The sequence below is a fragment of the Miscanthus floridulus genome, chromosome 3 (genome assembly GCF_019320115.1).
Source record: "Miscanthus floridulus cultivar M001 chromosome 3, ASM1932011v1, whole genome shotgun sequence".
Lineage (NCBI taxonomy): Eukaryota > Viridiplantae > Streptophyta > Magnoliopsida > Poales > Poaceae > Miscanthus > Miscanthus floridulus.
Genome location: NC_089582.1, coordinates 115,456,581 through 115,527,100, shown reverse-complemented (window position 1 = coordinate 115,527,100; position 70,520 = coordinate 115,456,581). Strand labels below are relative to the sequence as shown.

Below are 70,520 nucleotides of genomic sequence, written 5' to 3'. Positions count from 1 at the left end.
CAAATTCATAGGCTAAAAGACGCTGATTTCCTTCCACACAATATCCAAGCATCTCCACAAAATTATCATGTTTTAGTTTTGAGGCAATGGATACCTACACAGAAGGAGAGGACAGAGTATATGGTCAATAACAAAAGCTTAATATGGATGGACAAACAGTATAGAATAAAACAACTGGTAAGACGTGAACATAACTATAGAACCATACCTGTGTCAAAAACTCATTATCAAGTTCAGGGTCTGTTGAAGCGTCAAGCTTTTTAACAGCAACATGTTTTTCACTGTCCAGAATAGCGTAATACACTCTTCCATATGATCCCTCACCAATCAAAGCCTTTGACCCAAAATTGTCGGTCTTTTCTTTCAGTTCTTCAAATGATAATTCAGGGACTTCAATGGAAGGTGGTAGTGCCTTGATGGGATCACTTTTAACAGCAAAACTATTTCCTGATAGCCATGTAATGACAAATAACTTTAGTCAGCAAATGAAGCACAACAGGCAAACAGACCAGCAGCAAAGCAATACACATCCTTTTTTATAAAAAAAAATCTAATCAATGGAAATAATATATTACACCTACCACTAATGAACTAGTCTATGACCGCATTCAATTGGCAAGAACAATCTGAATTGCTTATATACATTGTTTTGCATCAAAGAGAACAATGTTAATTTCTTACCAGTGTTTTCACTTGAAACAGAAAATCATAATGTTCCATATTTTTGGTAATCGTACTTGTTGCCTTTTAAAAAGTCAGATTAGGTGTATGCGATGCATTTTCCTATAAGAATTTGAACTTAATAGAGAAAGTTTTATTGTTCAGAGAACACTAGTATCTGATACTTCGTATCCTACATCCTGAAGTTCGCCTCACAAGCAATGATACTATTTGAAATAAAAGAAGTGTGAAGTGCCAATACTTTAGTACAAAATTTATTGAAAATACCCAACATGCTTCTGAAGAATCCAAGAGTAATATATGAATATGGCAAACTCAGTTTCCACAGGAGTTTCAAAACCTTTTCAATATTCTGAGAACATAGGACTTGTATTGATCCTTGAAGATCGACAATTTAACGTGCGAAGGATAAAAAGGGACTAAGAAGGAAGAAGGCAGTACCTTCTTTCTCCTCTGGACTGATGGGACGTTCATTTTCATGTTCACGATATGAAGTATTGAACTGCGTGCAGCAAAACCACCGGCGCATACCGACCTCTCCTTTGACTTATCTTTGCTTCTATGTCATCAATGCAAACAAAAGAGAAACAAGTTAGACACAATACACCAATTTTAACTAAAAGTGTCACTTCAATTACATGGGAACATTCATTCGAGAGAACAGTGTTCCCAAGCCTCATAAGGAAAATTTTACTTCCACTGACTAATAAAACAAAAGAGCTCTAGGCTGGCAGCATCTGGTTCTGCCAAGTGCCAACGGCTCCTGGTTTCAGTGAACTACTATCAATACCCTCTACCATTGGTTTCCTTATAAGTTATGTATGGTAACTATGACCAGCTGCAAAAACTATACTCCATGTCCAAACAAATAAACAGATTCACGTACAAGGATAATTAACTAAGGTAGATACACATGTACAACCATAATATATGTATTGTACGGCCGCATTTTATAGGTCGGACAAGAGTGCTGACATCATAGTTTCCGTATCTCTGTCATCGACACAAGCACCACGGCGACGCAAATCACCATAAACAGAGTCACCGCACCAGACGTTTTCACCAACCCCCGCGCGCGCAAAGCACGGCAGCCCCGTCCCCGTCCCGTACCCAAGCCGCGAACGGCGAACCTAAGCAACGCGAAAAAAGTGCATCGGGTCGTAATTGAGTCATCCAAACCCTCGAACATCGCATCAGAGAACACCTCCAACCCCGCCGCACCGGCTTCCATCCGTCAGGCCGCCGCCGCTGCCACCACCCCAAGCGGGCACCAACCAGCACGGCGCCCAAGCGGCAAGACCTATCGGCACGCACAACACCACAGCCAGCCGGAGCATGCCCCGTGGAACAACCCCCGCCGCGCGAGACGATGGGAGAGAAGAGAGAGTAGAGGCAGGGCTCACCTGAGGCGGGTCGACGGCGGGGCGCGGCGAGAGGTGGACCCACCCACCCGACGAGGAGGAGGAGGAGAAGGAGACGCGGGAGCCGAGCGGAGGAGGGCGGTGGCGATGAGCTGGCGAAATGATCTCGTCGTGCGGAGTGGTGTGGTGGGGTTTGGTTTTGGTTTTGTGGCACCCTGTCCTGGCCTGGATTGCTTCGGTGGCGTGGGGAGAAGCAGAAGCAGAGGAGGGCTGGAGGAGAGGGGCGTTTCGCTCCGTTCCAGATTGACGAGGAACGCGGCGGGGCAGGCCGAGGCGCGAAGCCACCGAGCCCACGCGACGTGACAGGCGTCGGGGCCGCGCGTGGACGCGTGCCGTGGCGTGCCGTGTGCCGCCCGCGTTTACCAGACATAACTACCCGCGCACCACGCCTTGGCCCTTGGCTTTTTTTAGTCTGTCGACTGGTTATGTAGTTTTAACACATAATTTTTTTTTTGCAAGATTAAGATCCAATAACTTTCGTCCTTTTTTATTTTTAGCCTTCACAGATCACATATCACAATTTTTTTTCTACGAAGGACAAATCACAGATCCGCCGCAGCCGCCGTCGCCACCGGCTCGCCGGTCGCCGACGCCGGCGCCGGTGGTCACCAGTGAGAAAGAGAGAGGGAGAGAGATAAAAAAATCCATGTGTTTTATTTTTTGCTAAAACATATATGTTGTATAGCATTTCTGTTTTTTCTGGTGATGTTTAGATAAAGTTTTGGAGTGTCACATCGGATATTACATGGGGTGTATGGGGTGTTCGAATACTAATAAAAAAATAAATTATAGAATCCGTCAGTAAACCACGAGAGGAATTTATTAAGCCTGATTAATCAATCATTAGCACATATATTACTGTAGCATTTTATTGTCAAATCATGGACTAATTAGACTTAAAAGATTTATCTCGTAAAATAATCGTAACATGTACATCTAATTATTTTTTATCTATGTTTAAAACTCTCGCCAACGCGCTTGTTTCGCTTGCGAATTGCGATGCGCAGGTGAGACAGGCCGTTTCCCGATGCAGCGGCTGCATACATCTCAGTGCAGCTTTGATGATTTCTCCGTGCCTTTTCCAGGTGCCAGGCAGGTCTTTGGAGACCGTTGCTGTCTCTGCCTGGCTTAGGCTCTGTTTAGATCCACCCAAAATCCAAAATCTTTAAGATTTTTTGTCATATCAAATCTTATGGTACATATGTGGAGCATTAAATGTAGATAAAAAAAATAACTAATTGTATAGTTTGTTCGTAATTGACGTGACGAATCTTTTAAGCCTAAATAGTCTATAATTGGACAATTTTTGCCAAATACAAACGAAAGTGCTACAGTAGCCAACAGCCAAAAATTTTTGCATCTAAACGGGGCCTTAAGATTTAGTTTAGTTCTCAAAAATTTTTACCTCAAACTATCACATCGAATCTTAAGGCACATGTATGGAGTATTAAATATAGACGAAAAAAACTAATTGCACAGTTTGGTTAGAAATCGCGAGACGAATGTTTTAAGACTAATTAGTCCATGATTAGCCATAAGTGCTACAGTAACTAGCATACGCTGATGATGGATTAATTAGGCTTAATAAATTCGTCTCGCAGTTTCCAGGCGAGCTATGTAATTAGTTTTTTTATTAGTATTCGAAAACTCCTTCCGACATTCCCGAAACATCCGATGTGACATCCAAAAATTTTCATTTCACGAACTAAACGCAGCCTTATGGTCGGGAGAAGAATGGGAGGAAAAAGCACAGGGTTTAGATGGGAAAGGACTAAAGGTAAAACACAGTTCTGGTGGAAGAATGAGAAACAAAATGAACTACCCGTAGAAGTTGTCACTGAAAATCATATCTAGCCAGGTACACTTTCACAACAGATATGGGAAAACAACAAATGGTGTGTTTGGTTGACGAATGAAGCTTACATCGTATATCTGAATGAGGGGATGTTGGTTAAGTAGAACTGTATTTTAGAAAAGATAGTGTTTGGTGAGATTGCATAGCGGATAAAAAAAAAGCTAGAATGTTTGGTTACGAGTTATTACTTGTGCGGACCGGTGCAATCCACTTAGCCCAAGAGTCTAACACGTGAGTCCGCTACCGCTAGCAACTACTACATCTGCATCAGGCGCGCGGATACGCCGGATTTGGCCGCATGCCGCGATGCTACATGCGCGCATGCAACTGCATCCACCAAGCCAAGCGAGCAGGGAACCAAACGCTTGAACCGGCAGGCGTTGGGGCTACCAAACAGACCCAAAAAGAACTAGAAAGCCTACTCCCTTCTAACCTTATGTGCCATTTCATTTCATGACACTTATAGCATGTTTCGGTGTTTGGATTGCACCACCGGCTAGGCAACAATCCTTACCCTAGAAGATCGAAATCGATGTCTAGAAGTGTTGTCTGTCCAGGCAATGTTACTTGGACGTTGAATCAAATAGCCCCTTAAGGCTCCTTTTGAATTTGGATACACCCATTCTTCATGGGGATTGGGGGGATTGAGATGAAAATGAGGGGAATGATTGATTCAAAGGAGAGAGAGAGAGAGAGAGAGAGAGAGAGAGAGGTGTTAGACCAGCATGTTCATCCTAAATGATCGTATTGACCCCAAAAGTTAAAGGTCTTCAAATCAACTGTTAATACTATTACTTAGTTATTTGTTTGTTTCATCTTTTATCTAGCTTCTGTCGGCCAAAAGCCAAAAGCTAATCCGTTTTTTGAGTCCATGATGTAACCAAATTGAATCGATCTTCCATCTGTTTAGCTAAGAAAGAATAGATGCATAGGTGGATAATAGATCGATATGAAGATCATGAGCTGCCCTGTAATGAAATCGCTAGTAGTTATGAACTATTAGTAATGAAATCGCTAGTAGTTGCCCCCATAAAATGATGTAATGGAGACGATAGAATATAAATAAATATTTTTATTTTAAGGGATATTAGGCTCTATTTGTCCATGTTGCTAATAGTTATTAGCAACTAAAACTAAAAGTTAGAAAACTAGATCAAACAGGTTACCTACTAATAGGTGTGCTATCTACTACAGAAAAAATTACTCGTTCCAATTATAAAATGTTGTGACATGGTAAAAACATTGTATCTATAAAAGTCAAAATATTTTATAGTTTGGAACAAAGGGATAACAACTTCAGTGCTAGGATACTAACAAATTCGGTGGTAGGATAGTAGACGACTGATGCTTTTTTTTTATAATATATAAAAGTTAGATATCAGTAAGGAAGAATCGCACTTCACTCTTTATCATGAATACCTATTGCTTTTCTTAGTATACAACCTCTGACACGTAAAGAGGGACACTTAGTTTTTCTTTCTAAATCAAAGTATCTTATATTTGACCAAATTAATAATGCAGATTATCAACATTTATAGTACCAAATAGATTTACCATGAAAGCACATGTCATGATGAATCTTGAATGACCGGAAACGGCGACCAGAGGGGGGTGAATGGGAGCCTCAAATTTCTTTCGAAATCTTCGACCACTGTCCCAACATCAATCCCCAAAAAGCATACACGAAAGACTTGATGACCACGACCCTAGAGAAGGGTGGATGCTCCCTCAGAACACAGCGGGTCACCACAGAGCAAACGGAACACAGATCAAAGCCCAAACGAGCAAACTCCCAAAAGAAAACAGCACTGCTCCTGCAAATATCGGACACGTCCGGTATTATATCGGACACGTCCGGTATTTTCCGGACACGTCCGGTATGATATCGGACACGTCCGGGATTTTCAGCAGCAAGCTGACCAAAAGAGAAAAATCCAAAACCCCATCAAACGATGTCCAAAAATCATGAAATTTTAACCATAGCTCTTTAGACACCAAGGGAAGGTCTCCACAAAATTTCAGCTCAAAACTCCAAAGTGAGAAATATCGGACACGTCCGGTATGATATCGGACACGTCCGGTATGAATGAGCAGTTTCTCGGGAAAAATTAAATCAAGCCATAACTTGATCAAATCAACTCCAAATGACTTGAAATTTTGCACAAGAGTTCACAAGCGAGTAGAAAGGCAACCTCTAAAAGATCATAGCCCGAGACAAACTCTAACTCCGTGAATCGAAGGAATTGAAGAAAACCCCCAAGAAATAGGTCAAGAACTAAAATTGCCCGGATCTGCGATCTCGTGAGGAATTAGTGGATTTCCTTCGGTGGAAAGCTTCTACTCATGTCACTGATCGATCCAAGGCAACAAGAACGAACCAAAACCGTCCCAAATCGAAGAAACGAGAGGGGAAACAAAAAGGGACAAAAGGAGCTCGTGAAGAACATCAAAATCACATCAAGAACACAACTAAATCATGAATCCCGGAGGACATACGGTGGTTACGGCCACCGATTCCTTCAAAACCAAGTCACAATTTAAGTTGTGGACCTCTCTCATACATGGAAGCAAACTAGAGGAAGAAACCCTAAAGGAGAAAATGAAAACTGGAGGAGGTGAGGGAGATGGGGGCTCCCTCATCCTATTTAATAGGGCTATTACACATTCCCAGTTTTGCCCCTGGATACAAATGAGTTGAACCACTAAGCCCAAGGGCGTTGTTGTCCAATCCGGTGTAATCTTGATCCGACGGCCACCGCGCCTTCTCACCGGTAGCTTCGCCTCGACGCGAACTCCCCGATGCCGCCACGTGTCGTCCGTCCCTCCTCGGAACCTCCGCCCGGGTTTTGAGGCCCAAACCCGTAAACCGTCCATCCGATGGTTTTGAGGCCCAAACCATCAAACCGTCCACGAGTAGCGTACTCCATACGCGTCTCCCGCCATCCGACGCGTGTCACCGCCGTCCTCGACCGGCCGGCCCGCCAAGTCCTCCTGAGCCTCGCTCGACTCACGCGTCCGCCGTCTTGACCCGGTCAACACCGTCACTCCATGTCTTCTTGCACTTGTCGATGTCCCAAGTGTCAGCCACCATGGCTAGTCACCCGGCCTCTGGGTCCCTCGGTCCAAGCCTCACGTCCGTCCTTCACCGCTCCCGGTCTGTCGGCACGGCACGTCCTCCTTGACCTTCACCTCGCCGTCGACCACCACATCCGAGCTCCACACCTGCACAACACAAGCCAAAAGACATGTCGCACACATAGCTTTCGCCATGGTAGGGTTAGTCACCACTCAACCTACTTCGTGGATCACATTGACAATCACTCATCACAAAACGAACACACAAGGGTACTTGTCAACCTTGTGTTCGCAATCTCCCCCTTGATGAGTGCATTGTCAACACCAATACACGAACAGCTTGAGCAAAAGAAAAAGAAGAAGAAGAGAAAAGAAAGAACTCACCCAAATGACCAAAAGCCAAAGAAAAGCCAAAAACTGGGTCATTTGAAGGTGAGCAAAACTTGGTCCCCAAAGACATGGGCAACGGCTCGACGCAACCAAGTAAAACAAAACTAGCCCTCAAGAAGAGGCAACGGGCTCAACACCACTAGCAAAGCTCGAAAAACCGAAAAACTGCTAGACCCTCCAGAAGAGGCAAAGGCTCAACACATCTAGCAACACACCTCAAATGCAAAACTGCTAGACCCTCCAGAAGAGGCAAAAGCTCAACACATCTAGCAAAACACCTCAAATGCAACTCCCCCTGAACAAGTGCAATCTCTCTCAAATGAATGCATATCGCTCAACTTTAGGTGACATTGTGAGTGTGGAAACTTCTCCCCCTTGTTGACACATGCACTTATCAAGCTAGAGCCCAAAGATTGCATCTTCCCCTCAAATTATGCTATGAATGCAGAAATGCACGAATGCAGAAGCTTCAAGATTATAGTAAGTAGATTGAAAAGAGGCTCTAGTTGATGCTGTCATGTATATATAGCAACACATACAAGTGCTAGCAAATGCTCAAAGTGACCAAATGAGACGAAATATGGCATTTAAGCAATTTTGATCAAGTTTGAGCAATTTTTAAAAGAGGGTTCACCACCAAAGGAGCACATAGCAAAAATAGACAGGAGATCGACCTTGTGCTACACATGTATGCAAAGTGAACTACCCCAAACAAAGTTCACACATCATGTCATGAGATAAACTTGTGGTTTGATCAAATTTTAGACACCAATTGAAATTTATCAGAGTTATGCAGCTTATTACCAAAGTTTGTCAGACAAGTGTGTGCGGGAGGTTATCTGTGCCACCAAAACCTGACTTAGCGACCATGTCAAGCCTATGCCAAAAGCAATCAGAAGCTTAAGACAATGATCTCAGTATCCATTACAGAGCTCAAGTTCACCAATAAGTGCAATTTGGAGCTGTCTCGATACTCTGACATAGGATAGTACAGACCCATCCCGATCTTTTCAATTCACTTAGTTTGATTTTCAAGTTTTAGCACAAATTCAAGTTTCTCAAGCAAGTGTGTAACTCAAAGTATGAGCCGTAGCAACTAAGCATATACATGAAGCAAGAAAAAAGATCTCAACACATTCTACACATGCTAGTGCCACAAGTAGTGGTGAACACATTTCATGTTTCAACAAGTTTTAATCAAGTTCACAGTTTGGAAAATAAGCTTAGCTCATAACATGCATCAATTGATCAAGAGGAGCCTAAGCCAAAAGCACATCATGTATATCCATAACATCCCCAACAAGAGCATAGTGTCAATCTAGCTACTATAAGGATGAAGCTCAGGATGCAATATGATACATGATGATATGATATGCAAGTATGATATAAAAACAAAAACAAAGACTAAACTACAAAGAAAAGCAAAACTAGAATACAACAACCAAAGTTCCCCTCCTCTAAAAAGGGAAACAAACTCCAAGCTCCCCTCGCAAGCGAGCAAACTGGGCTTGGTCAAGTGGTTTGGTGAAGATATCTGCGAGCTGCTTTTGGGTATTAATGTGGTGCAGATCAATATCACCTTTCTCATAGTGGTCACGCAAGAAGTGAAAGCGAACTTCTATGTGCTTTGTCTTTGAGTGAAGGACTGGGTTTTTGGCTACACTTATGGCGCTGGTGCTGTCATAAAACAAAGGCACTCGCCTAAACTCTAACCCAAAGTCTCTCAGAGTAACTATCATCCAAAGCAACTGGGAACAACAAGCAGCAGCAGCAACATACTTAGCTTCTGTGGTGGATTGGGCGATGCTAGACTGCTTGCGAGAAGACCAAGACACAAGAGAAGATCTAAGAAACTAACAAGTCCCCGAAGTGGACTTCCTCTCAACACGACAACCAGCATAATCCGCATCAGAATACCCACAAAGAGAAAGGGAGGAGGAAGCTGAAAACCAAAGACCAAACTCGGGTGTGAAACGAAGGTACCTAAGGATCTGCTTGATGGCTTGACGATGAGACGTGCGCGGAGAAGACTGAAAACGCGCGCACAAGCAGACTGCGAATTGGATGTTCGGTCTCGTCGCCGTTAGGTACAGCAGGGACCCGATCATGCTTCGGTATTCCTTCTGGTCCACTGCTTCTCCCTCCTTGTCCTCATCCAGGGCCGTCGTGGTTGACATGGGCGTCGAAAGAGGCTTGGCCTCACCCATATCAAATTTCTTGAGCACGTCCTTGGTGTACTTGCCTTGGTGCACGAACGTCCCCTCACGAGTTTGCTTGATTTGCAGCCCAAGGAAGAAAGTCAATTCGCCCATCATGCTCATCTCAAATTCCCTGCTCATAGTATCTGAAAACTTGGCAACAAGAGCATGAGAAGAGCCACCAAAGATTATATCATCCACGTATATCTGAACCAAAAGGATGTCTGTGCCTTGCTTGAGGAGGAACAGAGTCTTATCTACGGAACCCATCCTAAAACCCTTATCAAGCAAGAAAGCTTTCAAACGCTCATACCAAGCTCTTGGGGCTTGTTTCAAACCATACAAGGCTTTGTGGAGTTTAAAAACATGGTTGGGGTACTTTGGATTTTCAAAGCCAGGGGGTTGCCTCACATAAACCTCTTCCTCTATGTACCCATTCAAGAAGGCACTCTTTACATCCATCTGATACAGCTTGAACCCTTTCGAAGCTGCAAATGCTAAAAGAATCCTAATGGCTTCTAGACGGGCAACAGGAGCAAAGGTTTCTTCATAGTCTATTCCCTCTTTTTGGCAAAAACCCTGAGCCACTAATCTCGCCTTGTTTCTCACCACCACCCCATCCTCACTCTGCTTGTTCTTGTAAACCCACTTTGTACCTATGGGGTGGCACTCTGGTGGAGGTGGAACTAAAACCCACACTTGGTTCCGCTCAAAGTTCTCTAACTCCTCGTGCATAGCATTAACCCAATCGGCATTAGATAGTGCGTGTCCAATATCTTGAGGCTCAAAAGAAGCTACGAAAGCAGAATGAGCGAAATGGGAAATATGATAAGACTTGGAACGCGTTACCCTTTCGTCGATGTCGCCGATCATGGTCTGAGGAGGATGGCGTCGCTGGATATGTCGAGGTGCACCCAAAGACGAAGTCGCCTCCCCCTCATCCACAGCTGGGGCCTCCTCAGTCGATTGAGGAAGCGGCTCGTACGGACCCCATGAAGTAGAGGTGGAGGGCTCGGGGCCGTGAGCCGAAGTGGTCGAAGCTGGCTCGATCGGGGCAGCCGGTTGAGATGGCTTGGGATCATCCCAATCGACGTCATCGTCATCCTCAACAAAAATGCTATCACCCATCTCTTCATCACCTGCACGTTCAAAGACCGAAATAGAAGAGGGCATGGTTTCATCGAAGGTGACTTCACAAGTCTCCATGACATGGTTAGTCTCAAGATTAAGCACACGGTACGCATGTGAATGAGAAGCGTAACCGAGAAATATACCGTCCGAAGATCTAGATTCAAACTTGTCAAGATTACCTTGCTTAAGAATGAAGCACCTACAACCGAAGACTCGAAAATGACTCACCTTGGGTGGACGCCCAAACCGCAATTCGTAGGATGTCTTCTTTAAGAAAGCACGAAGAAAAATGCGGTTTGAAACATGGCAGGCGGTGTTGATGGCTTCGGCCCAGTAACGCCTAGGAGTCCTATGCTCATCGAGCATCGTCCTGGCCATTTCAACCAAAGTCCGATTTTTGCGCTCAACAACACCATTCTGCTGAGGGACATAGGGCGAAGAAAACTGATGTTCAAGACCCAAGGAAGCACAAAAGGTGTCAAACTGAGAGTTTTTGAACTCAGTGCCATTGTCACTGCGGATAGCTCGTATGGCATTCTTTGGTAACTCAGTTTGCAACCTCAAGATCAAGTCACGAGCATGAGAAAACGCTTCATCCTTGCCCTCCATGAAAAACACCCAAGAATAACGAGAAAAATCATCCACGATCACTAGAACGTACCACTTCCCTCCCTCTGACCGAACCCGAGCCGGACCAACAGTGTCCATATGGAGTAGCTCACCGGGTCTCGTGGTCATGACCTGAGTCACTGGAGGATGGGAAGCAGCCACCATCTTTCCGTGGCGACAGGGATGGCATACCAGATCCTTCTCAAACTTAAGTTTGGGCAATCCTCGGATCATGTCAAGAGAACTCAACCTCACTAGGAGATCGAAGCTCAAGTGACCAAGTCTCCTATGCCACTTCCACAAATCAGAAGAAGATCCGGCAACCAAACAGCGAGAAGAACCGAAAGACTGAGAGAAATCAGCTCTGAAAACTCGGCCAAAAGGAACGATCTGACACACTAGATGTCCCTGAGAATCGAGCACACGAGAAAGTCCAGTCTTAAAGCGCACCTCAAACCCATCTTGAAGGAGTTGCAAAACAGAGAGCAAATTAAAATGCAGGCTTGAAACCAAAGCAACGTCCTTCAAGATAAAAGACTCATTGACCCAAATGGTCCCACGAGACAGCACCTTACCTTTGCTATTGTCCCCAAATGTGATGTACTCCTTGTATTGCATGGGGTCGAGGCTGGAGAACCATTTGGAACTTCCGGTCATGTGGCGCGAACAGCTGGAATCAACAAGCCACGTGTTCTCCAGGCCTCCGCTCTGCATCAATAGAAAGACAGGGGGTGAGCAAATGGCACAACACTAGGGTTAGTGAAATGAGGAGAATACCAGTGTTGAGTCATTTGCCCTGGAAAAGTGTTAGGAAAAACACCATACATGCCATGTCCCATTGGAGAGAAGCGATCACCACGTGGGGGAAAACATGGTCCGCTAGGAGTGTGGGACTGAAAGCCACGGTCGCGAGGTCCAGAGTCATATAGATCATGACTTGGGCCACGCTGGGCACGACCACCACGTGGTCTCGCCACCTGAGGCCTAGAACCTTGAGGCATTGCACCTCTAGGCCTAACATTGTGCCTCTGAACAGGCGGTACATGTACGCCATGGGGAGGACGGTACATATTCCGGTTGTTCAACTCGTACTCGCGCCGCTCATCTCTCTTCCTCCTAAAGCAAAACTCAGCCAAATGACCATCTCTATGGCAATAGTCACAGTGGTACCTCACCTCTCTCTTGGATGGTGGTTGACTCACTCTCTTGTGGATGTGGTTCACTCTCTGAGGCTTTTTGGCTTTAGGAAGGGGTGCACTAGAGATGTTGGGTAGAGTATCGAGTGAGTTCCGAAAGTGGTTCGGTTTGGGAACCCAAACTTGCTTGGATGGTGGAGCTTTTGGTGGTTCTTCAAACACACCATCTTTGATCATAGGCTTGGTAGACTCTGATGGAGGGATCTTGATCAATTTGGGAGTGTTGGTGGGTTTCTCACTTGGGTTCAAACCACTATGTTCACCAACCTTGCCATAGACATGCTCACCCTTCCCACCTATAGCAAAGCCTACTCCCGATGAGTCAGTTCCCCGCCTGAACTGGCTCACCATCATGCCCAACTGGGGCTCACTGCACGACACCTAGCTCAAGATGGACCGAAGTTGTGTGTTTTCTTCCTCGATTCCCATCTTGTCGTGCCTGCAGGACTCAAGCTCCAACACCAAAGCTTCACATCGAACACATGTAGTGGTGATGCTATCTAAGTTGGCCTTCTCAAACTCAGCAAGTTTGGCAACCTTCTCTGCCAACTCAGATTGCAAGCCTAAGCAGGACTTGCACGCACCGAGCAACCCAGAACGAGACTTCAACTCATCACATTCATCAAGCAAAACAGCATACTTGGATTGCAAGTCAGAGAGGTTAGACATGTGTATAGCGCACTCATCGCACTCCTCCTCCTCTGACACCACTACACCACTCTTGGCAAGCTCCAACTCCTTCAAAGCAACCTCTAGCTGGTCCTTAAACTCTTTTCTCTCGCGGGCAGCACGCTTAAGCAACTTATCTTGACTCATCAATGTATCATTCATAGTATCAAGCTCAAGCATAAGTGAGTCAAGTGTGGGCGGTACCTCGTTTTCGTCGTCGTCGACGTCGACGTCCTTTTTGAGCTTTGCTCCACCGTCAACCGCCATAGTGCAAAACCCACCACGGTTTGCACCGGCGACAAAGCAGAGACCGTTGAGCTTGTCCTCGCGCTTCTTCTCGGACTCATCGTCGGTCGAGGGACAAGAAGAGTGATCATCGTCGGAGTCGTCGTCGAGGTCGCTGAGGGAGGCGAGGAAGGCGCGTTCTTGAGCTTTGGCCTTCCTGCGGTACGCCTTCTTGATCGCCTCCTTGTCGAAACCGCCCTTGGCCTTGTGCTTGCCAGAGGTGTAGTCGCGCTTATCCTTGCGCTTGCCGGAGTCGTACTTGTTGATGAAGGGCTTCTTCTTGGGGCAGTGCGCGACGAAGTGGTCCGGATCTCCACATCCATAGCATCCCTCCTTCGGGCCACCACTATGTCGGCGATTCAAACGGTTGTTGTGAAACCGAGAGAACCGACTGATGACGAGTGCCAACTCATCATCCCCAAGAGACTCCAGCTGCTCCTCTGTGACTGACATCAAGCACGACAAAGAGAAAGAAGCTTGTGAAGGGTTAGTCAATGAACTTGAACCACTACCTGAGACCAAAGCCATGGTTGGTGCAGAGGGATTCTTGAGCTTGGCTTGGGTTTGGTAGTCGATCTCTGTGGACTTGAGCTTGCTGAAAAGCTCATCAACGGTGAGGGTGTCGTAGTTGGCGGACTCGATGATCGCCGACACCTTCACATCCCATACCTTTCGATCAAGGGCATAGAGAAGCTTGAGCGCCCTCTCATGATCACTATAAGGTAGGTTGGCCTTGTTCGCTTTCATTTTGTTGACGATAGTCTGAAAGCGGGAAAACATGGCATCGATGGACTCGCCATCAAGCTGAGAGAAGTTCTCGTACTCGCGCTTGTACGTCTCGTAGAGTCTGGTCTTGACCTGTGCGGTCCCCTCGTGATAGCTCTGAAGCCTCACCCAGATCTCTCGAGCTGTAGTACAATCGGAGACACGCTCGAACTCAGAAAGCGAAAGACTCAAGAAAAGCACACTGCGAGCTTTGCTATTTGCGTTGTGCCGATCCTTGTGATCCTGAGTGGTACGGGCCGTGGTAGGGAGCATAACGTAAGTAGCATCCTCGCAAATTTCCCAGACGAGCCAATCAATCCCCTGGAGATGCGCAGACATGCGGATCTTCCAATAAGGATAGTTTGACCCATCGAAGTGCGGTGGTTTGCCAGAACCACGCTCCATGTCGCCTTCGTGGATCTCGGACCGATTAAGGTGGAATGATCCTTAACCGGCTCTGATACCAATTGAAGGACCGGAAACGGCGACCAGAGGGGGGGGGTGAATGGGAGCCTCAAATTTCTTTCAAAATCTTCGACCACTGTCCCAACATCAATCCCCAAAAAGCATACACGAAAGACTTGATGACCACGACCCTAGAGAAGGGTGGATGCTCCCTCAGAACACAGCGGGTCACCACAGAGCAAACGGAACACAGATCAAAGCCCAAACGAGCAAACTCCCAAAAGAAAACAGCACTGCTCCTACAAATATCGGACACGTCCGGTATTATATCGGACACGTCCGGTATTTTCCGGACACGTCCGGTATGATATCGGACACGTCCGGGATTTTCAGCAGTAAGCTGACCAAAAGAGAAAAATCCAAAACCCCATCAAACGGTGTCCAAAAATCATGAAATTTTAACCATAGCTCTTTAGACACCAAGGGAAGGTCTCCACAAAATTTCAGCTCAAAACTCCAAAGTGAGAAATATCGGACACGTCCGGTATGATATCGGACACGTCCGGTATGAACGAGCAGTTTCTCGGGAAAAATTAAATCAAGCCATAACTTGATCAAATCAACTCCAAATGACTTGAAATTTTGCACAAGAGTTCACAAGCGAGTAGAAAGGCAACCTCTAAAAGATCATAGCCCGAGATAAATTCTAACTCCGTGAATCGAAGGAATTGAAGAAAACCCCCAAGAAATAGGTCAAGAACTAAAATTGCCCGGATCTGCGATCTCGTGAGGAATTAGTGGATTTCCTTCGGTGGAAAGCTTCTACTCATGTCACTGATCGATCCAAGGCAACAAGAACGAACTAAAACCGTCCCAAATCGAAGAAACGAGAGGGGAAACAAAAAGGGACAAAAGGAGCTCGTGAAGAACACCAAAATCACATCAAGAACACAACTAAATCATGAATCCCGGAGGACATACGGTGGTTACGGCCACCGATTCCTTCAAAACTAAGTCACAATTTGAGTTGTGGACCTCTCTCATACATGGAAGCAAACTAGAGGAAAAAACCCTAAAGGAGAAAATGAAAACTGGAGGAGGTGAGGGAGATGGGGGCTCCCTCATCCTATTTAACAGGGCTATTACACATTCCCAGTTTTGCCCCTGGATACAAATGAGTTGAACCGCTAAGTCCAAGGGCGTTGTTGTCCAACCCGGTGTAATCTTGATCCGACGGCCACCGCGCCTTCTCACCGGTAGCTTCGCCTCGACGCGAACTCCCCGATGCCGCCACGTGTCGTCCGTCCCTCCTCGGAACCTCCACCCGGGTTTTGAGGCCCAAACCCGTAAACCGTCCATCCGATGGTTTTGAGGCCCAAACCATCAAACCGTCCGCGAGTAGCGTACTCCATACGCGTCCCCCGCCATCCGACGCGTGTCACCGCCGTCCTCGACCGGCTGGCCCGCCAAGTCCTCCTGAGCCTCGCTCGACTCACGCGTCCGCCGTCTTGACCCGGTCAACACCGTCACTCCATGTCTTCTTGCACTTGTCGATGTCCCAAGTGTCAGCCACCATGGCTAGTCACCCGGCCTCTGGGTCCCTCGGTCCAAGCCTCACGTCCGTCCTTCACCGCTCCCGGTCTGTCGGCACGGCACGTCCTCCTTGACCTTCACCTCGCCGTCGACCACCACATCCGAGCTCCACACCTGCACAACACAAGCCAAAAGACATGTCGCACACATAGCTTTTGCCATGGTAGGGTTAGTCACCACTCAACCTACTTCGTGGATCACATTGACAATCACTCATCACAAAACGAACAGACAAGGGTACTTGTCAACCTTGTGTTCGCAAATCTAATAATATTTATTTGATATTATAATATTTAGTAAAATTTAAGATTGTTTGACTTAGAAAAACTAGAATGGTAATAAATTTAAAATTGTTTGACCTAGGGAAAACTAAAATAACGGACGGAAGTATTATTATACGTATAAAAACATGCAATTATTTCCAAATATAGGCTCAATCATCTTACGGCCCTGGTGCGTACGATTGGGACCAAACGCCAGATCCACCCGGTCCAAATAGCCCCGAATGGAAATTGAGCACCATTGCAACTATAGCCTTTTTCTACTTTGGCATCACATCAACGTATAGATTGATTATTCTCTCTATCAAATGGACATTTTATCCAACGCTAGCTATTGCTGCTTGGCGTTTCCTTTGACCTCGTTCTCGACCACTAGCCTGTATGGAGTACGGAGTAGATAGTAACGATGGAGTGTAAGCCAGCTCTCGTCCTTTTCCGCACACGTTGTCCAAATTCATTTGCTGTGGACTGCAGACGTTCACCTCGTCTTCATTCACTTCGCTGCAAGAAAAAATCGCAGAATGTTACCTCTTCGTCTTCATTCGAGGTTCGTGTCTCACGTTTCCCAGGGGCCACCAGTCTAAACAAACCCTGAAATGAAGTGTAACCAATCTGGATCAACCAGTCGACACGTATATATTGCAAAGGTCTTACCTCTAGAACCATCATGCATTGTTCAACCTTGAAGAATTGACACGAGGAATTGGTGATGTCAATCATCCAATTCAATGCCAAAATTCAATCTTGTAAACTTGTGGCAAATAAATTTGCAGACAGCAAACAAGCATGGGGCCCCAGGACTCCCGCATTGGCTATTAGCAGCTGAAACACAAATCAAAAGAGTGTGCTATAAGCTTTACATAGCATCTTTTCGATGCAGATTTTCAGAATGATAAGATTGCCACCAGTAGAATAAATTCAGCTCTTACCTAGAAATGACGTCTAACTTTAGCAGCATTTCCAGCTGGCTGGTGAACAATCTAGAGAGAGCAGAGGGAGGACCAACGGCTGGCATGGCAAGAGTTCAACCACAGAAGCTGGGTCTGGGTGTAGGCTGTTTGCAGTGCGGGGAAATTCCCTGGTGCCTTTTGCCCCCTTGGGATGTCAGAACTTTCAAAATTCAAAGGTGATCTTCTACCTTTCTGCTTGCAATGTCCTGGTGGAGATGCCCATCTGATCTGCAAGGCAGTACCTTATTCCAAGAGACTGTTAGACGTTGAGTATATTCCCTTCAAAAGGGTTTTGTGTTCTCACTGCAAACTTGCATGTCTTCAAGCAACTTTGCCAGAGTACACGTGCAAACTATGTAGTAGTTATCGAATAGTCAAAAACCAGATTGCACTATGTGCGGTTATGATTGCTGGAACAAAATGAGAGCCCTGATGCATATACATGTAATTGATTTTCATACATTTGTTGCTTACAGTCCAGTATATAGTCTTATATGCTGTTAAGAAAAAGGTGAAAGAAGCCTGGGACAGTACGGTGTACTTATTATTAAACCGATGACAAAGTGGAGTATAAGGTAGAGGATGTTTTTTAGTTAGAGTATAAGGTATATGATGTAGCAGGCAGTGGTCCTCACCTTTTATTCCCTGCTGGAAGAAGAAACATATCTGCATGAATTGTTTTTGGCAGTTGCAGATATTGACGCTTATGTGGAGGGGCGAGGCAGAATGTGGTGTTCTGGCTGGAACAACTTGAATGCAAGCTCCATGGTATTGATATGACTATTCTCAGAAAGTGTAATTTCTTCTTGCATAGACATTTTAAATGCTGTGAGGAATCTGGAATAAGTCCATCTGATGATATTAAGACATTGATGCGTCGACTCACGCCAGGAGATGCATCTTTGGTTCCTATTTGGTCCGAATAATCCTCTACATGTATAAATCTGTATTCTGCGGATGAGGGACTGTTTACACCAAAATTTGGGAGAAGAACGCGGGAACTCGTAGGCTTCCAGAATTATGTCAGGAGTCGATGGAGTAAAGACTGATATCTGCCGGATCGAATGTGACACTGGATCGATTCTTTATACATGTCGGACTCTACAAAAGGGAAAAGATTAGAGTCCAAGTTATATTAAGATAGAAATATTTCCTTCATACCAAAGATTGTATTAAGTCGTACTCGAGTAGGGTTCGTCTTAGGCTCCTGGTATAAATACCAAACCCCGGCTATTGTAAAGGACATCAACCAATCAATTAAATACAAGTCAATTACTTTTTTCGGCTCCGGCCACCCCTTAGGAGTAGGAGTAGAGTACATCTCGACGAGTTCTTCGGCAAGTACGGCTGCATCGATCCGGTCGACCTCCACTACTTGTTGTAAGTACTGTCATAGTTTATACCTCTGTTCGTATGGCTGCATCGATCCGGTAGACCCCCACTGTGGCTCTGGTATAAGCTAGTTATCGACTCTTGCCTAATTCAAGTATGGCCTGTGTGATTCTGCCTCACACCCCACTGCTTGAATTGGATCAAGGTGAAGTTATCGGCTCTATCTTAGAATGACAGTCTTTGGTAGATTCATTAAGTTACCGATATTGCTTATTGCTTTTATTGCTTATCTAATTACAGCAATATTACTCTGCCCGATTGAGATTAATCTGGATCGGTCTTATATCTTGTTTAACTCATCGTTTACTAATCTAAAACTGATCTAATCTACATCTTAAGCGATAAGTTATGTTTTTATCGGTTGTTTTGCGTCAATCTTAATCGTGCATAGCGTGCGGTTAAGGCATGTTCGATCTTGAGTAGATCTATCGGTTAGCGAGAACCGTTTCATAGCCCGTCATCATGGCCTATGGGATTCTGTCTCTCACCCCACTGTTGGCACCGTGGAGTGGGGATCGTTGGTTAATAAACCCGTTCCTAAGAAGACATGACCTTAAATGTGCGCTATGCCTGAATTGGCTATTTAGCCGATATCGAATGCTTTTATGGACAGTTCATATCACGAGATCGTTGAAGTAGAGATAAGTTAAAAGATGTGTTAGCCCCATGATCTTGTTATTGTGTTACGGCCTGCATGATTCTGCCTCTTGCCCCACTGATATTAGTAATGAGTTAGGGTCGTCGAGTCTATTATTGTTTCTACGGCCTGCAGATTCTGTCTCATGCCCCACTGGTCATGGCGATAGATGAGATATAACATGTTCATTAGATTTATCTTTATTAAATGATTAAGTGATATTAAATTGTTTCTTTATATAAAAAGGAGTTCGGTTGCTCGTAATCATTGGCTCAGTATAGACTGATCATCATTGATATCTTATTGCCATTGATTAATATTTGTTTATATGATGTTTAATCTGAATGATAACCGATTCTCCTCACACGACCCCATGAGCTCTAACTGATTTATTCTCATGAATATACTAGAAACTATTTAGCCGATTTTCTTTCATATCGGCTCTCACAGCCGTACATTCGGGACTGTCTGGCAACACCGGCAAGTTTCACCCTTAACTACTGATGAACTTTCTCTCCTTGTCAATTGCAGGATCAAATTGACTCGCATGCCTCGGGAGGATTGCGCAGGATCGACCACCCCTGCGCTGAAGCTAGACGGATCTGCTCCATCGAGCGGACCCTTCCGGTTTACTGCGTGTGTCATTGACACAGGACAAAATTCTGTGTCGACACACGTTACTAGCACGCCCGGTGGGACCCCACAGTCGTCATGGCGGTTCACAACAACGACAGCATCCTTATGGTAAATTATGAAGACCTACCTGATGAAGATAAGAATACCATCAACAAAGCTACAAAAGAATTTCAGAAGAAGTGCTTGTTGTCTTACACCAAAATACGTGACAGCACAATTATTCAGAAATTTCCACTACCAAGAGTTCTACTATATGGGCAGACAGATACGGTCGAAGCTGAAGACAGACGTTTCTTTACGGAAGCCATAGACAAGTCTGTTCGTGATGCCATATCAAGCCGCAATGAAGCTTTCGTTGACGCATTTCACAATGCCATGAAAGAGGCGATTCATGGAATTCCAGTTGGTCAGGTTGGATCGACTTGTTGTAATATTCCAGATCCGTTGACCCAAGGGACTAATCAAGTCGGTATTAGTCATCAAGAAGCAGCACCAACTGGTAATAGTGGCGTCCAGTCACTTCAAGGTTCATCTGAACAAACTCTGGGTACTGGTACAAATCAGATACAGTACAATCATGGACCGTTAGTACAGCATGTGCAGCAGCCGGCGGGGCAAAGTCAAAACCAGATGATCAATTTTGGCACATTAGGCCACATACCGTCGTCGGCTCAGAAGATAGCACCATCCGTTCAGAGGGTCCGTAGAGATATAGATCCTTATGTCTATAATCAGAGACTTCAAGCAGTAAGTTAGCAAAGGACCCCAACAGACTGAGATTCCACAAGGCTATCATTATGGCATGGATTATAACACCCTCCACATGATACCAAATCTAGGGTATCAAGGCACGTAGGATTTCAATCCACAGACGGGTCAGCAAGTACCGAGAAATCCAAATCCGCAAGCTGACGAGTTGCTACTCAAGGTGGCCGAGATGATGAAGAATCAATTCGGTCTGAAGCCAAAAAGGAGTGACTTTTTCGTATAAATGCACATATCCAGAATAGTATGATTTGGTCGCTCATCCTGCAAATTGCAGGCTCCCAGAGTTCGCCAAGTTCACTAGTCAAGACGGTACAAGCACAATAGAACACGTCAGTCGGTATCTTACACAATTGGGCGAAGCATCAGTTGAGGATGCCCATCGAGTTCGTTTCTTCTCCTTGTCCCTGTCAGGGCTGGCCTTCACTTGGTTCTCGTCATTACCAATCAACTCCATTGCTAATTGGGCCGACCTAGAGAAAAAGTTTCATACATATTTTTACACTAGAACTGGAGAGAAGAAAATAACCGATTTGACAACCATGAGACAGAGGACTAATGAATCGGGCACTAAATTTCTTTAGAGATTTCAAGAGACTAAGAATCTGTGTTTCTCATAGAGCTTGGCCGATGATCAACTAGTTGTTTTAGCCGTCCAAGGAATGCTGTCGATGTGGAAAGAGAAACTGTTGAGACAGGAATTTCACAACTTGGGTCAATTGGCTCAACGAGTGGCAACATTTAACAGCCAATTCCAGAGCATACATAGAGATACCGGATTTCAGAAGAGTACCTCAGTGGCTGAAGCTTACGATCCATATTCAGTCGATGACGGCTATGAAGATGAAGAAGAGGTTGCTACAGCTGAATGAAATTGGGACAAAAAGACAGTGATGGTGCTAAATCCTTGGGGAAGAGGAGTTGAGGAGAGTTATGACTTTGATGTTACCAAATCGGACAAGCTCTTCGATTTCTTGCTTGAGAAGGGACAGATCAAGTTGCCCAATGGTCATGTCATGTTGCTCCCTGATCGGTTGAAGAACAAGAAGTTCTACAAATTCCATAACGCTACTTCTCATTCCACTAATGAATGCAGAATCTTCAAGCAGCATATATAGAGAGCTATTCAGCAAGGGAGACTCAAATTCGATACACCTCGGAAGATAAAAGTCAATGATAATCCTTTTCCAGGAGATCAGAACATGGTTGATGCTGGGCTGTTCAAAGAAAAAACCAAGGTCCTAACATCGACCAAATCGAGAGAAGCTGGGACAGTCGATCCTGAAATGCAAATATCGGCTAATGAGTACAGAGAGATTAGAAGACATCGTGCCGAACAAAAGAGTCGATACGAGCAGAGTAAGATGTCGAAAGCAGAGACATCAAAGCCACGGGTCATATCTCGGATTCTGTTGAATAAATGGCAGCGACAAAAGGAAAAGGATTATCAACGTTGATTAAAAGATCAAGCATACCAGCAGCAATTAGAAGAAGAGATGTATGAAAGGGAACAAGATGAATTACATTATAATTGTTCCTTCTTTAGGCATTGCTGTAATGAAGGTTTAAAGTTGCCTACCAGACACGACTGTCCAGAATGTAGCAATCAATATCGGGAGTATAGGCAATCTCAAACCAACCGCCGGACTATCCATGCTCAAGATGCATATAATCATAACAACATGGATCAGCGCTTAAAAAAGAAAAGTGTTCATGATCAGTTAGGAAAAAGAGTCATTAGACAAGACTGGACTGATCATGAAGAGGAAGACACTGAAAGAAGATACATGTGGCAGGAAGGCCAGTGGTGCCTAGGAGATTTGACGAGAAGCCAAAAGAAGAGGGTGCAGTGCCTAAGGAACAGAGAGATGGAACAGGCTCAGGCACCTGGTAAAACTCAAGTATGGCGTACCAAGCAAATAGTGATAAGAAGCAACCATCATCTAATATCCAAATGGCTTTTCTGTTACCATTATAATTCAGAGCTCCGATAGATCAGGAAGTTTATTTAGATTTTGATGGGTCAGAGTATGAAGAGATGATTGCCAAGTTAATGGTTGTGCAGCAAGCAATATTTGATAAGTCAGTTAAGCATCGGCACCTAAAGGCTTTATATATGAAAGGTTTTGTTGATGAAAAGCCGATGAACAAGATGTTGGTGGACGGAGGTGCTTCTGTCAATCTTATGCCATACACCACTTTTCATAAGCTTGGTAAGGGACTAGGAGATTTGCTTGAGACCGACATGATGCTTAGAGACTTCAAAGAAAATACATCCAAGACCTAGGGGCAATAAACGTTGAACTGACAATCGGGAGTAAAACTCTGCTCACCACGTTCTTTGTCATTGATGGGAAATGATCATACAGTTTACTTCTCGGTCGTGATTGGATTCATGCGAATTGCAGCATACCATCGACCATGCATCAGTGTTTGATTCAATGGCATAGAGATGATGTCGAACTGGTTCGTGTTGATGAATCCATAAGCATCGTAACAGCCGATCCAGTCTTTTGGGAACTAGGAGATTTCGAGTGTTTTTCTGGCAAGTCATGGGAAGGAGGCTTCATTAAGATCAACAATAAAAGCCAACAGCCGATGCAGGCAATCGGCTCTGAGAGTTTGTTTTAGTAGAAAAGTCACAGCTTCACGTCGGCCATTGGATCAAAGGAAAAATGAGTATTAAGTCTTGGAGATGGGTTTAGGCCGACGTATGTGAAGGCTGAGTTAAAGTGTGAGTGCGATTCAGAGTTAATGGATTTCTTAAGAGAAGTTCTGTTTTGCTTAATAGGACGCTTGACCTAGGTTAATTACTCATTTGACCTTTGATATTGAAAGTTCTATGGTACATTATCCTGGCGACTGATCAACATCTGATAGCTGATTCGTTCTCGGCTCTAATAGCCGGTACCAGAAGGGTATCACCTCTAGTTCAAAAAATAAAAATCTTCAAAGACAGTAATAGCCGATACGATGCGTATCGCCTCAAGAGCAAAAAACAAAAAGAGCAAGAGACATTCACAGTCATGCACGAAGGCATCACGTTGAAACATATTCATGAAAGAACAAGAATCATTGTTCATCAGATTACCCTAAGCATAGACTAACCAAAGACCTTGTTCACCACATCTTGAGCTGATGCGATGTCTACTATGGCCTCCGCTGTCATGGTGAATTCTTCAAGCAGGTCCTCGTGCTCCTCAGGGCCGTCGCCCATTGGGAAACCTGTTTCCATGGTGTGAAGCTCGTACCCAGTTCGGACTTGTGTTGCGGTCAGCGCCACCGCCGCACCATGACGAACGCCATGGAGGGCGGTCTCCCGAACGTGGACCGGGACATCTTTGAGATGAGCGTCGATGGAGGAACCCTGGGCATTGACAGCGTCTATGGCCGCATTCGCCGCCAGTTGGAAAGATTCCAACTGTGCTGTCAGGGTTGACAATCACGAGAACAAGAAGACGGTCAAGATGAAGATAATGGAAGTCAGAGTAAAAAGCCTTCATGGGATTCATCTTACCCGCCACCATGGCGTCGGATTTGGCCAGCCGTGCTCGGACGGTGCTGGCCTCCTCCTCAACCACGTGAAGGGCGGCCTGAGAAACCCCGAGGTGAATCTCTAATTGGTCGTTGTCCCAAGTTGCCTCAGAATAACGATTCTAGGCCATCCTCCACTCATGAAGGTAGTGCCGAGCGTCATCTCCATTATAGGAGTCAGAGGAATCCGACGACGAAGCCGAGACGGAAGATGCGGCGTCAGAAGACCCGTTGGCCCTTGAGAGAGGACGAAGGCTGTCATTCACAACAAACCTGCAGGCGAGTTAGAACTATTCATCATCATGAACAAGAAATGTTGATCTCACCTCATGCGTCGGAGACGCTGGTTCATTGGCATACTCTCCTCCAGGATTTCCTCTACCACGCGCTTACCTCAGTTATCTTCGCTAGCCATGGAAGAACGATTGGATCTACGAAGAGGAGAAAGAGAACCGCTATAGGATTTCAACAGGCGAAGAAGAGCGAAGAAACAGTTGCGAGTAAGGATGTATTCGAGGCCAAAATCACCAACCGGTATTTGAAGACCTGAAGCGAAGGGACGGGCGCCTCGGGACGTGTAAAAGGCAACAACAATTAATGGAAGGTGAAGCGCCGCTTCACTAATGCCAATGGAAATACAACACTGAGCAACTGAAAGGCAGGAAATCGAAGGGTTCTCTTAATAAAAGCCGTGTTTTCAGACTTGGTTAAACCAAGGGCCTGGATCGGCTATATCAAATCGGCTCTTTAGTCGAAGAAGAAAGCATGAGTAAACAACGAAGAATATGATCGGTTCTACACAAGATCTGTGATGGCATGCAGATCTCGAGTCTGGGGCACCATGGGTCGCTCTCGGTATTTCTAGTCAAGTGACATCAGACCCCGTAGGCTATTGACTTCTCTAGCTGATCTAGAAATGCTCTCAAAGACACACTTATGACGACCAAAAAGTGAGACAGCCGGTATGGTCGCCTAATCAGGGGGAACCTTATCAGCTTAGGCATTGCGCGCCTGGTACATTTTGGAGACGCTAGGAGGAGGAGAAGGATTCAGCAGATCAATAGGGAATATTTGAAGGAATATTACCCTAGCGTTTGGATTAATACTCAACGACCAATTCGCTCGACTAACAGCTCTAATGGCCGATACCAGAAAGGTATCGCTGTTGGTGCGAAAATAGACTCAGAAGAGTAAAAGCCGGTACAATACGTATCATCCATGGGAGAAAAGCAAGCATAAACAAAAGTAATGCGCATGGTGCCAAGACAGGAAAATTATCTGCTAAATATCGCCTATTACAAACTATGGGCCGAGGAAAACCTTGCCTACTATGTCATTGGCCAAGGTATTAAAAGCTACAGAATTGGCGGCACTCATGAAATCCTCAACCAAGCGCTCATGCTCCCTAGGGTATGCTGCGTCTGGAAAACCATGGAGAAGAAGCTGAAGATTTTGGCCCAAACGGGCTTGGGCGGCGGCCAATGCCGTGGCAGCGCCATGATGAACGCCATGGAGAGCAACCTCCCTGACACGATTAAGGATGTCATGCAAACGAACCACTAGAACGACGCCCCTAGCATTGACAAATCCCGTCGCATGATCCGCAGTTGATCGAAGGCTCTCCAGTTGGGCAGATAGATCTAAAAGATTCAAAGGGGAGGTGATCAGAGTCTCGGAGACAAAATTGAAAAGAAGCAGAGGTTACAACAAGTATCTCACCCGCAATTCTAGCCTCGGTCGTGGCCAACCTATCCCCCACCGAATCGACCACATGAGGTGATCGGCATCGAACCATGGCCAGGGCTGATTCTGCGAGGGATAAACACTCAGCGAGACTCTGGCCATGTCGATCAATGGAGGCAAGCAGATCGTCATTATCAATCCGCCTCATTTGATGGCAAGGGGGCTAGCGGCAAGCCGTCGATGAGGAAGGTCCTAAAGGCCAAATGGAGTCGGCCCTATTCCCCGAGGCAACGGAGGCATCACGAGATATACCCTCCTGACGACGAAGGCGCTGACGTGATGATGCAGACCCGATGAAGACCTTTTCAGGAAACCTCTTGTTGTTCTCCATGATCTCTGACCTACAGAAAAGCAGGAACTATGCTAAGGGTGCAGAAGGTTTGAGGCAAAGTGAATTATCCTTAGATCAACTGCCGAGGCCCGTTTATATAGCCTAGGAAGGCGAGAAGATAGATTTCGCCAGGGGTGTGAGGTTGGAATCAGAAACGAAAATGGATCGACACTCCAGGAATTCAGGGGACAGATAACAGAAGGGTAACAAATTCGAACTTATCGTTTCCCCAAATTATGAAGCATCGTGAGACAATACAAAGAATCTACATTAACTAGAGATCTACCCACCAAGGACCGCTGATAGTCTGCATCGGTTCATTCTTCAGTAATTGGACAGCCACCTGGTACATCAGATGATAAGCAGCTCCTAACAGATATTTTCCAGGAGGGATATCTTTGTCTAATGCTAGGTGCTCTGCCATGAGTTTGTGATTATAGGTTGGACCACAAGATGATCTGCAGAAAATGAATCTTTCCAACCACATGTTCAGAAAGGCCACATATTCCCTTTCACTGACGGCTGGTCCATCTTCAATATGATTTAGAATGTAACTTGCCCATCCGGTACAGTCTGCTATCTTGGCCAATCTCTTAGGACCGGCACTCAAATACTCATAAGGTTGCACTGATCTAGTGACCCTAAGGCCGGTCAACATGTATACGTCGGCCAGAGTGATGGTCATTGGGCCGTGACAAAAAATGAAAGCATTCAGGGCATTAGACCAGAAATAAGAGACAAAGATCAAGAGTGAATCATTCCTCTCCATTTTAGACAGCGAAAGTGTCAAGCATTGGTTCAGATCATAAAGCTCTCAATCTCCGCTCTTTTTCGCAGATACCCTACAGAACCAATCTCTCCATCCTTTAGGCGTGTTGGGCCAATTTCTAAAGGAAGTTTTGTTCCAGGAGGATGAATCCACTGTAGACTGTTTAAAAGGGATCTGATTGGTTTCTTGATGGATGAAATTGGATGGGTTAGAATCACCCACAGGCCCAAGAAAATAAGCATTAGGGACAGCAGCTGATGAAATCAAGATCTCGTTCCTCATTTCCTAGAAATCAGTTAAAATAAATTCAAGAAGAGGAAAGATATGGGATAGTGGCCGATACTTGAAAAATGGAAACTTGGAAGACATACCTCAGGGACATGGTCGACAGTCGCCATCGTGGTCAAAATTGATTTGGATCTGGCAAGGATCGCTTGGGCGATAGCTCGTTGGAACAGATGATCTGCTAGGGTTTGGGGCCTCGGCGATAACGGCGTCGGCTGTTGGAAGTTGTCTTAAGAAAGAAGGAGAAAGCAAACAGGCCGTGTGAATTGCAAAAGATACTGTTGGGATGTTATATAGAACTCGGACCGAGCAGTCAGGAGTCGCGCGTATATCTCGGATAGTGCAGTTGCAGCGTGGTAAACCAGTGAACTAGAATTTCGGGATAAAACTATTTTATCCCAAAATTAGGGGGCATGTGTTTACACCAAAATTTGGGAGAAGAACACGGGAACTCATAGGCTTCCAGAATTATGCCAATCAAGGAGTCGATGGAGTAAAGATTGATATCTACTGGATCGAATGTGACACTGGATCGATTCTTTTCAAGTGACATCAGCAGATAACGATGACAGGATATGATTGACATCGAGAAGATACATGTCGGACTCTACAAAAGGGAAAAGATTAGAGTCCAAGTTATCTTAAGATAGGAATATTTCCTTCATACCAAAGATTGTATTAAGTCGTACTCGAGTAGGGTTCGTCTTAGGCTCCGGGTATAAATACCAAACCCTGGCTATTGTAAAGGACATCAACCAATCAATCAAATACAAGTTAATTACTTTTTTCGGCTCTGGCCACCCCTTAAGAGTAGGAGTAGAGTAGATCTCGACGAATTCTTCGGCAAGTACGGCTGCATCGATCCGGTCGACCTCCACTGCTTGTTGTAAGTACCGTAATGGTTTATACCTCTATTCGTATGGTTGCATCGATCCGATCGACCCCCACTACGGCTCTGGTATAAGCTAGTTATCGACTCTTGCCTAATTCAAGTATGGCCTGTGTGATTCTGCCTCACACCCCACTGTTTGAATTGAATCAAGGTCAAGTTATCGGCTCTATCTTAGAATAACAGTCTTTGGTAGATTCATTAAGTTACCGATATTGCCTATTGCTTTCATTGCTTATTTAATTACAGCAATATCACTCTGCCCGATTGAGATTGATCTAGATCGGCCTTATATCTTGTTTAGCTCATCGTTTGCTAATCTAAAACTGATCTAATTTACATCTTAAGCGATGAGTTATGTTTTTATCGGCTGTTTTGCGTCAATCTTAATCGTGCATAGCGTGCGGTTAAGACATGTTCAATCTTAAGTAGATCTATCGATTAGCGAAAACCGTTTCATAGCCCGTCATCATGGCCTGTGGGATTCTGCATCTCACCCCACTGTTGGCACCGTGGAGTGGGGATCGTTGGTTAATAGACCCGTTCCTGAGAAGACATGACCTTAACTGTGCGCTATACCTGAATTGGCTATTTAGCCGATATCGAATGCTTTCACGGACAGTTCACATCACAAGATCGTTGAAATAGAGATACGTTAAAAGATATGTTAGCCCCATGATCTTATTACTGTGTTACGGCCTGCATGATTCTGCCTCATGCCCCACTGATATTAGTAATAAGTTAGGATCGTCGAGTCTATTGTTGTTCCTACGGCCTGCATGATTCTGCCTCATGCTCCACTGGTTATGACGATAGATAAGATCTAACATATTCATTAGATTTATCTTTATTAAATGATTAAGTGATATTGAATTGTTTCTTTATATAAAAAAGAATTCGGTTGCTCGTAATCATTGGCTCAGTATAGACCGATCATCATTGATATCTTGTTGCCATTTATTAATATTCATTTAAATGATGTTTATCCTGAATGATAACCGATTCTTCTCACACGACCCCATGAGCTCTAACTGATTTATTCTCATGAATATACTAGAAACTATTTAGCCGATTTCCTTTCATATCGGCTCTCACAGCCGTACATTCGGGACTGTCTGACAACACCAACAAGTTCCGCCCTTAACTACTGATGAACTTTCTCTCCTTATCAACTGCAGGGTCAAATTGACTGACACGCCTTGGGAGGATTGCGCAGGATCGACCACCCCTGCGCTGAAGCTAGACGGATCTGCTCCATGGCTTGCTGCGTGTGTCCTCGGCACGGGACAAAATTCTGTGTCGGCAGGGACAAAGTAGCAACATATGAATATATGAAAATGCCACAGGCATGAAAATGGAAACACACATTAGAACATAAAAATACAAATTTAAAACTGAGAATGAACAGAGAAGTCATGCATGTATGGGGGCTATTGTAGATAAGAACATGAACTAGGGTCTTATGGAACAAGACCACAGAATAGTTTTCAATCAAAGCTGAAGAGTGAAGTGCTCGATACTTCAATTGCCGTCAAGGAAAAGCAAAGAAAGAGAAGAAAGAAGATTGCTAATGACCTGACTCTACCTCCCCAGGTTTCGTACTGCTGCATTGTGATGCTGATCCAAAGAATCTTTCTCCATCTATGTGCTCACCACTCAGAGAAGTATCGTTGAACATGAAATGACACATCGTGAACCTTTGGCCAAACCCAGGCAAGGTGCCATGCAGGGGAGGCTAACTCTTGGAGCTTTAAACATACCTCCTTATCTTTGGAGAATATATGCATGAAAAACTGACCATAGATATCATTCACAAAGATTGTACAGCTTCAACTACAACCAGGCCATCTGGAGGTTGATAGGTGCTCTACATGTCCATGCAACAAAGAAGCAACTATAAGGGAAAATGATAATATAATATTAAAAGTAAGATTCTATCTTCTTATAGTGCTCAATGGAATGTTGTGAACATAAAGTGGATGCTTCACAACTATATAAATTTACGAAGAACTGCTCTGTTCTTCCCACAGAAAAAATATCATTTGATAGCCCTTCCACCACACTATAATTTCCACTTAGTTGTGGATCAACAAAGCTCTCTTCTATAGCCATCAACTCAATTTTATACTGAACTATGTCACGAGGCAGGGATCCTTTGGCATTGAGCCAGGTAATTGGTGATGTGTTGGATCCTTTCATAAAGTCAGCAACAATGAGGATTAATTATGGTGACAAGGAGATCACAAATGGCACTGGACTACGAGCATCTGCTGTGCTCAATGCACCACATGTTGAGATTGAAGGCCACGACCAAACAAAGCTCTACACACTTGTAAGTGACCATAATAGATTGTAGGATCCTGATATGTAGTGTGCATGTGTTTTCGCATTGCATTGTGTAAGGTGAAACATGACTTTGATTGCAAGAAAAGGTTCAATTAAAAAGGTTACTCTCATGTGAGAAGAGGTAATGCTAGTATAACCAGAGTTCTTAGAGTGCTCCACGCACGCAAACTTTAATTTATTACTCATGTATTTTCTCTTTCAGAAAAAAATACAACATAGACATACTTAGAATAAGCGATAAAACTTGCACAAATGTTGGTTTATATAAGTATGTATAACTTTCAACAATTATGAATTATTGATTAGGTTGAACAGAATGTTGTTCTGAGAACAAAAAACAGAGTATCTCACTGGATGGTATTTGTTGGTTGTACAAAGAACACCACACGGAATCCTTTTGCTGATGACAAAGTTCATGTACCCTACATACTATTTTAGAATATGCTTCTGCACCCTATCTTGCTTGTACTCTCTGGTATGGCCTTACAAGTACATTCGTTGCAAGGCACGCTCTCATGTTGCTGCCTCTGCCTGTGAACATTCTCTAAATCCATGGTAAAAAAAAACTACGGAAAGTCACAGATAAATTACTCCCACACCCGTACAGCTCTAGCTTGCTCACAGACACATTGTGCACGCACAACATATGCTGCACATGCACAACAAGGTTGTAAGTGCTAAACAACTTGTGCTTTATTGCAACTTATGGCTGATTTTGGTTAAAAAAAAACACTTTCCAGTAAGGTCATCAAAAGCACTCTCTTTTTTAAACCCCTCCCATTTGCTCTCTAGAATTAAGTCTTAGCTCCTTTATAACACATGAAATAGTGAAATACAAATGCTAAAGTTCAAACTTACCTCTTCTAAGGTTATGGTGGATCCTGATGCACCAAGTCCAAGCAAACCAGAGTACAGGGAATATCTGCATTGGTGAGCTTATTATATTTGTTATTCAAGTATACTGTGTTGAGTTGCATCTTTCCCAAACTCTGGATGGCGCCACCTCTCCGAAAGAAACAAATGAATGCTGCTTGGCACATTGTTTTTATGTTTGTAGTTCAAGAACCCCTTACGTAGATAACCTGCAGGATTGGATGCAGCCCTCTCAAAAAAGGAGGGGGGTGTTTCTTTTCCATCCATCAACATCTGAAGAACTCTTGTTATGTATGCTACTGGGTAAGAAAGCACAGTTTCTGAGATAGTGTAACTTTTGTTTTCTATCACCATAGTTCGCTTAACCTAAGTCTCGTTGTTCAGAATATCATTTTATTATCAACAAGTATTAGTTTCCAGTTGAATTGATATCTGTAGCATTGAAATAAAATGAGTAATATTGCAGAAATAAAATGAGTAATATTGCAGATATTTTTAGTTTCTAAATTCGTCGAGAAGATATCTTACAAACTCTGTATGGACAAGATGCTCTGAACGGTGCTATATAAAAATCTGTCAATTAACTATTTCAAGCATGAATTAAAGAGAACAGTCATCGACCCAAATTCTAACCTGACTACTTTAATATTATAATTCTCAGTGGCTACAATTATCAAACAGAATAAGGTAAACTGCTATAGCATTTAATCAGATAAGGCATTAGTTACAAGATCGACATGAAAGATATTGCATATGCATGCATCAAGTTAAAGTTTTACACTTGTTTTGATAGTCTGAAACTATGGGGATAAAGGCTTACACTGCTTAGACTAGAGTTCAAAGAATTCATCAAAAGAACCAAGTGGTATTGTTACTGCTTATACTATGGTGACATTGACTTATATTGCTAGCACAATACTTAGCACACTCAAATGACAATTATAATTGCTTAATTTACAAGGAGAATAATGTAACATGATCGTCATTTGAAGCGACGAAGTGTTTCATTTGATTAATTGATCAAATTCTAGATTGCTACTTACTACTAGGAATCAACCACCAGAGTGTACATAAAAATCCATATAACAGATTATATTTATTAGTGACTTGTGAATTAGCACATCAGCTGTTGTTAATAGAAAACACCCAAGTTTACCTCTTACATGAACATCAATCTTCCAATTTCATGTATATTTTACATAGTTGCATACTTAATTTTATCAATTAAAGTCATTTACTTAATTATCTACATAGTGCATAAGTAATTTTGATTGCAATCAAAGATCTAAAGGCAGGCCCTTGTTTCTTTTCATCTTGTTTATTTTCTACAGGTTGGTGACAGATATACCAGAGGCAAGAGACATACGTTTTGGTGGGTAACGCCTTACGTAACCTCTTCTTACTGAATTAGCATTTAACACATGGATATTTAAACTTTTTTTAGGCTGCATCTTCAAACATTATTGTTGCACACAAAAGCACAAACAACTCCAGATTCATGCTGTGTCATAATTAAATATACATGATATGTGGCATCATCCACTTAATTTAAACGTGTCACCAGCACCTTGCTCTTGGAAATGCAACAAATCATGTGGTCAGTTAAATGCATGTCAAATGGCAAAACATCTGATGATATTAAAGGATTTAAGTAACTATGGAAGAGCCACAATGGCAAATGTAACATGTAGAATTTGACAATAATAATTGCTATGAAAGACATACAAGGCTTTGATGAAGAAACTGCTTTGGTGAGCAAATGGTCATATGAATTTCATTGCAAAGATGCTATGTAACACATCATTTACAGTGAAACCTTTATGCATTTATCTTATGTTGTGTGCATGTTATTATGCCTGGCATCCATGCTTAGTATTACTGATGATGTCAATATTTGAAGAAACATGCACGCATGGACTTACAGTAAGTTCAAGAATTTTGTACTGAACTAAATCTGTCAAAATTATTCCCATTTAGTCACAAGTGGTGTCATGTAAAATACCAGAATCTGACAGCTGCATCAAATATTATCTGGCCAAATGCATGCTAGGTGAATTTTATAGGTTAAAGAAAAAAGCTGACATTATCTTTTCATCAGACTTTCTGGTTTGGTTCAATCTCCTTAATCGCCATAGTAGCTACCGCTTGCCTCTTTTGAATGCAATTTCATAAATCTCTTACCTTTTGGATTAAGCATCATTCAGCAATTAAGAGAATAGGATTAGATAACCTTGTTGAAGACTACACTTACAGAGAATCATTTTAATACTGCATACCTACGAATCAAATGCAAAGCACTTTACAGAGAGGGGGACGAACCCCACTCTAATATGTGACTGCACCTATTTTGATGCAGGTTAAGCAGTTGCACGGTTGTTATTTGTCCAAAGCACCTCAAGTTGAGGATCTGACATCATGGTATTTTCTGTGGGATGATGAAGTTATTGCTACCTATAGCATATTAAGTGTAGAAAATCTTCACATGGCGTTTTCTTTTTGGGGGTGTGGGATGTGTTGATTTTCTTTTTCCTTCTTTTTGGGGTGGGGGGAGGGGGGTGGTATAGTGCCAACTGAACACAATGTGAAGAGAGCAGGTAGTGAAAACAGTTAGAAAAGTCATTAGTACAAAATGGCTAACGCTAGCCTTCTCCTTACAAATTACAGCAAAGCATTCTAATAAGGAATACACGCTTTTTCAGGCAATGAAATAGTTCCCTATGAAAGCCCAAGGCCACCAGCTGGAATTCATCGAATTGTTTTTGTGCTATTCAAACAGCAAGCAAGACAAACAGTTTATGCACCAGGATGGCGGCAAAATTTCAACATCAGAGACTTCTCAGCAATTTACAATCTTGGAGCACCAGTTGCTGCATTATACTTCAACTGCCAAAAGGAAAGTGGTGTTGGTGGCAGAAGGTAGGACAGAAACTTTATATTTTAGAAAAATACAGCAGTAGATGCTAAAAGACACTAAACCACACAGATCCAAAAGGGTCCTCTCTCTAGATAGATGAAATGGTTGAGCATTGGGCATTAACATGTCATCCAACACAAGCACAAAGTCTAAAAAGGTTGAAGTATCAAAATTGAGGAATACTCTAAATCTAAAAGAAATACTTCTCCTCACATGATATATCCTTGGTTTAGAACAAATGCCTTTTAGGAGAGGAGTGTTCTTTCGTAAGGTGCTGCAGGCCATAAGCAAGCTATGTATCTCAATTGGTGCCTCTAGCATTGTTTATAAAAAGAAAAGGTCTCTTTCTAAGTCAAATGAGTGATGAAATGCTTGTTCATCACTTCAGAAATGGCTATTTCAAGAAATAAGTGATACAAGCCTATGAAAAATTAGAAAACAACACAAACAGTACAAAGAAGATCATGTTCTGCCTCCTTGCTATATGCAAGAAAGAGGCACACATAAATTCACTATCACAACAACCCCTCCCTCTGTTTGTGTTCTTTCTACACTGACACGAGAAATCAGGCATGTTATTCTAGGAGAACAGTTCTGTTAGACATTTACCATTTCTTAACAGTATCTTATGGTTGGTTTAACAGGTTCCTGGGATCAAGCTGAAGAACAGATACAGAGAAACATCTACATCAAGGCAGTACCATTCACAATTCAGAAATTAATCCACAAAACAGTTGAAAACATATGAGATGTTAGTTGGCAGTTAAGCTCTAGAGTAATTGACTCGTATCATATGAAACAAACACAGTATTTGGAGGTCATCTTCCTATGTTACCCACCTCAATAAAGATTACGATGTTCGTATTAGCAATTATGAGAAAAGGTGTTCACTTACAACAACTCATTAGTGTCTAAACAGCATGAAGGAGACCGTCACATGGACGCGGCCATCCTGCGTGCTCAGATAGCGCACCATCTGAGAACTAGCAGATTGACCCGGCCTGCTAAGGGCCTCCTCACACACCCAGCGTCCATTCCAACTAGGATACGCCAGGCAACGCGCCTATGAAACTCAACCGGCGATATGCGAACCGAAGTTTGCTTTGAACCACGCGCCCCCAGCCGCCGGGTGCACGCCGCCGAGCCGCTCGCTCACCGTTTGGCACCGCAGCGGTTCCGAATCGACAGCAGTATAGCGAGAAACGAGAGAATCAGAGGGGTGGAGACTGGAGGAGTTACATTACCATTGAGAAGAAAGAGAATCGCGGCTGGACGACGACGAGTCGAGCGATCGAGGCGAACGGAGCCCACTCCGGTTGCTCGTGGAGAGCGCGGGAGGCGTAGCAGCAGGCGGTCGCGTTGGTTCGCGTCGGACCGCGCCTGTTCTCCGCCATCGTTGGAGCCCATTCCTCCTAGGAGGGGTCGAGGGGAGGGGAGGGGACGGTGGCCTACGATGTCGACGCCGACGAGGAGGTGCCTCGTGACGCCGACGAGGAGGGGATGCGAACAACGTTGTGTGTGTGGGCTGTGTTGTCAAAAAAAAAAAAACGGAGTGTGAGCTGGGCTTATCCTCGGTGAGGTCAGATTGCGAATAACGGAGTGTGGGTTGGGTTTATCCTCCGGATTGTAGTTGGGCCTCATTGGGTGAGTAGAGCGGAGGATTGATAGCGTGTTTGGATACACTAGCGTCCGACGTCCGGACGCTAGTGCGCATCTGGACGTCAGCGCCACCTCCATCACGTACATCTGCGGAAAAAGCACCGTGCCCGCCACTTCTTCCCCTGACTCCTCCTCTCTCTCTCCGCGAGTCCAGACGCCCGCGCCTCCTTCGTCACGGGCGCCCAAGATAAACGTCACGCCCCCAGCTCCTTCTCTTGACCCCCTCTCTCTCTCTCTCTACACACAGGCGGCACCTAGGAGCCAGGATGAGGACGAGAATGACCTGTTCGCAGGCTCCCAGTGCGCCCTCTGTTGTTTGGCCATGCCCCCATGATTCTCTCTAAAACATGAAACACTTGAATGCAACATGCGTCTGAAGCAGATAAAATATTTGTAACATATATTTGAAACATATCTGTGAAACATATGCAACATTTAGATAAAACACTTGCAACTTACAACATGAAAACACTTACGGCAACATAAGACTGAAACGGCTAAAACATTTCGAACATCTGTGTGAAACATATGCAACATCTAGATCAAAACGCTTGCAACATACGTTTAAAAACATATGAAATATTTTGAATAAACATTTGCAACATGGCTCTAAAACACTTGCAACACTTGCAACATATGAAACATCCCGATCTAGTTTTGCAATATTCATATGAACCACTTGCAACATACCTCTTAAACATCTGAAACACTTCTAACAAGCATTTGAAACATAGGGAGAGAGAGGCCGTGACCGGTCGATTTCGGCCGTTAGGGTGGGAGCCAGCGGCGAGCGGCGGCGCGAGCACCACCAGTATCGGCCGCGCTCGTGGGTGGCCTTGGCTCGGTCGAGAACGACCTAAGGCGCCTAGCATGTGCGCCTAGCCGCCATCAGCAGGGCAGCAGTCGCGGCCCGCAGTGACGAGGCATCCCAACAATGTTGGGTTGGGGAAGTGGCCGAGAGGCACTACGCAAACTGAGGGAGGAGGCGGCATGGTCGGCTTGGGTGGAGGAAGGAGGCAGCGGTGGCGGCGCGGGGTTCTGCTGCTGCCAGTGAACGCGAGAAGATACCGAGAGATGGGGAGGGCGCGACGGAGTGGGGAGATTTTTTTCTTGAGAGTGGCGCGTGAGGTGGAGTGAGAAAGTGCGTCTGAATGGACACAGGCAGACGGACGCCAACGTCGAAGTATTTCCGTAACATGTTTGGGCCCCACGATGATATCCACATAAATGAGGGAGGAGGCGGCATGGTCAGCTTGGGTGGAGGAAGAAGGCAACGGTGGTGGCCCAGGGTTCTGCTGCTGTCAGCGAGCGCGAGAAGAGACCGAGAGATGGGGAGGGTGAGACGGAGTGGAGAGGGTTTTTTTTTCTTAAGAGTGGCGCGCGAGGCGGAGTGAGAAAGCGTGTCCAAATGGACACAGGCAAACGGACGCCATTGTCAAAAAATTTTCTGTAACATGTTTGGGCCCGCAATGATATCCACATAAACATCCCAAGGAGGCCTGTTTTACCATAATTTCCTGAGCAAATCCTGCTCTTCCGAACAAATTAACCCCAAATTTGTGTCCCCATTTTGTTGATTAGTCTTGCAACACAACACGGCCATGCTCAGAAGCTGATGTTCCCTCTGGCCTCGTGGCAGCCACCGGGTGAGAGTGACAGGCGAGCATGTGTTGATGTGTGTGGTTCCGGCTCTAGAAATAAATCTTGTATGGTGTTGTTCTTCGAATTTGGGTGAACCTTAATCTGAGCGCTATCTCCTACAACTGAAAAAACAAAGTGTGGATATTTTTTGGTGCGACATTTATTTTGGTTCGTCCGTCTGCCCACGCCTGCGATCCCACGACATCTCTTTGATATGGCTAAAATAGAAAGTGTGTTATTCTCCTTGATTGAATATTGTCTGTCATGTGATAGAGGAATCACGGTAAAATAGGAATTAGGAAATTATTGTGCTATCCATATACACATTGCATGTTTGCATGCACCAGCATGCATGGCAACGAGCAAAAGGAAAGAGAATTAACACAGAAGAAAAGAGAATTAAGACAAAAGGAACATCTTTGCATTTCTGAGAACCTTGCCAAATCTGCCTACATTTAATTACTTCCCCTCTTTGCATTTGCAAAAGGGACATCTTTTCCTCCTTTTATTTGGTTTCACGCTCACGTGTTCCATCGCCCTCGCTTGTTGTTTCTCGCGTGAATCATAGTTGATGTCATCTGTCTTCCATGGCTCAGCCTCCCAATCCCAAGAGAAGGTCCCTACCTCTCCCTGACTGTAGATCCGACCTGCCAGAAGATCTCCTCGAGTCCATCGGGCAGCGTCTCGCGTCAGGCCACGATGTGACGTCCTTCCAATCCGCTTGCTCCCCATGGCGCGCCGCCGTCCCGTTCGCGACTTTCGGGCCGCTCCTACTGCTCCCGTTCGACTCCGACTCGGACCGCGTCGATTTCTACTGCATCCCAGAGAAGAAGGTCTTGTCCAAGACGCTGCCCGACGTGCGCGGCAAGGTGGCGTGCGTCTCCTCATATGGGTGGCTGGCGCTCATGGACGAGGCGGCGTCCGTGACGCTGCTGAATCCATTTGTCGATGTCCGTGCCCTCTGCGTTGAGCTCCTGCCAGTAGGCGAATACGTCGATGCGATGGCCTCATCGGAACGCGTGTCTAGGGTCCACGGTCGGTGGGTCCTCTATCCCACCAACGGCTATGGGGACGCGGATGCCGCAGGCAGAGCCATCAAGCTAGAAGACATGAGGGACGTGTTCTTCCGTGAGATCATGCTCTCGGCATCGTTTGACGCCGCCGGCCGCGAGTGCGTGGCCATGGCCATGCTTGGGTGCTCCACGGAGGTCGTGTTCTGCCGGATTGGAGTCGACAGCGCATGGACGCTGCTCAACACCAAACTGGAGTTCTCCGTGGGGTCCATCGTCCACTGCTAAGACAAGTTCTTGGCGATCGACTACACTGAAAAAATCTCCGTCTGCAGCAGCAACGCCGCCGGTGCTACTCCAACCGCGACGCTGCTGCCATCGCTGTCGCCACCTGCGGGGGCTCTGCCACCGCAGCTACCTGGAATCAAACGATGAGCTGCACAGTGTGGGTGCCATGGTGAGCATGTTCCACGAGACACAAAGCTTCACCTATAGCAGCGCGATCTACGAGTACAACCTCCACGACCGTATGCCGAAGTGGTCCAGGGTGAGGGACATCGGTGATCAGACAATGTTCGTGTCTAAACATTTCAATGAAAGCTTCAGTGAAACAAGTGTATCTAAGTACAAGGAGAAATAAAATCTACATGTCTGAGCCATTGTATGTGGATCCATACGACTTGGTCCATCGACTGGAGATACCGGCGTATCCAAAGTGAAGCCCGTCCAGGAAAAGATGTAGGGTTCCGAGGCTCTAGGTTGGATGCGACCCAATCTCTGGAAGCTCTAGAGTTTGTGAGCCTGCGACGCCGCGCACTCCGTAACTGTATTAAATTAATAAACTTTGCTTTTTGGATTAAATGTCACTTTAACGTTGGTATTTAATTTAACAATATTGTTATTTTATCGTTCGAACCGTGTGTTTTTAGTATAAATTATTAGTTATCCCGTAGCAACGCACGAGCACGCTACCTAGTAAACGCTGAATTCTATCCTGATGCAATCAAATGGACAGGGGTTAAGTTTGATCCCTAGAACTCCTACAAGGAAAAACAACATGGCGCAATGAGTTAGAGAGAGAGAGAGCACCACTCGCCATCAAATAGAAAAGATTATCGTCCTGTTCGTTTAGGCTTGTTTGGCTTATAAGCCATGGTTGAAAGTACTGTTGGCTGGTTTGGTGTGAGAGAAAAATAATATTCGTTGGCTGATAAACCATGGCTTATAAGCAAAATACGACAAAGCGAACAGACTCTATAACTTGGGCATATCCATCTCAATATCTAATAGTCGACACCATAGCTCTTGACCATTTTCTGAGAAATGATGATAATATAACTCGGTCAACAATTTACACTGAGTGATGTCGGCGGGAGTGACCATCTTGCATTTCTATCCAAAGGTACACAATCCCATGCAATGATGTTGTATTAACAACAGCAAATGTAGCACAAAGGTCAACTAACAATTCCTTCCTACAAAGAGATACAGCCCTCCTTGATTCGGTGACCACTGCCCTTACATTAACAAAAATGGAAGCGTGCACAAGGAGAGTTTAGCATATGATGCCATCGATGCCAAATGTTAGATAGCTGTATGGTGATACTCCTCCCGTCCAAAAGAATGTAATTCTCACTATTTGAAAAGTTAAACAGTATTAAATTTAACTAAATCTATATAAAAAATACTAACACTTAGATACTGAAGAAGCATCATAAGATTAATCATGAAATATATTTTCATAATACACCTATTTAGAGTTATAAATATTAATATTATTTTATATAAATCTAGTTAAATTTTAAAAGTTTGAATCAATCTAAACGAGTAAATCCAAGATTATATCCTCTTCAGGATGGAAATAAATATTCTCTAGTATCATGTTGATCTAGGAGAAACTTTCCAAAGTTGGTAATTTTTTCTTTTTGCGAAGAATTCCAAAGTTGATCTTTAAGCACAATGATGGGGATATTTCAACCAGGTGCAGGACATTCTCATTTAGCTCAGGTTGCAAAATTCGTCATACTACAACAAAAAGGAGATAATCCAGAATTATGACAGTAAGAAAACTGAAAATTCCGGAAAGCTAAGAAGGCTCAAGATATATTTATGAAAAAAGAGGAAAACATCTGTCGGATAAGATAATACAAAATTCCATTTGCCTTTTTTTTACAACGGAATTCCATTTGCTTTATTTCTCGAATTCGGATGGAAAAACAGACACCCATAACATCTTTCTCTCTTTTTTTTTTTTTGACCGAAAAGACTACGGGGGAAATCCCCACAGTGAGCAACTTTTTAACTTCTTCTTTTTCTTCTTTTTTTTTAGCTAGACATAACATAGTACTAAAAATTAATACTCGGATGGAAAATGAAAAACGAAGTAATAATTCCTTTAACATTACAACCAAAATTTTGTTTATGTTCAAATAGCGCTTGACCAGTTGAGTGCAACGCCCGCTGGCTCAACGAGTCAGCGCCTCAGCGGCACCGGGGCCCACAAGCAGCGATAATGACCAGCTGGTATATATACACACGTTATTTATTATTATATATATATATATAATGAAGTAAATAATTGCACACGCCGTCGTTGGTTTGTTCGCGTTCGTCGGACACTTCGAACGGACATCAGAGAGAGGGACAGAGGGAGAAGCAAAGCAATGGCGCCGCCGCCGAGGTGGCTGCGGCGGGAGGTGTTAGTGGGGCTCGCGCTGGGACAGTTCGTCTCGCTGCTCATCACCTCCACCGGCTTCGCCTCCTCCGAGCTCGCTCGCCGAGGTACGCTGCGCCGCCGCTGTCTTTTTCTGTTCCCGTACGCCGGTGATGCTTTGCAACCTGTATCCTTCCTAGGGTAGAACTTCTTGGCGGACCAGCACTGCTGCAAAAATACTGGATCTTATTATCGTTCTGAACATAAAAGGCATTCTTTTTTTTCCCAGTTAGCCGTGTCTTCAATTGTGCCGTGATTTTGGTTATTGGTTCTTCATGTTTAGGCTGAGACCTGTCATTTGGCTCCTGTAGCTTGGACTGCCATGTTTGTCCCATTTCTTTGTGTGTTCCGAAAAAAAAACAAAATCGTATGACCATGTTCAGATGACAGATGGTTGAGAACTGTGTGGATTGAAAAATACTGAAGATAATGCTGAATCATAAGGGTTTCTTTTTTCAGGTGTCAATGCACCTACATCACAGTCATTGCTGAATTACATCCTTCTTGCACTTGTTTATGGTGGAACACTGCTATACAAAAGGCAACATATGACGGTATGTCTGGATGCTGCTTTTCCAACACATGGAAATGTTACTGGGGAAATTGAAGCTAATCTTAAATTTTGTTCGTTCTAAAAGATACTAATCATGAACTATTATTATCGCGTATACTACACATCAATTCATACAGTAGAATAAAAAAACAACAGACTGAAGTAATGAAGTATTATACAGTCTCAAAAGTTATGATCACCTGTTGAGATGCTATTTTAGTTTTCAGGACACGAGAGCAATCTCTTTAGAAGTTATGATCAAAAGTTGAGATGCTATTTTTGGGTTTGAGCACATGCCCAGCCTTTAAATTATTCCCATGGGCCAGAAGTTTGTGTGGTACTGTTTCTCTTGTATGATTGATGCATGTACAATTCACGTTCAGTGTATGTGCCCTGCTAACCAGGACCAATGGCCACCAGTGTATTTATGTGTATTCTTATTCTGTTCTTTATAAGTTATTTGGGCTTTCGTCGCCACAATGTTTATGTGATGATTCAGTAATGTGAATGCTACTATCTAAGGAAAGCCTGACATGTTTTCCACATTCTGTTCCTGCAGATCAAATGGTACTACTACTTGATCCTAGGCATCGTTGATGTGGAAGCTAACTACATTGGTATGCACCTTCCACTAGTGAATGTAAAGAAGGTGTTTTTTTCTTCAGAATTGTAGTTTCCTTTTCTTTTCTTGTGTATATGCTAAGTTGACTTGTTTTTTATTCACACAGTTGTGAAGGCTTATCAGTACACGTCCTTGACCAGTGTGATGCTCCTGGATTGTTGGTCGATTCCATGTGTCATTGTGCTCACTTGGATCTTCCTGAAGACAAAATATGGGCTGAGGAAGTTCATTGGTGTTGGAGTTTGCGTGGCTGGCCTTATTTTGGTCGTATTTTCTGATGTGCATGCTTCTGATCGAGCAAGTAAGAACATGCTTCATTCTTAGTGCCCAGCCGCTCCCTCCCGAGCGTCCTCTACAGGGCGACTCGGGGGGCGACATTGCCGCGGTCCTAGCGCCTCCCTCCCGGTCTTCCTCCCGGCCGCCGTCGCCGCCCACTGGCGCGCGGTGGCGGCGGCCAGCAGCGGCACCGACGAACGGGAACCGCTCGCACCTTCCTCTCCCTCCCACGCGCTACTCTGACTCCCCCCTCCACTCCATCCACCTCCAGCGAGGAGCAGCGGCGGACGGACGGATCCGCCTCCTTTGGGGCCGGATCTGGAGGTCCGGTGGCCGGATCTCATCCCTCCGCGATGGGATTGGGCCGGGACGGTCTACTGCCATGAGCGACGACCTCCGGCGTGGAGCTCCGGTGTCCGCTCAGATCCACCCCACCTGGGGCTGGTGAGCGCCAGTGACCGGCCGGATCCGCCCCACCTCGTCCTGGATCCGCCCGGGTTGCGGCACGCGGCAGGCTGGAGCTCCTCCTGCTCCTGAACGGTGGCGATTGCGGCCGGCGTGCCCGATCCAGTACCCTTGTGGCCGGATCTGGTGGCGCCCAAGCCGTCCGGTGATGTCGTGGCCAGCCGCGCCCCGTGCTCGATGGCGGCTCCGGGCGGCCGTGGTGGGTCTACGCGGCGGCCGGCTAGCCGGTGTCAGTCCGGCTGGCGGGCGGGGCTGGCCGATCCGGCCTACGGTGACCGCGCCCGTGCGCGCTGGCTGTGGCTGCGGTCGGGCAGGCGCCGGTGTCGTGGTGCCATGGTTGCTGCAGTTGGGTGGCCTGCCCTGGAGGACGTAAAATAGCTGGGTGAAAACCTTGCCTGGCCCGTCTAGGCCGGCGGCAATGGCGCAGCCGCGCCATGTTTCTTCTTGGAGGCGTCGCCGAAGCTTTGGTCCGCTGGGGTAGCTGAGGTCACGTGACCTTACTCGTGTGCTTACCATCGTTGTTGGCGTCCGCGGATGTCAAGTTCCTTCATGAAGGCTTCGTTGGAGCACTACTGCAGCCCATCCCCTACTATCGCCGGTTTCGCTCCTTTGCATCTATGCCTGGGTGCCTCATGCTCGTCTTCGCCATGGTTTGTCCAGCTTGCTTGGCGTCGCCACTGTCGTCTCTACCTGACGGATGCTTTGCCGTCGTCGTTGTCGTTGGTCTCCCCTCGTGCAGATGCTTTGCTATCGAGGCTGTGTGGACCCATTTCTAGGCGGATGCTTGGCCGCCGTGGTCGCTTGGTTCGTTGGCGGATGCTATGCCGCTTGGTTCGTTGGCGGATGCTTTGCCGCTTGGTTCGTTGGCAGATGCTTTGCCGCTGTTATCGGTGGATGCTTTGCCACCGTGGCTTGACCCACAATCTGCTGGCGACCATTGCGTGGATGTAATTTTCTTTTGCAGGCATAGTTGGGTGGTGTGTGGAGGTGGAGGTTCCCCTCTCCCTCATCATGTTTTCTTTGTTGTTTGTTTTGTGTATTGGGGATTTCGTGGGTAATCCGTGGATTACTTATGAGTCCTTTGTATCCGGTTACCGGCCCTTCTTTAGGCTCTTCCTCTTAATGAAATACGGGTAAAAGACCCGCTCGCGAAAAAAAAGATATGTCCTTAGTGCAAAAGGTGATTTTCTACTAAATATCTGAGTTATAATTTGGCTATTTGTTTCTCAGTTGTTTTTTTCCGGTGTGTGTGGCCTTAATCATGCATACTTGATTGTCTGATCCCCTCACACCAAACTCTGCTAGGATATGGCAAATACATAAAAAGTGCTGAATTTATCCCAAGATAGTAGTGTAACGTTGCAACTCAGTTTTACCTTACGCTTTGGACTGTCTTGCAGAAGGACCCAACCCCTTGAAAGGTGATTTGCTTGTCATTGGCGGCTCCATGCTTTATGCCATCAGCAATGTTACCGAGGTAAGAAACAACTACACTTAGCTCTCACTAACAACAAATCAAGTCTCCTTCATCTGGACTTGATCCTTGTTATCATATGCGTGATTTGATTGTTGCCACTATTTTTCCTTGTTTGTGAAATGAATATTTGTGTCCGTTGAGCTTTGAAAATATTTCTGCAATTTTAACCCTCAAATGTCTCATTGTCTTGCCTAACATATAAATATATACCTGGAAACTTTAAGGATTTCTCTCAACAACATTTCAGGAGTACTTTGTTAAGAAAAGCAACAGAGTTGAGGTGATGGCAATGCTAGGTGTTTTTGGAGCAATTATAAGTGGTATACAGATGTATCCTTCGCCTTTTAGACCAATAACTTAGCTTGATTCAATACCGAAAGCTTCTTTTTCTATTTTCTTTTATCCATAGTAGTTTCTTGTGCAACATTTCTACAGCTCTACTACAAACAATAGAAATCGTTAGCTATAGAGATTCAAGTACATCAAGTCATCAACACTTGTGCTTGATGATTTGAACTAGCCAGATTTTTAGTAGTTCATATTTCCGCTGATATGCAATCCAGCAGTATAAACACTTACTCGTAATTGGTTCTACATGATCATCTTGATTGAACCAACAGTACTATAAGAACCTCCCTTCTAAAATAAGCTCATAAGTATGATTGTAGGAACGTGTGAAAATAGTTTTTTTTTTACCTGAATGAAACGGGAATTCTTTTGACTTCACATAACCACATGTAATAGCAAGAATATACAATCCCACATTCCATTTCCTTGACAATGATAAAGAAGCATACTTGAGCAAAAAGAGCTCAGATCGACTCACTGGACTGCTGGTGCGGTGAGTCTCCTTATATCTCTGTGCCTCAGGCAATAATTTGAGGTCAAGCATGTTACATTAGATAGCCACCTTGTCAGTTATTATTCTTTTTTTACTATTATGTACTTCTATACCTTTCAGATTCTTCCCTTCATAGGGTTTGCATTGGCAATGTTCTTGTTCTACTCAACGGTACCAATTATACTCAAGGTATAAATCACTTTATCTAGCAAGAAAATTCATGATTTCCAGAAAAAAAATTACACAAGTGTGCATTTGATTGTTACAGATATGTGGCGCAACCATGCTTAATCTCTCACTCCTGACCTCAGACATGTGGGCTGTTCTAATACGTATTTTTGCTTACCATGAGAAGGTATGAGCACACGGATTCCTTTATCTATTCGCTTAACGCATTTGCCATTCATAAATTGATATGATGGAAGCAATGTCTGCGCATGAAGGTTGATTGGATGTACTTCGTTGCTTTTGCTGGCACAGCAACTGGCCTTGTCATCTACTCATACAGGTACTGTGCATTTTCAGTTTCTATTGGCCCCGAACACGGATAGGTTATAGGTACAGAGTAGCTATCTGCTGCACTGGTGTTACTACTCAAAAATTTAAACTGCTGCAAGCAGGGGCTCAAAGCAGATTTCCGAAGACACAGCACAGGTTACACAGGCCATGGATGAGGAGGCTGCAACGGCAAACAGCACAGCACAAGTTCCTGCTGTCGGAGATGGGCCAGCCTCCAACAAGGACTTTTCATAGCTGCCACTGCCTCAAGGTAGCAGGCAACCGTCTGCCAAACTAGACTTGCAAGTTGCAAGAACATGTATACAATAATACAGTGGTGGTTGTTGTAGACGGTTGGACAAGCCTTTGATTGTGTGTGCTTTGAACCCACGACTTGGTGACTCAGTGAGACAGCTCTCATCACTGCACCAGGCCTGCCCTTCTTCTTCTTTTTTGACAAAAGTGTGTGTTGTAACAGAACCGACCAAATCATAAGAACGTAAGTATAAAAACAATCACCGAAGCGATCAAATTCCTGTATTTAAGCTCCTATAATCCCGGTAGTCCGGAAATCACGAAGGATTTCATCCAACTCTTGACATACAAACCAAGACCGTAGTGATTCAACACAACACATCATTCGTTACAACATTTCACAAGTAGCATTCGGATTACATCCATCAGAGTTTAAATAAAATATTACAAACCAAGTTCAAATTTGCGGAAGCAACATAGTTTAGTACATAACTTCATAGTTTCAAATACATTGCCAGATCTTAGTCATGTCCCATAAAAGCATCATCAGGTACGAGAACTAGGAAAGACCGCGCCCAACGGTCTAGTCTTCATCTCCAGCCGGGAGAACGCAGTACTTGCAGCAACCAAAGTAGAACTGGTCATCTGCAACAGGTGGGAGATAAACTCTGAGTACGAGAAGGTACTCAGCTAGACTTACCCGTCAAAACCAGAAATAAAAGACACCAAGGGTCATGCAAGGCTTATGAGGTGGGCTAGCTTGACATAGTTGCATAAAAGAGCTTATGATTATAGTAACCAATTTAAACTTCGCATCAAGCTTATCATCAATTACCTGTCCACTAGATTTGCACCTGTACTAGAGCACTCACTTATTAGGAGCAAACAATATTAACCATAGCAGGTATAATAAGGCTGTCATCATCATATCACCATTTCCGAACCATTAGGTTATTTAGTGTATCTACTTTGGAGATAAGCCCGTCAAGTTCTCACTAACCGGGAGAGACGGCGACTCGAATCGAATTACAACTCAGCTGAGGGGGTATTCCTAACTCTCACCCTGGCATACTTTGCAAGGGTAGCCGTGGGTCACCTTTGGAACAACTCAGGAATCAAATTCGCGGGTTCGATCAGCGCCAGCACTCTCAGGGATTACCCTTCTGCCAGGACGATCAGGACTTTTAAATCACCTACCCTTGGACTCACGCCTACGGCTCCCTTCCGAGGCGCACTTTATACTTATCGACTCTCGGTCTGAGGTGAGCTACTCGGCTTCGTGGTCGGTCTCCAGACCCGGCCAACTAAGAGAGAGGCATGCGTTCAACATGAACAGGAAAGGCTCCAAGATTCAGTCCTTAAGCGACACAGACGGAGTCACTGCAAACCGGCAAGCCTCCGTCCGATCTTTATTTCAAATTAAGACTGGTTCTTTTCCACGATAGCAAATATAGCCAATCGTGCCATATGTATCTTCCTATATCTCGCAGGTGACAGGAAATCACCTGACTTCTACCGTGTTTAAGCAGGGCTAAGCACTACACGAATCTGAGCTACATAGGATTCAGGGTACCAATATCTGGACAAGGATTGGATAACCAATGCAGCAAGTGTTTGCATCCAACACCTAAACTTAATGCAACAATATATATTTGTAACAATAATACTGTAACTGCATTTCGGAAATTAGGAGGCTTAATATGCTCCGGGGCTTGCCTTTCACAAAGTTGCACGGACGGTGATCCGGGCACTCAACGGCGACCTCGTCTGGCACTTCTCCTGAGGGCGGCACCTCCTGAACCTCCGGTGTTGGCTGCTGCTGCTCGCTCGGTTCCTCAAATTCCAGCAGTATTACTCCCTCCGGTACACCTATTGCATGCCGATGCACAAGATAAATATCATGGATGCATAAGGAATGACATGATGCTCACGATGAATGAATCACAGTAAGTGTTTACGAAAGCATCACTGGACACTCGTTTACCGAGTAAGAATAGCTCTATTCAAATCACTTTAAAACAGGTATCTAACTTAACTTGAAGAACAAGATCAACTTACCTAACTTGCATAACCTAAGATAAAGATGCTCATCTTCAGTTAAAGGCCTAACACCTAGGAACATTACCACAAGTTTAGGAAATATTAAAGGCATACTTAAATCAAAGTTAATGTTTTACATGCAACGAGTGGTTCCTTAATTCAATCATAACCAGAGTTCTATAAATCCAAATGACTTACATGAGGACAGTCTGGAAAGCTTATGAATTTCTCTACAAATCATTTGTAAACATCAAATCATTATTCTTACGTTAACCAAATCGAATTCAAGTAAACCTAGAATCTGTCCAGAAATGACAGGTTACTAAATTAAATATTTAGTGATGATGCAAAAGCATAATTGGACCAAACCAAGTTTACCAACTTATTGTGCATACCAGAGGAACATCAGAAAGTATAGTGCCAACTTCTAAATAAATTATTCAATATCATTTTCTAATTTATTTAGTTAATTAGGTGATTAAAGCAATATATAGTAAAACTATTCAGACAAATCTACAAAAATTACAGTAGATATCTCATGCTTCACATAGACTACCATAAAAATTTCAAAGCCATTGGACAAACAGAACTTGTTGTATCCAAAATAATAGATAGCATGTCTATTTCGAGCATAATTAGGAAACCCTATTGAAAAGTGTCAAGCAACAGATTTCTTATTTTTCCTAGTATCACTCTAGCATAATAATAGCACTCACCAAATTTTACCTTTACTGGATCTATAGAAAAATTATGAAAATTCACACAAGATCCATCCATGCAAACAAGAGAATTTTATAACTCCTACATACAGAGTCCAAAATGTATGAAAATTTAACTACAAGCTATTCATGATATGAGCAGTACCCCATAAAAATTTCATGCCATTTGGAGCTACATAGAAAAAGATATAATTATCCATATTTCCTTCATGATTAAAAGAAATAATTAACAACTCCCTTTTTCATAACAGAACATGGCATAAATCATATTTTTAATATAAACTAGACAATATCATAAACTTAACAAAATTAGAACCACATCATTTGAAGCTACCAACTAGGAGATACATATTTTTGAATATATACACAAATCTGTGAAAAGAATAAAACAAAAACGAATTTGAAACCCTAACTCTACTGCTGGGCCGACCCGAAGGACACGGCGGCCCGCGAAGAACGCGCTGGCATGGCCCAGACTCGGTGCATCCCAGGTCTGGTTCCCGCCTCCGCTTCAGCGGCTGACACACGGGACCCACGAGACAGTGAGACAGGCAGGGGAGGAAGAAGAGACGGCGGCGCAACTCGTCGCCGGTGGCATCTCCGGCGAGTCCAGCGGTGCTACGGTGTTCACCTCACCCATGCGCATCTAGCGGTGCCATCAATTTTGGCTATTACCGCAGCAAGAGGGGGTGGTGACGGCCATGGCGGCGCTCGGCCACGGCTTGGCCGGCTCCGACGAGGCTACGGCGTCACGGCCCTAGTGGGTGACCCTACGAGCTTCAGTGTCACTCACAGTAGCTAGTGCAAGGGAGAGAAAAGGATGGGAAGGTCACGGTGACAGTTGGCCGCGTGGAGCGCCAACTCCGGTGAGGTCCCGCCATGGCGGCGGTGGAAGAAATGGCGATTACGCCCTTACCAAGCTTCAAACGACCCGACTGAATGGTGGAGGAGGGAGAGGGGATCACGGCGAAGCTAGGAGCAAGATGGCTGGCGCATTTTTGCAGTGGTGAGCGCGCAAGGCGACGGCGACGCTCGGTCGGAAATGGAGGAGCTGCGGTGGCTCGGCGCTGCGCGTGGTGAAGGCGAAAGAGTGCAAATGGAGCAGGCGAGTGCGTCGGGCAGGCGCTGGCTTTCATCTGGAGCTCGGACGCGCGACGTGGAGACGTTGGCCGAGCATGCGCGCCACGCGGTGATCAGCTCCTGCGTTGGTCGGCCATGGCGAGCTCTGTCCGTTTTCTGAAATGTTGATTCAGTGTTCAACGACGACGACTGACAGGCGAACTTAGCAGTGATGGATCTCTTAAATCGTGACGATTTAGTGGAAGTGATGTATACAAAAGTTGTAGAGCTATGGTAGGGCTACAACTTTGATTTAGACATCTATAGCTAATTCACCCTGTATCCTGAGTTGTATCAAGCCAAAGTTGGCTCAATCCAACTGGAATGGCATCAATGACTTAGACAAAATTTTCAGTAAGAACTCAGCAGGGAAAAATGACTTGTGGCCCTTGTTTGAACATGTTCCACACATTTTCATGAGTTGGTCATAAAACAACTTTTATTCCTTGATAAATTAGCTACAACTTTGGTAAAGAGTGCACAGCCATGTAAGATCTCTAAGTTGGTCTTTTGAATCAGTCAAACAGTGGCACTCTAAGGGTCATTCAAAGTCAAACCTCCACTTGAGGTCATTTTTGACATTTTGATCCACATGAACAATGTCCCATCAATTACCCTAAGTGTAGTTAAGGTGTATTAGACCAAAATCAACCACTTTACACAAGTGCTATACCAACTTCTAATGATCACATGTGATGAAGCAACAAAATAATCAATTTCACTCAACGCTGCAATTCCATGTTTCACATGTTTCATGCCTTCATTGCAATTTTAACTTGCCACATTACTACCATGTTGCCATGTTTCAAGGTATGAGAAACTCATGTTGCATTCACATGTTGCACTACTACCATTCACAAGCAAATCAAGTATGAAACAAACAGAATTGCGAATGTTGCATATGTATGTTTCAGTGATTATGGCATGATGAGATAGATGATGCATATGTTTATGAAATGAAATGCAATTTTGTGGAAGCCAAACACCTAGGGTGTTACAGCCCTCCCCCTTTAGAAAAATCTCATCCCGAGATTTGGAAAGCGTACCATTTAATATAGAAAGTTGGATGATTTTCCTTTAGATAATCTTCCCGCTCCCAGGTTGCATCCCGATCACTATGATTACTCCAAACTACCTTGTATAACTTAATTACTTGTCTATGAGTCACTCTTTCTTGAGTATCCAGAACCTGCACGGGCTTCTCCTCATAAGAAAGATCAGATTTCAAGTTGATTCTCCTCGTAGCTATTCTTTCCTCGGGAATACGAAGACACTTCTTCAGCTGGGACACATGGAATACCGGGAATATAGCTCCCATTTCACATGGTAGATCAAGTTTATAAGCTACTCTTCCACTTTTCTCGATAATGCGGTAAGGTCCAACATATCGAGGCTCAAGCTTCCTTTTGATTCCAAAACGTTTTACTCCTTTCATAGGGGACACCTTCAGATAAACATGGTCACCTACTTCAAACTCAATAGGTTTTCTTCTCTTGTCAGCATAGCTCTTTTGTCTAGCCTGAGCGGCAGTCATATTCTTTTGTATAGTTCAGACTTGCTCTTCGGCTTCTTTTACAAAATCAATACCATAGAATCTTCTTTCTCCGGGTTCCACCCAGTTCAAAGGAGTCCTACACTTGCGGCCATAAAGAGCTTCAAAAGGAGCCATTTTGATACTCTCTTGATAACTGTTGTTATAAGAGAATTCAGCGAGAGGCAACCATTCCTCCCAAGAGCCTTTGCAAGAGATAAGACAAGCTCTAAGCATGTCTTCAAGAATTTGATTAACACGCTCAGTCTGTCCTGACGTTTGCGGATGATAGGCAGAACTACGGATTAGATGAGTGCCAAGATTCTGATCTCCCAAAAGCGAGCCGTGAATTGCGGTCCTCTATCTGAAACAATGGATTTGGGTACACCATGGAGACGTACCACTTGTTGAAAATAAATCTCAGCATAATTATGAGAATGATAGGTAGACTTGACCGGAATAAAGTGAGCGGATTTAGTTAGACGATCTACGATAACCCAGATGGAATCACAACCCTTTTTGGTAGTGGGTAATCCAACAATGAAATCCATAACAAATTCTTCCCACTTCCAGCCAGGAATAGAGAGTGGCTGCAATAATCCGGGCCTCATGTGAATAGCCTTAACTCTGCAACAGTTATCACACCTTGCCACGTAAGCTGCGATTTCTTTCTTCATCTTGGTCCACCAATAATACAGCTTGAGATCTTGATACATTTTACTGCTACCAGGATGGATGGACAATTTAGAAGAATGGGCTTTAGCCATAATTTGATTTCTAAGTTCTTTGTCTTTGGGTACCACAAGCCTATCATTAAACCAGAGAATTCCTTTGTCATCGACCCTAAAGTGCTTGGTCTCTTGCTCTTTCATCTTCTGCTTGATGTGAAACACACCCACATCAGTCTTCTGGAGTTCGATAATTCAACTTCTAAGAGAGCAATCCACAATGATATTATGGAGTACTACAGGATGAAGGAGGTGTGCCAGATGAAAGTCTTCACTAACTAAGGAATTGCAATGGGCCTTTCTGCTTAAGGCATCAACAACCACATTTGCCTTGCCAGGATAGTAGTGCACTTGAAGGTTGTAGTCTTTGATTAATTCTAACCATCGTCGTTGATGCATGTTCAACTCAGGTTGAGTAAAGATGTACTTGAGACTTTTATGGTCAGTATAGATGTTGCACACATTACCCAGCAAGTAATGTCTCCAAATCTTCAGGGCATGAACAACCGCGGCTAGCTCTAAGTCATGGGTAGGATAATTGACTTCATGTTTTCGAAGCTGGCGCGAAGCATAAGCAATGACTCGGCCCTCCTGCATAAGAACACACCCCAAACCGGTGCCACATGCATCATAGTAGACATCAAAAGGCTTCTCGATGTCAGGTTGTGCCAATACAGGAGCAGAAGTTAGTAAGGTCCGCAAAGTGTGGAAAGCCTCTTCACACTTCAGAGTCCACACAAACTTCTCATCTTTTTGAAGTAGTCGAGTCATGGGCTTGGCGATTTTTGAGAAATCCGGGATAAAGCGACGATAGTAGCCAGCCAAACCCAGGAAACTTCGGACTTCCGTGACCGTAGTAGGTGCCTTCCACTCTAGGACTTCTTGCACCTTAGTGGGGTCAACCGAAATTCCATCACCAGATAACACATGACCTAGAAAAGGTATCTTGTTCAACCAGAATTCGCACTTGCTGAACTTAGCATAAAGCTGGTTGTCACGTAATCGAGTTAAAACAATTCTCAGATGTTCAGCATGTTCTTCTTCATTCTGAGAATATATAAGGATATCATCAATGAACACGATGACGAACTTGTCCAATTCCGGCATGAATATTGAATTCATCAGGTACATAAAGTGTGCTGGAGAATTTGTTAACCCAAAGGACATGACAAGATATTCGAACAAGCCATAACGAGTAGAGAAAGCTATCTTAGGTACATCTTCAGGACGAATTTTAATCTGATGGTAGCCAGACCTCAAATTGATCTTGGAGAATACCTTAGCTTTGGAGAGCTGATCAAACAGAATATCGATGCGAGGAAGAGGGTATTTGTTCTTGATAGTAACAGCATTAAGGGGGTGATAATCCACGCACATGCGTAGAGACTCGTCCTTCTTCTTCACAAAGATAGCCGGACAACCCCAAGGAGAAGAACTAGACCGAATTAAACCTTTCTTTAATAGCTCATTTAACTGACTCTTCAGCTCAGCCAACTCATTGGGCAGCATTCTATAGGGCCTTCGAGAAATAGGAGCCGTACCTAGAATGAGTTCTATCTTGAATTCTACATCACGGTCTGGAGGTAATCCAGGCAAGTCATCAGGGAAGACATCTAAAAACTCACAGACAACCGGTATATCTTCAATGGCTTTGGCTAGGGTAGCATTAGCTGTATTGTGGATAGCGATATCATGAGGTAACTGCACTAGAAAACCCTTCTTATCCACAGGATCTCTCAACATTACCACACGGGTTGATGTATCGATCAACACTCCATTCCCGCTCATCCACTTCATCCCTAGGATTACATCGATTCCTACCCCTGGTAGAACTACAAGATCCATAAGGAACTCTCGATCCCCAATCTCAATCTTTACATCTTTAACTACTTGGTTAGTCATGATATTATTTCCAACAGCACTAATACAATAACCACCCTTGACAATTGTAATCACATTCATCTTATGCATAGATGCAAAAGTAGAACTCACAAAGGAATATGAAGCACCCGAATCAAAGAGCACAACTGTAGGGTGATCATTAACAAGGAACTTACCAGCGGTGACCACTTCACCAGCAGGAATTTCCTCCATAGTAGTGTAGTGAACACGCCCCTGACGGACGTTTCCCTGAGCATTCTTGGGAGGATAGGGACAAGTACTAGCCTAGTGACTAGGCTTGTTATAGTTTTAGCACGACCTGTTTGCTGATGGGACATTGGAGCTGCCCTGCCCAGAGGTATTCTTTGGCAAGGAAATTGTGTACCCCTTGCGGAAACCAGTTTTAGCTTGATTCTTCTTCTGAGGTGGGCGGTACCGGACATTAGCATTGGGTGGACGATACTGGGTTTTGGATACCACTGGTGCCTTAGACTGAGAAGCACCTACCTCAAAGTTTCTTTTACGGTTCTTGGAAGCAGCATATACCTTATCATTATTCTCCTGAGTCAGGGTGTCACTGATAAACTCATTGAAGGTGACACACTTGCAGTTGCCCATAGACTTCATCAGTTTAGGGGAAAGTCCCCTCTTGAAGCTAGCTATCTTCTTGGCGTCAGTATCCACGAACTCGGGAGCATACCTTGCCAAGTTGTTGAATGCCTGGAGGCATTCATTAAGACTCTTGTTGCCTTGGTTTAGCTTCATAAATTCGGTATGCTTAATGGCCATGAGACCAGGAGGGATAAAATGTCCCCTGAAAGTTGCCTGGAACTGGTCCTAGACTATCTCAACGTTTGCCGGGAAGATGGTCCTGTGATGGGTCCACCAGATGCCTGCAGGGCCTTGGAGCTGGTGTCCTACATACGAGGCCTTCATACCTTCTGTCAAACGGAGCAATCCAAACCTTTGCTCTATCGTGCTCAACCATTCATCAGCTTGTAATGGTTCTTCTGCCTCTCTAAAGATAGGAGGCTTTGTGTCCATGAAGTCCTTAAAGCTGCTGTACTGGTTCGGCTCGGGTCCCTGGCAGACATGTCGATCATCGTGGTTAGCCATATGGCGCATAGCCTCAGCTAGCATGCGCTGACTTTCAATGACTGTCTGCATTAGCTCAGCTGGTGTGGACGATGGAGGAGGTGGTTGTTCCTCATCTCCCATGCTACGACCACGACGAAGGTTATAAGCCATCTGCAAAATGTATAGCCAATGAGCACTGGCGATGTAGAAATTTTTGTAGATGAATTGTATAATTATGCCAAACTGATTCCATTGGAGAGAATGCATTTATATAATCAACAGAGGCACAATCATTCATCACAATCACACAACTCATCAAGCGCATCAATTGACACATAAATGCGATGAACTTAACCAACAACGAGATCTATAGAAAAATTATGAAAATTCAGACAAGATCCATCCATGCAAACAAGAGAATTTTATAACTCCTACATATAGTGTCCAAAATGTATGAAATTTTAACTATAAGCTATTCATGATATGAACAGTACCCCATAAAAATTTCATGCCATTTGGAGCTACATAGAAAAAGATATAATTATCCATATTTCCTTCATGATTAAAAGAAATAATTAGCAACTCCCTTTTTCATAACAGAACATGGCATAAATCATATTTTTAATATAAACTAGACAATATCATGAACTCAACAAAATTGAAACCACATCATTTGAAGCTCCCAACTAGGAGATACATATTTTTGAATATATACACAAATCTGTGAAAAGAATAAAACAAAAACGAATTTGAAACCCTAACTCTACTGCTGGGCCAGCCCGAAGGACACGGCGGCCCATGAAGAACGCGCTGGCGTGGCCCAGACTCGGTGCAGCCCAGGTCTGGTTCCCGCCTCCACTTCAGCGCCTGACACACGGGACCCGCGAGACAGTGAGACAGGTAGGGGAGGAAGAAGAGACGGCGGTGCAACTCGTCGTCGGTGGCATCTCCGGCGAGTCCAGCGGTGCTACGGTGTTCGCCTCACCCATGCGCATCTAGCGGTGCCATCAATTTTGGCTATTACCGCAGCAAGAGGGGGTGGTGACGGCCATGGCGGCGCTCGGCCACGGCTTGGCCGGCTCCGGCGAGGCTACGGTGTCACAGCCCTAGTGGGTGACCCTATGAGCTTCAGCATCACTCACAGTAGCTAGCGCAAGGGAGAGAAAGGATGGGAAGGTCGCGGTGACAGTTGGCCGCGTGGAGCGCCAACTCCGGCGAGGTCCCGCCATGGCGGCGGTGGAAGAAATGGTGATTATGCCCTTACCAAGCTTCAAACGACCCGACTAAATGGTGGAGGAGGGAGAGGGGATCACGGCGAAGCTAGGAGCAAGATGGCCGGAGCATTTTTGCAGTGGTGAGCGCGCAAGGCGACGGCGACGCTCGGTCAGAAATGGAGGAGCTGCGGCGGCTCGGCGCTGCGCGCGGTGGAGGCGAAAGAGTGCAAATGGAGCAGGCGAGTGTGTCGGGCAGGCGCTGGCTTTCATCTGGAGCTCGGACGCACGACGTGGAGACGTTGGCCGAGCATGCGCGCCACGTGGCGATCAGCTCCTGCGTCGGTCGGCCACGGCGAGCTCTGTCTTCTGAAATGTTGATTCAGTGTTCAACGACGACGACTGACAGGCGAACTTGGCAGTGATGGATCTCTTAAACCGTGACGATTTAGTGGAAGTGATGTATACAAAAGTTGTAGAGCTATGGTAGGGCTACAACTTTGATTTAGACATCTACAGCTAATTCACCCTGTATCCTGAGTTGTATCAAGCCAAAGTTGGCTCGATCCAACTGGAATGGCATCAATGACTTAGACAAATTTTTCAGTAAGAACTCAGCAGGGAAAAATGACTTGTGGCCCTTGTTTGAACATGTTCCACACATTTTCATGAGTTGGTCATAAAACAACTTTTGTTCCTTGATAAATTAGCTACAACTTTGGTAAAGAGTGCACAGCCATGCAAGATCTCTAAGTTGGTCTTTTGAATCAGTCAAACAGTGGCACTCTAAGGGTCATTCAAAGTCAAACCTCCACTTGAGGGCATTTTTGACATTTCGATCCACATGAACAATGTCCCATCAATTACCCTAAGTGTAGTTAAGGTGTATTAGACCAAAATCAACCACTTTACACAAGTGCTATACCAACTTCTAATGATCACATGTGATGAAGCAACAAAACAATCAATTTCACTCAACGTTGCAATTCCATGTTTCACATGTTTCATGCCTTCGTTGCAATTTTAACTTGCCACATTACTACCATGTTGCCATGTTTCAAGGTATGAGAAACTCATGTTGCATTCACATGTTGCACTACTACCATTCACAAGCAAATCAAGTATGAAACAAACAGAATTGCGAATGTTGCATATGTATGTTTCAGTGATTATGGCATGATGAGATAGATGATGCATATGTTTATGAAATGAAATGCAATTTTGTGGAAGCCAAACACCTAGGGTGTTACATGTGTGATATTTTGCTATTAGATGTGAGAAAAGGGGTTAGGAGCTAGGAGTAGTACATATGCTTCCTTGTTCGATATATTTATATATACGAAATGGAAATGTATTTATTAATAGTGTATTTTTTTTATAAAAAAAGAAAGTACAATTATTTTGACATGTGTACAACACATGTCTTACAGGGAGTCTGGGTCGAAGCTTAGGAAAATTCAGATCCAATCCATACATTCATAATTCTGTATATTTGTAGCAACAAACTTTTCACAAAGTAAAATATTTTCCTTTAACAGCCATCCATATAGACCATATAAAGAAGAAATTTAAACACCAGTTCATACATAACCAATTTCTCTAGCATATGAACCCAAATGACTCTTTGATGCTTGTGGACACTGGTAAAGAGTAAATGATCAAAGAAGCCACCTTGTTCAAGCTCATGGTGATAACCACTTCTCTTACAATCAACGGTCCATTCTTTCCGCTCTTGATCAAGTGCTTGGTAATTGATTTACTCATCATCTTCACGTCTTCATCCATTCTAAGATCAGTTTGTGTTTGCCTCTTGTATGAGCCACCTCTCTTGAATCAATCAACAAGCTTCTTCGTAGTAAGACCAGAACTGTTATCCCAGGTGGGGAATCTCCCCCCCCCCCCCCCCCCCCCCCCCCCCCCCCCCCCCCCCCCCCGAGAGTTCATAGATACAAGAGATGATATAAGGAGTCGATCAAAGCTAATCATATGGGATGACACAAGTTGTTGAGTTGTGCTGAAAAATGACCAGCGAACTGTCCAGATAAGTAGTATGTAGTATGGTTCACCATTATGGATTTTGCGATTAGCATTTGCAGGACAAACTCTGGTCAGTCTATGGAGTAAGTTTCCAATCTGACTTCCGAACGGTCTAGAATTATGTTTTCAGAACAGCCCGAGAAGAAGTATATGCAAACAACACCAAGGAATATAGCCCACAAAAGATTAGGGGCTAGATACTTCAATATAGATACTTGTTACTGAGATGGCATTATTGGTTTTGGATGTAGAACAATCGTCCTCATACTTGAGTCAATTTTGATATATAATGTGAAAATCATTCTCCAAAAATGAGCCAAGACTCCAAAAATGCCCCTAAAAGTACCCATTAAACAATTCAAGCAATTTGTGGTACCCAAACCGAGTTAGGTCCTTGCATGTTAGTCACAGCATATTTATGCACCAAATAAAACAGCCTTTGTATGAAATTTAGAAGAATTACCAATCTTAGCATTAATAGTACCATCCCTATCCATCCAAAGAAAATCATAGGAGCATTATCCATTTTCTCGCTAATTTTAGCAAGTTGGATGCCGCACTCTATAAGTTTTCTTCATTTCTTGCTTCTTGGTTTGCCTGTATTTACCATCTCATCAATCTTACTAGGACAACTTGAGGCAGTGTCCCATTTCCGTGCAGGCATGCACTTGAAGCACTTGATATGAGCAAGATTTCTCTTTTTTTCTTCTTTCTTGCTCATTTTCTTTGCATCATGATGTTTCTTTTGATGCCTTCTACTGTGACTTATTCAACTATTTTCAGATATTTTCCTTCTTCTTGGTGTGAAAACTGATAAAGCAATCCGATACTAGAAGATAATGCCATGATTCGTACTAGCGCTAGTGTCATATATTCTGGATTTGGGATGAGCACTACTAGTGCCATACTGCCATATGGCCCATGAGTCTTACTACACTAGCGTTAGTGCCATCATGCCATGATTCTAGCTAGCTACCATGATATTAGAATTTGTGTTTCCTTATGAAATGCAGTGTTCTTCTGCCGTAAAAAACACAGAGTGATAATAAGATGTGTCCCAGTGTTATGGGCAAATTAACATGCTCATCAAAATCCAGAATACTTTTGAAATTACGATCGATTTCATTATTCTTTTACTATGCTCCAGAATTGGAAGGGACAATGAATATGACCCTAGACAGCTAGACTTTAGAAGAAATGCCTGGCAAGGATACATCGTATAAGGGGCATTAGTGCATTACCCTTGTTGCCTGCAGGGATTTACATTGTGCAGACATACAATACAATCACCAGAATTTTGTTTCATCTTCTCTCCAGAGGAAAAGACCAAAATAACAGTCGTCCTGAAGGGATTGAGATGACATCTACAGGGCAACCCAATTAGGTGCCAAGGTCTACCACTTTGGATTTTGACACGCAACGCCACTCTGACTTCTCACTCACACCGAGCCATTTCTTGAGAAGCTTGAATACATTCTCATCAGACAGCAGGCCACGGTGGTCGGCCTCGACGCCAACTCTTTCTTTCGCAGAGAACCCATCAGCCTGTCAACACTCATATGTGGTGAGTACGGGTAAACTGCTTCTGTGACTGATCAGTGATCGCTGATGAAGTCAAGCAAGAGATGTGCCATTATAAAGCCTCCTCCAAATGAACTAAAAGGCATTGAAAAGTATCTAAAACTACATTGGACCGATGTGTATATTGCATTATTGCTAGATATGTCCAACCTTCAGTGCAAAACCATTTCTAGGCCAAAAGATTTTCACTTCACGATATTTTGGTCTGGCATTTGAACAGGATTGTGTTGAACTAGGTGTCTTTAACAAAACTATGAATACAATGCATAACATATACCGCGCGATTACAAAAGGATGGTTATCATCTTACCAGTGCCGATTCTATGGGAACTGTGCCATCTCCATCCACGTAAGTGTATGCCGGCTGAAAAGGGGATGCCCATGTGTCATATTCCCGTGAAAAGACATTGGAAGTTTACAACCAGAACCTGATGAATTTCAAACAAGAGGGTACAGTACCACTGTGTGACACACTTCTGACAAATCTCCAATCGCGGAGTTTTCTGAGCCATAGCTGTGGAAAATACCAGTAATATACTTAGAGCCAGAGGAAACGAAATCACATATTTCAACTGTCAGACTTGTCGCTAGAGTATTTTCACTAAAACAAATCTTGAAGTATCCTCACTGAAAAAGGTACTCTGGATACAAGTCACAACTCCAGCTGTGGAGCTAGAAAATGTGAATCTCTTTGGACAAACGATTGACAAGGAACTGCCTCTTTTTTTATAAAAAAAAAACATGCCAGGAGCTCTGCCTCTCATTTTTATTGAGCATAATTCATATTGGATATTTGTATTGAACCATCTCAATCAGATTCTAAAGTTTCTCTACCTTGAACTTTACACATTGATAACCTATAAGCCTACAGATAGTTCAAAATAAGAATGATGAATATCAGAATAAAAATCTAGAGCAGAAAGGAAAACTACATGATGTGAGTATCAACTGCCATCATAAATTTATAATACTCACCATACATCGTATGGAGTTTCATAAGATGTCCCGGATATATTGTAAAAGCTCACAGTATCTGGTAATTCAGCATTGTCTAGGATTTGGCGGGTCTTGGTGGCCCATTTGAAGACTGACATATTGAATGGTAGTGCTACTTTCTTCCCGTTATACGTGAGCTACAGATACATGAGAAAATGGAACGATCAGGTGTCAGTGGATTAAAGAGTTACTCATACTAGGAGTCTAGGAGACATGCATAGTCACGTGCATGGATCTCAGTGCCTATGCTGTGTGGGATTCTTAACTTTACCAAAGTCACTTGCATTTATAATATATGTAATAACAAATGCATCAGAAATGTAATATGATAAAAAACATTGTTATAATAGAATCCACCTCATTATTCCTTAAAGCTTCTTCAAACAAGGACACACAATCAGTTGCTTCATATTGAACTAGCTCCACAATTCCATCCTTTTCAGGGTTCTTACGCCAAACCTGAATAATTGGTTTTTTCTTCCACTTGAATTCTGGATTTGGTAACATTTCATAGATTGATGGGCATTCAACAAGCTGCATATAATCAGTCAATCAGAACAGATTTAAAAGGAGAGGTAAATACAACTGCAAGTTTGGAGTCTTGTAGAGGCTGTTGGCTATTAGAACATGGTGAAGAAATTGTTCGAAAAATCATGGTAAAGAAATACCAGTTGGTGCATTGCCCATCTAGATACAAAAAAGAAGCTCTCAAAACCATAAACAAATTGCAATCCAGTAAGTAGAGAATCATTGATGCATCCGGGGGCACCTGCAAGATAAATTTACTAATATAAAACACATATACTGTCGAAGGATAGCAATAATAGAATAAATCAATTGAAATGTCCAATATGTTACCTTGAAATGGACAAGCAATGCAAATCCATTTGTTTACATACTTAGCGAATACCTAGAAAATGGGAAAAATTACGATATGGATGTTTATGCATAAGCAAAAAGCATAGAAAACATGAAAACTCACATCATGATTCATAGACATGAAGCAGCGTACTAGCAATCCGCCCATAGAATGAGAGATTAAATTAACTTTTTTACCTCCAGAGGTCTTATAAGCTGTCTCAAGTTTTGCTCTCAAACCAGCCATCGCTTTGTCTATCCTGCCAGATAAAACCACTGTTACAGCATCTTGTTCTTGCACGACAGGTTGACAATGAACTATCGGTCCACTCAATATTGATGTTACCAATTCAACACACAACAGCATACAAAGGGGTCCATATATAGGAAAGTACCTGTTGCTTTGGCGAAAATCATAACCATATCCAAATAGTGTGGTCCCTTTCTCGTATCCACAGTTTATGAGCATATCGATCATATCATGGAAGTGATACACCATAGACACATTGAGAAGTTCTACAAACTGAAGCATAAAAGAAAAGGGAAAAAACATGTCACTAAAAATCTTTGCTCTTCAGGGGCAGACCACATAAAGTTAAAGATTCTATGTGATTCTGAGCATCAATTCTGACAGAAAAGTAAAAGTACTATCAATCATTTTAGTCAGTGGCAGTACAAAGAAAAACTATATAGCAGCCATATCGATTCCATCAGTTGCTTAAATGTGCTCATGTATACTTCATGGGCAAGGCATGACTACAACTGTCTCACTACTCTAGTTGTTGTTGCCAGTACTCCACATAAGCCCACATATCTCTATAAGACGAAATGAGGGCCAAGCTCGGCCATTTTATTGGGCCACGTCGCCCGTTTTTTCTCCTCCATCGGATTTGGATTGGACGTTGAGCATGCCCACTGCAGCTAGTGTTTCCAGAGGATTCCAGGTCGCCCGTCCTGGAGCACCGGCCTCTCGGCCTTGTCCCTGCCACCAGCTGCCTCCGCTGCACGATCTGGCCTGGCCGGTGGACGCGTGCTGAGGTCCCGCAGCACCACGATGGCGGCGCGTCCCCCATGCTGCGAGCTCACTTCCCCGCCTGCCCCTCGTCATGCCGGTCTCCTCAATGTTCGCTGCTTCCTCCGCGGCCATGCTCCACTCCTCCGCCCATTCCCAAGCCAAAGGCACTGGCGTCCCTCTGCTCCTACCTCTTCTCGTCCCCGATGCCTGCCCGTCACCACCCGTCGCCCGCGCAGAACCCCGAGTCCGCGCCAGCACCGCGTAAGATGCACACGATGAAAGAAGTCCAGCGACACCGTGCAGCCTCACATGCCCCTATGCGGCTTCCCGCGCCACAAAGCGCACCGGCAAGCATCCTAGCAGACGAAGTGGTCGACCACATGGACGACGCCCAACAGCTGCTTGAGGAAATGCAAGCAAGGTAAGGTGCTCTCTGAATAGTTAATGTTTCTAGGAGTTGTAGCTGAGTAGCACTTGCAGAGCTAATTTTGGATGAAACATAGAAATGTAACTTAGATTCAACGGAGCATATGCAAGCTTGCTGAGGATATTGATAATATTGATCATTGTTCAAGCAAAGAAGTGTATTCATACTCCCTCCGTCCAGAAAAAAACGCAATTCTAGCTTTGAATCTGGACATGGCGTGTGTCCAGATTCAGAGCTAGAATTGCGGGTTTTTTGGACAGAGGGAGTATTACCTGGCTGTCTTTTCATGGCTATACAATTTAATCGACTTAACTCATTGAATGCATAATTGCATATACTTTTCTCTGAAGGTCATAAGCTTATTTTGGTGTGGCAAATTTTCTGAAATATATGTGATTGTCCATGTGAATTAACTGTTATAATCTTGTCACAAAGTTATTCCATGAGTAGCAAGATTGCTGACTCCAAAATTCGCAGAATTCTTGCTTACTATTGATTTATTCAAAATGACCGGTCTTCATCCAGCGACGACGGGAATAGCTGAGAGGCTCCACAATGTATGCGATGAGAGACAAGCTCAGGAGCCAGGAATCTGGATGGTACTTGCCCAGTCTCCTAACTCTCCTCTGCCTACCTTTGCCTCCCCTGCTCCCAGTTGTTCGAACGAATAAATGTCCATGTGCTATCTACTGCAGATTCGTTTTTTGTGTGTAGGCTAACGACAGGTAAGTTTATCTAAATATGTTTTTGGCAGAAAATCAAATCTAAAATGAAGGAATCTTATTTGATTGGACAATCCCTATCCATAAGAGATACATTCAGCTACTCCTACATTTGATGCATTGTTACAAGTTCTACAAGAAGGGGACAGGTTGGTGATTAAGCAGTTTCTTCCAGAACTTCACACAACATGTGCTAATAGCTTGACCCTCTATCATAATTACTCCCTCCATTCCAAATTATAAGTCATTCCATGAATCTTGGAGAGTCAAAGCATCACAAGTTTGACAAAAATTATAAAGATTTATGACACAAATAAGTGTACTATAAAAATATAATTAATGAAGAATCTAATTATACTTAGTTGGCATCATAAATGTTATTATCTTATCATATAAATTTGGTCAAACTTAAGATGGTTGGACTCTCCAAGATTCTTGGAAAGATTTATAATTTGGGATGGAGGGAGTAAGACTCTATTGGTACTGCACATTGATTGATTCCTAATTTTTAGCTAACCTTGCCATAACCAGATGCTAATGAAAATTTCACTAACACTTTTTTTTCTAATCTTGTATAGTGCGAGAATCAGTTTACTTGATTTTTTTTTTGAGATGCGTCCCCATCACTACATTGATATTTTCTGCATGTGTTGAAAGCAATTCTAGGCTATGATCCTTGAGATATAGAGTCGGATCTCGTGGTTTAACAATATATACCAGAAGGTCATCACAACCAATTGTTGACCTTAGACAGACTAAGGCACGATGGTGTGAATTCTCAGTAACGATTTCTTTTGTTTTTCCTCTGGTTCTATTCAAAAAAAGGTGTTCAGGGATAATTTTGACATTATCATCTACTTTGCAACATCTTAATGCTATTATCTTATGTGTTTTTACCTAGGCAGCTGAAGCCATTATTGATGTGTTGATCTTGTTTTGTAGATATTCTTAAGAGTAGTAATGTAGGATACATCCTGAGATGGCGTAAAATATACTATTCTCTGTCCTGAGCTGCCTGCCTACTACGTTGTCTCTGTTCCAGGGTTCTTAAGATCAGTCCTTTTTTTTTGCATACTTCATATTGCACTTCTACCATAAGACCACAACACTTTGTTGCAGGTGAAGCTACAAGAGTTAGCACTGTAACTTTTCCTCCACTTTGAGCTGTGTGTTCATTTGCAACACAATAGTCTACACTTATGTTGTAGTTTTTTTTTTCTCAAGAACATGCAGGTGAGCTGCATGTATTTGTACTAAGAATATTGAAAACATTGTAGTTGTATATTTAGATTTCAAAGGAAGTTGTGTTCTGTATTCTGCTTTTGTTGGTCTATTAAATTTAATTGCTAAACATTATTCTACTTTTGTGTTGCATTAAGAGGACAGTAGACACACTTCTAAAGTTCTAAGTACTAATATCATCACCTCGCAAAAAAAAAGTGCTAATATCATCAGGTGCATGGTTGAGATTTTCATGTGTTTTCTCCCTATTCTATATTATGGATATAGAGCGATGCGTCAATGATTAGTTGTTGATATTTTGCTGTATGCTGTGCAATCCATTTATTTTTAACAGCTTTCTCCTAGCAGTTGTAAACCATTACAGATATATATGAACTTAAAAAGTAATAACAAGAATAAATTGACCAATAGCAAACACTATACCTACAGGTTCTCCGATGGGAGAGCCCAAGTCGGCGCGGCAACGCCGCGCCTATGTTTTCTAGTGCTGCATAGATTAGATGTCCCCGGTTCCCAGGGTATGTGTCTCTGGGAAGTTTACTAACACTCTGGGCACCAAAAGCATGATTGAATGCACTACAAATTCCAAAAGAGAAAAAAAAAAGTTTCATAAAGTTCATTGAATGCCCTAATCTTATTAATTTAGGCATTAATACCCAAAAAATCAGATTTAATTATCTATCTTTGTCTGTCCACGATCCAAAAGTATAATATTCTATAGTGCACATCTACCAAATGTCTATTCCTGTCTTTTCAACAAGGAGAAAAGACGAAAAGGGTTCTCTAATGGCAGTGATAACAATTACTAGTTCCTCTATATGGCCGTTTCATCATGTCCCCTTCCTATCCTCACCTATTCCCAATGACGGAGTGTGAGGCGACTCACTCCAAATATCGCAAGCCAACGATCTCAAAAAAGAATATACCATGCTTAGAAACCAAGAAAAGACCGTTTTTAATACCTCCGACTAAACTAATCACAAAAAAAAAACGCAATTGAACCGACAGTCCGACACACAGAAGCTCACCCAGGAAGGATCAAGAATGTCGATGGCAAACAGGCCGTGGTCGTCCTCCGGCACGACAATCTCCACATCGTCGTCCAACGGCTCCACATACCCTGCGGAGGAACAAGCAACCAGAAGCAGTCTTTAGACAAGCACTCCCCAACTCAGCTGGGGCGTTCCATCGAACACCTGAGGGGGCACCCCCCGTCCCCATGTAGCATAGCATAGCAACGAAGCAGTAGCACAGCTGGAGGAGGCAAGGCAGGGCAACCGACCTGTGTCGGCGTTGTAGAGCGACCAGAGGTACTTCTTGAAGTAGAGGTTGGCCAAGAGGATGCGCACCCAGACCCGGAGGTCGAACTTGGGGTTGGACCGGCGGCGCGCGTTCAGCACGGAGCCGCCCATCCCGGACACCAGCAGCACCGGCTCCCGGCCTCCCTCGTCGTCATCTTCCCCGACCCGCCTGCCTCGGCGGCGCCCGCGGTGGGGGCGAGGGCGGCGGCGGCGGCGGAGCACGCGGACGCGGAGTCGGAGCGCCGCGCCGAGCATGGTGGCACACTGGCAGCGGCGAGGCGAGCATGGGGGGCGAGCGCGGAGTGGAGTGCGCGCGGTATTAATGGGCGGGAGGCGAGGGGCGGAGGAGGCTTCTCGAGCGAGAGGGCAGCCGTGGATCCTCTGCCTGGTTCGGTCTCCTCGGCTCGCCGCTCGGGCTGGGCGCGAGCGCGACGAGACGAGAGGGGTCGGTGGAATGACCGGTGGGGAAGAGGTGAGCGATCGCGTCCGTTGGTTTGGGCGATCCGACGCTGGTGCTCGGGCGTCCGAGCGCACTGACTGACATTCTGACCCAGCGCTGGTGTCTGTCCGGATCGGAGAGGTATATCCTGTTTTCCTGTAACACTTCCGTGGGCCCACCGGACACCACCGCCCTGTTCACAATAAGGCGTACTTTTTCGGCTAACAAAGATCATTTTTCTCCCATAATAAATCAATCAACAATATTTTTAGTCATGTCTTATCAGCCAAACGAACAGGCACACACCCGTGGCGTGGCAGAGTGAGCCCGTGACCGATGGGCGCCATGGTTGCTCCGCTAGCTCTCTTTCCTCTTCTCGGTCGCTGCTGAGTCGGCGTTTCTGGTGACTGTGAGGCCTTGTTTAGTTCTAGACGTAAAGTTTTGACGTGTCACGTCAGGTGTCATATGGAGATATCGTATATGGTGTTCGGATATTAATAAAAAAATAAATTACAGAATCCGTCATCGTGAGATGAATTTATTAAGCTTAATTAACCCATCATTAGCAAATATGTTATTGTAGCATTTTTATTGTCAAATCATTGGCTAATTAGGCTTAAAAGATTTGTTAAAGTAATCGTAATCTGTGCAATTAATTAATTTTTTAGTCTATATTTAATACTTCATGCATGTGTCCAAATATTCGATAAGATAGGACGTAAACTTTTGAGGAGGAACTAGCCTGTGGGCTTTAGTACCAGTAGCAGTTCACACAGATTTTTTTTTAATTTTAACACTTTTGTAAACTAATTCTAAATCTAACACTGTCTGTTTTTTATTTTCAAATCTAACACTTTTGGCCATGCCTAAAGGCCTGTGTCGCGCCATACATGGTGACGCAGCAGGGGGCTGATGTTGCGACGACCGGACCGGCTGACTGTTGACATGGCGAGGTTTGTCGCGCCACCGATCTTGGCGCGGCAGTGCCGCGCCCTGATCCGTGGTGCGGCAGAGCCGTATAAAAATCCCGCGGCCAGTCCCGCGGTCCCGCCTGCACGAGTAGCCTGCCCGCCCGCTCGCGCCTGGCTGTCACGCCCGCGTCCCGCCCAGCTCTCCGTTGTCGTCTCCCTCCCTTCCCTTCCATTCCCTAGCCGTCTTCCACCCTCCTCGTCCTCGTTCAAGGTAATAACATATTTTTTATTTTCGTTTGAACGGTGGATAGAAATATTATGAATGGGAGTTAAGGTTAGGGGAAAAATTATATTTGGAAACTATGAGCTACGGTTTGAAGGTTAATTATTTAGTTAGAAGTTTGTTTACCATGTATATTTTTATTGCTATAAGTGTTGGTTATATTATTTAAGTTGCAATGCAAATGATTATATTTTACACTAATTTACGTTATTTTGATTGATGTTTAATTTGAACCGTTTTATCATATGGAAGATATGTTTCGGGAGTAGTTGTGGTGAAAACGGGGTCGTCCCAGAGAATTATACCCCGACGAGTCTAGCAAAGATTCCCCCGTCCCTCCTGAACTCCCTGTCCCTAACTATAATTGTGGTCGTTCGACCGACGTGTTTCAATCGAGACATCCCGACACAATGGCTCGTTGCTTCTACACATGTAGTCGTTTTAATATAAGTAATTGTTTTCGTATGTTTTTTTCTTCATTTGTATTACTAGGTTAATAAGATTTTGTTGAAATTTTATTGTGTAGGTCCATGAAAAGTGTTTTTTCTTTCAGTGGATCGACGGTGCAGACAAGTTTGACCAAGTACCTCCTTTTCGATGATTGATGGAGAGGGCGACATCCACGAGAGCAATTCGAGCGGTGGGTTCCACCTCTCCCTAACCCCCTCCAATGACGACTAAGGAGAAGCACTTAGCCACAGTTAGACGACTTGAGGAACCTCCTCTGTGTAATTACGGAGATCGAGCTATGATAAACCCTAAGAATACGTTGGAGTTTATGTGTCCAAACAAGCATGAAGTAAGTGCAAAGTGTATGTATTGAAATGTTGAGCTATATGTGTTCATGTACTAATGACACCTTATTTAGGTATTTTCAATGGCGAAGTGCCGTTTCAAGGAGTGGTTGTATGGTCCTAAGAATCAATGGCCTGAAGAACCTCAAAGGCAAAGCAAAAGAAGAAAGAAAGGTTAATTTACAAAGCACCTCCAGTCAAGTGCGAATGTGGTGTTAAATCCAACTATGGTCTAGTCCCTTCAGAGCTTGGAATAGACCATTATTGTGGCCATATGGTTGACTACGATGAGGTTGGTTATTTTTATGGTAACCATAAAATCGTATTTTGTTTCTTTTGCTAAGACATATATGATATAATTTTTTGTTTGAACAGAGCACTAGGAAATGCAGGTAGGAATGTTATGATGATTAAGCTAAGTTCTTAGATAAACTGAAGGAAAAGAAAGTAATTACACGAAAGAGGAGATATGGACCTGACTATGTCAACCTATTCGTTAAACATCACAAAGACAAGATGCGTGAGTTTACTAGACATCACGGTATTTATAACCCGGTCGATGTTGGGCTTGACAAATGGGGATTGAAGAGACAGATCACGTTAGAGGAGGAGAGGGCAAGGGAGGAGACAAGAGTATAGATGCAGGTCTTGAACGAGCATGTTGTTGCATTATGTGCCAGTGAGTGTTTAAAAGCCTATTTTTCGTTGCCTGATTTTAAATATAATGTAATCACGTTCCTAACTGATTGCATTTTATACATGAAGAGATTAGATGCAGCGAGAAACATGCTGTAGAGATGGCTCGTGCAAGGTACAAGGAAAAGAAGTTAGATGAGCATAGAAAGCGAGCTGGTCGCACCGTTGAATCACTGATTGTGTTGTCTGATGAGGCTGAAGAGGCTGAGGACGACACTGGTAGACTGAGCGAGCTCATCGCTCTAGCAGAGGTGGACTTGTAGGCGGAGGAGGCTGAGGACGAC

General features: G+C 44.1%; 5 protein-coding genes and 1 long non-coding RNA gene across 17 annotated transcripts in view; 3 read left to right on the top strand and 3 right to left on the bottom strand.

The window, feature by feature from the left end:
- The window catches only part of LOC136542148 (PTI1-like tyrosine-protein kinase 3), a 4,916-nt gene extending 2,565 nt beyond the window's left edge, over positions 1-2,351 (bottom strand). For 2 of the 4 annotated variants that reach the window (XR_010780598.1, XR_010780597.1), the window contains exons 1-4: positions 2,085-2,349; positions 1,123-1,240; positions 209-447; positions 1-94 (exon numbers count right to left, since the gene is read on the bottom strand). The exon at positions 1-94 is cut by the window's left edge and continues 33 nt beyond it. Coding sequence is in view for 1 of the 4 variants with exons in the window: in XM_066534454.1 (XP_066390551.1) it covers positions 1-94; positions 209-447; positions 1,123-1,210 (421 nt within the window). In the remaining 3 variants the exon portion in view is untranslated. Of the gene's footprint in view, positions 95-208; positions 448-1,122; positions 1,241-2,084 lie in introns of all 4 variants that reach the window. The other 2 variants (XR_010780599.1, XM_066534454.1) reach the window with 2 other exon arrangements.
- Positions 2,352-16,661: 14,310 nt separating this feature from the next.
- Positions 16,662-36,182, bottom strand: LOC136542147 (uncharacterized). Of its 6 annotated transcripts, none has more exons than XR_010780595.1 (6): positions 35,863-36,182; positions 31,690-34,587; positions 30,061-30,352; positions 18,140-18,455; positions 17,209-17,746; positions 16,662-17,145 (listed from the first exon to the last, which is right to left on the bottom strand). It is a non-coding gene; the product is annotated as an uncharacterized lncRNA (long non-coding RNA). The 6 variants fall into 6 exon arrangements; XR_010780596.1 differs by having other exon boundaries at positions 16,662-17,055; XR_010780591.1 differs by having other exon boundaries at positions 16,662-17,746.
- LOC136542146 (protein FLOWERING LOCUS T-like) lies at positions 30,363-35,852 on the top strand. Of its 2 annotated transcripts, XM_066534453.1 has the most exons (6): positions 30,363-30,817; positions 31,700-31,761; positions 31,920-32,007; positions 33,036-33,076; positions 34,061-34,122; positions 34,404-34,542. In XM_066534453.1, the coding sequence occupies exons 1-5, from the start codon at positions 30,620-30,622 to the stop codon at positions 34,113-34,115; spliced, it is 444 nt and encodes a 147-aa protein (XP_066390550.1). In that variant the 5' UTR covers positions 30,363-30,619; the 3' UTR covers positions 34,116-34,122; positions 34,404-34,542. The 2 variants fall into 2 exon arrangements, with proteins under 2 accessions (XP_066390550.1, XP_066390548.1); XM_066534451.1 differs by lacking the exons at positions 31,920-32,007; positions 34,061-34,122 and adding an exon at positions 35,263-35,852 and having other exon boundaries at positions 34,404-34,620.
- Positions 36,183-38,505: 2,323 nt separating the features above from the next.
- LOC136544251 (uncharacterized) lies at positions 38,506-39,216 on the top strand. The gene has a single exon (XM_066536476.1). The coding sequence runs from the start codon at positions 38,506-38,508 to the stop codon at positions 39,214-39,216; it is 711 nt and encodes a 236-aa protein (XP_066392573.1).
- A 2,220-nt stretch (positions 39,217-41,436) lies between these two features.
- LOC136546595 (uncharacterized) lies at positions 41,437-46,882 on the top strand. Of its 2 annotated transcripts, XM_066538566.1 has the most exons (11): positions 41,440-41,709; positions 42,101-42,195; positions 42,754-42,811; positions 42,923-43,117; positions 44,958-45,034; positions 45,282-45,364; positions 45,824-45,875; positions 45,996-46,064; positions 46,144-46,230; positions 46,319-46,383; positions 46,496-46,882. In XM_066538566.1, the coding sequence occupies exons 1-11, from the start codon at positions 41,592-41,594 to the stop codon at positions 46,626-46,628; spliced, it is 1,032 nt and encodes a 343-aa protein (XP_066394663.1). In that variant the 5' UTR covers positions 41,440-41,591; the 3' UTR covers positions 46,629-46,882. The 2 variants fall into 2 exon arrangements, with proteins under 2 accessions (XP_066394664.1, XP_066394663.1); XM_066538567.1 differs by lacking the exon at positions 42,923-43,117 and having other exon boundaries at positions 41,437-41,709.
- An 11,991-nt stretch (positions 46,883-58,873) lies between these two features.
- LOC136542145 (phospholipase A(1) LCAT3-like) lies at positions 58,874-67,503 on the bottom strand. 2 transcript variants are annotated; one of them, XM_066534449.1, is made up of 11 exons: positions 67,095-67,503; positions 66,841-66,932; positions 62,802-62,929; positions 62,531-62,666; positions 62,407-62,458; positions 62,217-62,317; positions 61,906-62,082; positions 61,528-61,685; positions 61,012-61,066; positions 60,863-60,916; positions 58,874-60,516 (listed from the first exon to the last, which is right to left on the bottom strand). In XM_066534449.1, exons 1-11 carry the CDS (start codon positions 67,366-67,368, stop codon positions 60,352-60,354), a joined length of 1,392 nt encoding a protein of 463 aa, XP_066390546.1. In that variant the 5' UTR covers positions 67,369-67,503; the 3' UTR covers positions 58,874-60,351. The 2 variants fall into 2 exon arrangements, with proteins under 2 accessions (XP_066390546.1, XP_066390547.1); XM_066534450.1 differs by lacking the exons at positions 58,874-60,516; positions 60,863-60,916; positions 61,012-61,066 and adding an exon at positions 61,079-61,417.
- Between the last annotated feature and the right edge of the window lie 3,017 nt (positions 67,504-70,520).

What these genes read in the sequence shown, in the direction of transcription:
- LOC136542146 (XM_066534451.1), top strand. Translation starts at nt 30,620, where the DNA reads ATGTCACGAGGCAGGGATCCTTTGGCATTGAGCCAGGTAATTGGTGAT. An exon ending in TACAGGGAATATCTGCATTG is followed by an intron (nt 31,762 to 33,035) that starts GTGAGCTTATTA and finishes TATTTTCTACAG; the next exon opens with GTTGGTGACAGATATACCAG. An exon ending in GGCAAGAGACATACGTTTTG is followed by an intron (nt 33,077 to 34,403) that starts GTGGGTAACGCC and finishes ACGCTTTTTCAG; the next exon opens with GCAATGAAATAGTTCCCTAT.
- LOC136542145 (XM_066534449.1), bottom strand. Translation starts at nt 67,368, where the DNA reads ATGCTCGGCGCGGCGCTCCGACTCCGCGTCCGCGTGCTCCGCCGCCGC. An exon ending in CAGAAGTGTGTCACACAGTG is followed by an intron (nt 60,917 to 61,011) that starts GTACTGTACCCT and finishes TCCCCTTTTCAG; the next exon opens with CCGGCATACACTTACGTGGA. An exon ending in TTCCCATAGAATCGGCACTG is followed by an intron (nt 60,517 to 60,862) that starts GTAAGATGATAA and finishes GAGTGTTGACAG; the next exon opens with GCTGATGGGTTCTCTGCGAA.
- LOC136546595 (XM_066538566.1), top strand. Translation starts at nt 41,592, where the DNA reads ATGGCGCCGCCGCCGAGGTGGCTGCGGCGGGAGGTGTTAGTGGGGCTC. An exon ending in CTCCGAGCTCGCTCGCCGAG is followed by an intron (nt 41,710 to 42,100) that starts GTACGCTGCGCC and finishes TTCTTTTTTCAG; the next exon opens with GTGTCAATGCACCTACATCA. An exon ending in CTCACTGGACTGCTGGTGCG is followed by an intron (nt 45,876 to 45,995) that starts GTGAGTCTCCTT and finishes TATACCTTTCAG; the next exon opens with ATTCTTCCCTTCATAGGGTT.
- LOC136544251 (XM_066536476.1), top strand. Translation starts at nt 38,506, where the DNA reads ATGGCTCAGCCTCCCAATCCCAAGAGAAGGTCCCTACCTCTCCCTGAC.